General features: G+C 34.2%; 4 protein-coding genes and 1 long non-coding RNA gene across 7 annotated transcripts; 4 read left to right on the forward strand and 1 right to left on the reverse strand.

The window, feature by feature from the left end:
* Positions 1-6,192: 6,192 nt before the first annotated feature.
* Positions 6,193-7,353, reverse strand: LOC135840654 (lachesin-like). Its single transcript, XM_065357279.1, has one exon. It carries the CDS (start codon positions 7,351-7,353, stop codon positions 6,193-6,195), a length of 1,161 nt encoding a protein of 386 aa, XP_065213351.1.
* A 7,933-nt stretch (positions 7,354-15,286) lies between these two features.
* On the forward strand, positions 15,287-46,352 carry LOC135838854 (vitellogenin receptor-like). Its single transcript, XM_065354653.1, has 12 exons — positions 15,287-15,612; positions 39,024-39,094; positions 39,190-39,318; positions 39,673-39,787; positions 39,897-40,046; positions 40,140-40,244; positions 40,341-40,481; positions 40,557-40,781; positions 43,889-44,057; positions 44,170-44,377; positions 44,488-44,712; positions 45,816-46,352. The coding sequence occupies exons 1-12, from the start codon at positions 15,609-15,611 to the stop codon at positions 46,155-46,157; spliced, it is 1,884 nt and encodes a 627-aa protein (XP_065210725.1). The 5' UTR covers positions 15,287-15,608; the 3' UTR covers positions 46,158-46,352.
* Positions 16,339-26,245, forward strand: LOC135838869 (uncharacterized). 2 transcript variants are annotated; one of them, XR_010557489.1, is made up of 5 exons: positions 16,339-19,443; positions 24,095-25,205; positions 25,275-25,467; positions 25,550-25,729; positions 25,805-26,245. It is a non-coding gene; the product is annotated as an uncharacterized LOC135838869 (long non-coding RNA). The 2 variants fall into 2 exon arrangements; XR_010557488.1 differs by having other exon boundaries at positions 16,344-19,443; positions 25,073-25,205.
* Positions 46,353-47,468: 1,116 nt separating the features above from the next.
* Positions 47,469-54,121, forward strand: LOC135838835 (uncharacterized). The gene is made up of 2 exons (XM_065354622.1): positions 47,469-47,540; positions 51,209-54,121. Exon 2 carries the CDS (start codon positions 51,291-51,293, stop codon positions 53,202-53,204), a length of 1,914 nt encoding a protein of 637 aa, XP_065210694.1. The 5' UTR covers positions 47,469-47,540; positions 51,209-51,290; the 3' UTR covers positions 53,205-54,121.
* A 3,155-nt stretch (positions 54,122-57,276) lies between these two features.
* On the forward strand, positions 57,277-60,101 carry LOC135838836 (uncharacterized). 2 transcript variants are annotated; one of them, XM_065354624.1, is made up of 3 exons: positions 57,277-57,294; positions 57,536-57,629; positions 58,056-60,101. In XM_065354624.1, the coding sequence occupies exons 2-3, from the start codon at positions 57,613-57,615 to the stop codon at positions 59,575-59,577; spliced, it is 1,539 nt and encodes a 512-aa protein (XP_065210696.1). In that variant the 5' UTR covers positions 57,277-57,294; positions 57,536-57,612; the 3' UTR covers positions 59,578-60,101. The 2 variants fall into 2 exon arrangements, with proteins under 2 accessions (XP_065210696.1, XP_065210695.1); XM_065354623.1 differs by lacking the exon at positions 57,277-57,294 and having other exon boundaries at positions 57,508-57,629.
* Positions 60,102-68,933: the final 8,832 nt, after the last annotated feature.

Below are 68,933 nucleotides of genomic sequence, written 5' to 3' on the forward strand. Positions count from 1 at the left end.
ATATCTTTTCAAAGGGCACTTTGGCAGTATCCGTGATAATTAGAGGAAGCTTATTGGTTTGGTGAGAAGGTTTAACTAATTGGCATGCTGTACACTGTGAAATTACTTTTTCAATATCCTTTTTCATACCAGTCCAGAAGTGATTATTTTGTTTTAATTGTTGAAATATTCGGTTGATACCGGGGTGCATTGCCAATTTGTGATAATGGAGATTTTCGATCAATTCCATTCGTTTTTCTGTTGTGGAAATCCACTGCAATTTAATATTTGGTAGATGAGAAATTAATAATTTCTCTGTCTGTTTTCTCTGTTTATTATTCAAAGTTCCACTATCAGTTTCATCAATCATACCAATAGAATTGATTTTTAGGTTTAGGAGTATATTGTAGAGAGTATGTAATAATTCTGAAAATTCCAGTTTATTGAAGTTTTCATTATTGTAAGTTTTGAAACAGCAGTAAATGAAAGTTTTGTTTGCTAATTTGGTAACTTGGATTTCCTTCCTACGTAAGTAGGGTTTTTCTTCTGTGGTAGTGAAAATTACTTCATATGAAACTTCTTCACATTTAATTTCAGGTAGGGGAGAGTTATTTATTATAGTTGTCAATTTAATTGAATGAATTCTTGACAAAGCATCAGCTACAACATTTTGTGTCCCTGATATGTGTTTGATTTCATATCTATATTCCTCCAATTTCAATCTCCAACGAAGAAGTCGAGATCCAGGGTCATTTACATTAAATAGCCATTGCAGAGGCTTGTGATCAGATAAAATTGTAAATTTTTGACCATATAGGTATGGTCTAAAATATTTCACTGACCATACTATGGCTAATAACTCTTTCTCAATCGTTGCATAATTTAATTCGGCTTTATTCAAAGTTCTACTTGCAAAAGATAATGGTCTTTGTACATTATTGTCATCCAGCTGGGATAACATGGCTCCAATTGCAAAAGCAGATGCATCCGTATGTAGGTAAAATTCTTTTTCAAAATTTGGGAATTGCAAAATTAGGCTATCTGAGGTGAGTTCATTTTTTATGGTTTGAAATGAATTGTTTTCTTCATTTTCCCAAATGAATTGTTTATTTTTCTTGAGTAAAGCAGTGAGAGGTTTGATTTTTGCAGAATAATTTGATATGAATTTCCTATAATACCCAGCAACTCCAAGAAATTGTTGGAGTTCTTTCACGTTATTAGGTATAGGGAAGTTACAAATCTTTTCCAGTTTTTCTTTGTTTGGCAAAATACCTTTATCAGTTATAATATGTCCGAGATATGGAATTGAGGTTTTTAAAAATTCAGTTTTGTCAAGTTGAACTAGTAAATGATGTTCTCTGAGACGAGTGAAAATGGTGCGTAATTTTCTCAAATGGGTGTTGAAATCGGATGAATAAATAATAATGTCATCAAGATAGACGAAGCATTCTGACCCAATTAAGCCATTTAGGCTTTGATTCATGATTCTTTGAAACGTTGCAGGTGCATTAATTAATCCAAATGGCATTTTGTTAAACTCAAAATGTCCTTGAGGAGTACTAAAGGCAGTTTTTTCTTTATCCTCTGGCTTTATTGGGATTTGGTGGAAGCCAGAGGCAAGATCTAGAGTAGTGAAAAATTTGGCGTTACCTAAAGAATCAAATATGTCGTCAATATTAGGTATTGGATATTTATCCGGAAGGGTTTTTTCATTTAATTTGCGGTAATCTACCACAATTCGCCATTTTTGAACACCAGATTTGTCTTTCTTTTTTGGAACTATCCATATAGGTGCATTCCAAGGTGAAGATGATGGTTGAATAACTCCTTGTTTTAAAAGTTCATTCATCTGTTTTTCAACTTCAATTTTATGTACATTTGGAAACCTATAATTCTTCACAAAAATTGGTGTATTTTCTTTTATTTTGATTTCATGATAGGTTTGAATCTTTGATTGTAATAAATCACCTTTCAAGAAAAAGATATCAGAGAATTCGTGAATTAGTTTTAAAATTTGGTTTCTTTCGTTTTCAGATAGATGATCAAGCTGCAAATTTTCATTTAGTTTAGATAATCTTTCTTTTTTGTCAAATTCATGGACAATTTGTAGGACAGATTTGGGTTCTTTTAATTCAAAGATGGGAAGTAAGCAGGTTATGTTCTTTTCAGAAATATTTTTGATGAGAACATTAACTTTGTTATTATTTTGTTGATAGAATCCTTCGTTGATTGAAATACCTTGATGCAGGGGAATGTTATCCCTTTCAAGTATACCTTCTTTATCAGAGTCTTTAGAAACTTCAACCTGTACCACTTGACATGTTTTGGCTGGTATGTCATAATGTTGGAGAAGGGGGAAATGTTCGTCGAATTTCTTTGCAGTAAATTTTCGGGCATGGGTATCAATAACCCCTTGAACATTTTCCATTAGATTAAGTCCAAAGATTCCATCATAGGGAATTTCAAAATTTTCTTTTCCTTTCACTACATGAAAGTCAATTTCATAGATATTCTGACCTTTGTGAATACGTAAGGGAATTTTCCCATAACTGTAATTAGTAATGTTGTCTATTCCAGAAATTGGAATTATTTTACTCTTATCAATTTTTTCTTTAGCCTTTTCTGTCAGTATTTCAAATTTAATGAGAGAAACTTCGGCACCTGTATCAATCAATGTGTTGAAATGACTTTTTACTGAATCAGGTGAATCAAGCTGAATTATGGCTCTTTTTTTTGAATCCAAAATATTGATTTTTCTAACTTCTGATGGGTCAGCATTTTCATTTACATTATTTTCATTCTCTTTTTTCCATTTTAACTTTCGACAATCATTTACAACATGACCAACTTTCTTACAGTAGTTGCATGTGATTGAATTAATAGTTTTATTATCAGGATTTTCATCTAATTTCTTTTTTCTGCATTGGTCTTCAGTGTGACCCTGGATTTTGCAATATGTACATTCTTTTGGGTTTTTAAACCTGCAAACTTCAGTGTTATGTGTTTGGGTTTTACAGTAGGTGCAATATTTGGAAGTTTTGTTAGATTTGTTCTTATCCTCGAGCTCAAATTTTAAGGCAGCATCTAGGAATTGTGTGAATTTATAAGAGGTAGGTAAACCACGGAGAAATCTAGAGATTTCTGTTTTAGTTCCTAATCTAAAACGTTCTATAGCAGAATACTCGATCATGAATGATGTATGTTGGGTTGGTAAATGAACTTCATTTTTGGCTGCTAGCTTAGCTCTGTAGGCAAGCTGTGTGATTTTATCGGCGTATTCTCTGACTGATTGATTACCTTTCTGCTCTATAGTAGTGAGTTCAAGATAGGCTTGCGAAAATGGTATTTTATTACGATAATGGTCTGTTAAAAATTTTACAAGTTTTTTGTATGTATTCACTTCTGGGTGTTCTCTTAATTTTTCTCTTGGTTCGCCTGTTATGCGATTAATAATTATAGTGAAAAGAGCTCGATATTTTGTTTTGTGGCATTGGATGCGTGCATTATGGATTTTATCCAAAAATGTATCTAAATTTTGACCAGAGAATTCAACTGATAGCTCCCTACTTAAAAAGTTCATGTCTTTAGTGAGTTCTTCTTCTTCGAACTCACTACCGTCACTATCGGTGTCAGTATTATTGTCATAGTTGTGTTGGGAGTTGTTCTCTTCGAGTTGTTTTAATCTCTCTTTAAGTTCGGTTATTTCGTTAGTTAGTTCTTGGTTTGGAGTTTCGTCCACCATGATTTCAGATTTATGACTTGGGATTTAGGGAAGTAAGAAAGAAGTAGAATGGACTTACGTATTGATTGTTGATTTATGCTAGATGAGTTGAGTAGATTAGATCCGAATGGTTACGGCGTATTAGAATTGTAGTTTCTGTATTTGAGAATTGGAGAGTTGCTTGGATCAGATCCGAATGGTTACGGCGTATTAGAATTGGAGTTTTTGTATTTGAGAATTGAAGAGTTGCTGGATCCGAATGGTTACGGCGTATTATAGATGTCCGAATGGTTACGGCACAATGAGATTGGGGTCCGACTGGATACGGCACAATGAGGTTGATTTTGGGGTCCTATTAGAATTGGAGTTTTTGTATTTGAGAATTGAAGAGTTGCTGGATCCGAATGGTTACGGCGTATTATAGATGTCCGAATGGTTACGGCACAATGAGATTGGGGTCCGACTGGATACGGCACAATGAGGTTGATTTTGGGGTCCGACTGGATACGGCACAATGAATTTCAGTAGTAAAAATTGAACATTTTGCTTGCGAACGAAATCGATTCGAAAAAAAGAAACTGTGATTCGAAAAATTCAACGAACTTGAACCACGGTCCTACCGACTGCGCCATTGTTACGAACCGACATCACAACGAAAACAAACATATAAGAAATAACATGTGTATTCTTTTGTCTCATAACTTAAGACTGATTTTTACAGTAAAATGTATCGATATTTATATTAAAAAAAAGGAAAAGTACAAACCACCAGTATTAGTGAGAAGGAGAAGAACAAGGATCATTAAGGATGAAATTAAGAGGAAAAGGAAAACAAAAAGTGGATTTTGGAAGAAGATAGCAAGGTTAAAAAATATTGATAGGTAATTAGTCTAGGGCAGGTATGTATGTATTAGGTATTATATAATAGTGGCAAAGCCACAACAAAATGATTAAAAAATAGGTGATTAAAAAATATAGGTAATTAAGAAGAAGGTTAATATGAGTATTTATATAGGTAGATACTAGGTAGTATAATATATTAGTGGTGCGGACATAACAGCTCGATCAGACTAGGTCAGACCGATGACAACATTTTAGGATTTTTATTGATTTTTTTCAACTAAAAAGTCAGACAATATATGTATAATGTAAGTACCTCTACCTACCTACATAAAATAAAATACCAAGAGATACAAGTGTACTTACTCTCTCAAAGCCGAGTCAAGAAAATCCGGACCATGGGAAAAATTATTAGCTTCTCTGATCTGAATTCTCAATTTCTAGCTGTTTTTGAGCATTCAGCACGATTTTCAGTTTTTTTCGAATTTTTGAATTTTTTTACATCGAGTACCTACTTATATAAGACTCGAAAATTAAATTTTTGGCAGTTAAAAATCGAATTCTGGCTTACTTTTGACCAAATTTTCATAATGTTTGTTGAAAAAAGTATTTTCAAATTTTTATAAAAATTCGTCCCGGTTTGAAAAACGAATTCGGGCAAATGAAGTTTCAGTTATGGGATTGGAGGTTTAGACCGAACTCTTTCCACAAAATCGTATTTCCGATTAAATCGGCCACGATGAGCATCTCAACTCTCAAGTGATCTCCTTACGGGTTCAGAATTTCATTTTGGTCCAGAATAAAAGATTCCAAAATTTCGCTGAAGCCTCCGAAACGGTTGCAAAGAACCACTTGATTGATTCGAAAGTTGTAACTTGTAAATCAAATTTAATCAAATTTTCATTTTCTCATAAAAAAATGACAGAGCTAAATTTTCAAAAAATCAAAAAATGATATGCGACACCGAAATTAACTTACGTTTAGTCTGGTGGCGTATTTTTAGATGCTTTTGCAACTTGAATACCTTCATTATTCTGACACAAGTTTCGACCATTTTTTGTCTTTTTAATTTTTGATTTAAAGCTGCACATGAACGCGCTAATAATTTGCTTTTATCAATAACTATAGATACATGACCTTCATTTTTTCAATATTTTATCTGGAGAAGAAGGGAGAGTTGTAGAATTATTGTAACTTTTTATAGTTCTATTTCTCATCTAAAATCGCGACTTTCCAATATTAAACTTCATTTCTAGCTGATCTGGTGTTGCTGTATTGTAGCAACCTTAGCCCATTAGGTACCATTTTTTCGTTATTTTAAAATAATTTTGACCAAATTTCTAAATTTTAAAAAGCAAATAGCCAGTAGGCAACATCAGCACGTTAAAAATTATTAAAGAGTTTAATAGGTAGGTAGGTAGTTGCTAGGTACCTACTTTATTCAAAGTAATAATTATAAATAGCTACAAGAGGTAATGGAAATTCAATAAATAAATAAAAAAAAAAAAACAAAAAGATAAAATGCTCAAAGAAAGTGAAAATGAGGTAGGATTAGGTAGGTATATCTATAATACATATTTAAGAAATAAATCTCAAAAACACTTTTAAAAAAGTAAATAATAGGTACCTATAGTATCTATGTATCGGTGCATTCACATATCGATATCTATCGATATAATATATCGATAATATCCCACCACTAATAAACACACTATTCCAATCAGCAACAAACTGACAACTCCGGAGAACAGCGAGATCCAAATGACACAACTCGACTCGGATTTTGGAATCTCCGGCCAATATCCAATAGTCATTTCATCTTCGCCAAATTTATTTCGAGCTTTAATCGTGTACATCCCATGTTGCAAGGTGAAAGTCTCGTTCATCCGCAAATACACCTCGTATGAATCCAAACGAATACGTCGTATCGAAGTTTGAATTGGATTAATATCACCTTCAGACTCCAACTGTACTCCATCTTTGACCCAAAGAATCTTAGGTTCAACGTACGATTCTATCAAACAAACCAAGTCTAATTTAAACTTTACGATGAAATTCAAGTCGCATCCATGAATCACAGGCGGATATTTTGAAAAATTAATGTTAAAAACTCTGGAAATACGTCCGAATGAGTTTTCCGCAAAACAGGTGTACGTTCCGGTATCCTGCTTAGTAATTTTTTCGAGACTCAAAATTGAAGAGTTGATGGTGTTGTCAGCTAACCATTTATGTGTGTAATGTCTGATATGCACAGTGGGTTGTGGTATGCCTCCAGCAGCACAGTCGAGCAGAAGTGACGTGTTTGAATCAACTCTGAGGACTGTGGGAGTGGGTTCAGCTGCAAAGCTGTCATTAACCCGATTAACCGTACTGTCGTAAAAATAAGGACGTCCAAAAACATCGAGCTGCGTCGAAAGAGAAACATTGTGGGGGTGTATTTCACAAGTGTAAATTCCAGTGTCTCTTACTTGAACTTCGTAAATCTTTAAATGGGAGGTAAGATTTGCAGAATCAAAACTAACGTTGAACCGGCCGAATTGATTTTCGTTGGGGATTGATTCCGTGGTGAAGTTATCTATTCCGAAATGTGTCCGTTTCCATACCATGGTGTCTCCATCGCTTAAAGGATCTGCTGTACTACATGAAAATTCAACCGATCTGCTGCCGGAGGTTGCAGTTTGATTTGGAGTAATACGCGTAATTTTTGGTATATTGTGTGAGTGTGGAGGTTGAGAAGATACACTGGATACGATGCAAATCAAATTCAAAAGAAATATCATTTCACCGGTGACGATGAGTAAATTTTGTCTCATGATGATAGTTCGGGTATTTCAATTAGAATGGTTCGCTGAACGAAAAACTTTGCTTGAAGTAGGTAGGTAAGTACTCGAAATTTTACGTTAAAATTGTTTCAAAATTTTAAAACGATCGAATAACAGCGAATGACTAGAATTAATAAAATACTCGCGTTTAGGTAAATACGTACGAGATACGATACAACGATACCAAACACATTGACAATTGACATCCGCAAAGGAGTTAAAAAACACTGAAACTGAAAGCTTTCTTGTACCTACGCAACGATAGAATGATGATAGAATACAAAACACAAAAGCAATGTAGAATTAAGAACCGATTGAATTGATTAAAACTGCTAAATAAAATGCCCCAAGATGTGATTCTTTTATCTGGCTCTTTATCGTTGTTTTTTTCTCCAGATCAGCTATTTTCTTTTCTCATATTCATTGGCAGTAAAATACTTATTTCATGGGCACGGTTTAAGTAGGTATTATAAGAAATGCGGGCGAGATTGTTCGGTGATTAGTAAGATGTCTAATCAGCATCAAATTCGATGCGAGAAAGATTCGTGGAAAAATTCCCATCCCTTATCGGTCTGAGAAAGTATGTATTATGACTAATCATTAATCAATGTATTACATATGGCTGTTGCAGGAAACGTGTACCTACTAAAAGTAAACTGCCTATAAACGTAAATTCTACTTACTTTTGAAGCCTTTCATCAAGATTCAAGATTATTTCGCTCTCGCAGTCTCGCGTGGTTTTTATGGGAGGAAAAAAATACCCAAAAATTGTAACCCTGCAACTGAAGAACAAGTTCTTAAAAGCCGGGCAAATATTATATGTTTCAACATCCAATAAGTATTTAGTACTCGCGATTTCAAAAATTCTCCAAATATTTCCAATTTTTTGAAAATGTGATGTAATTTTTTTCAAAGTTTTTAAAATTCTCACACACGTTCCTAATTGTAATTACTCGTACCTAGTACCTACCTACTAGGAAATTTAATCCAAGTTTTAAAAAGTCAGACGAAATACGAAAGTACCCATATTGTAATACTTACCTATAGATATACTTACCTATATTTTACTCTCAGGACCGATGCAGAAAAGATCCGAGTCATGGGAAAAAATATGGAAGGCTACTTCAACTTTTGATCGTTATTTTAATTCACTACTCATTTTTATTTTCCCACAGAGCATAACAATTCCATCTAATAAATTGCAGAATCAGTGTTGGGGTCTTAAAAAAGTGTTACCTCCTCTAGAAATGTAAGTTACTTGTTCATTTCTTCGCACTTTTATTAACATAATAGGTACCTATAATGATAACAATGTATTTGGTACAACCTCCCATTGAAAAATTTGAGATATCTACTCGTGGGATACCTATATTAGGTACCTAAAGGGTATTCCCAGGTGAAATAGGCGAAATGGCCCTGTTTCCAGATTTGGAAAGGAGGAGCTGCGATACCTAAGGCCATTTTTTGGCAACACCCGATTTCGACTCAACCACTCTTAAAATGTTGTAATAGATGTCCCAAATACGAATCCGTCCCAAAATGATCATGTTTTGGGCTCCAGGGGTTCCCAAAGTTGTGAATAAAAAAAGAATTTTAGGAACCACTGAGTATTATTTTCAAAAACTTTTCCAGCGTAATATATCTGTTTGAACCAGATAAACGTTATGCGAGGTGATTTTTCCATTTTCGACCGTCGGGGGCAAAAATTAGGGGGGGAGTTTGATTTTTGGAAAATTTTGGAACCACCATTTTGAACCTACCCCTTTGAGCCTCGCTAAAAAGCTTTCCACGGTTTATTAGTATCCAAAAGACCTCCATCTTACCAAATTTTGAGCTCAATAAAATTTTGCGCTGGTACTCAATAATCCAATTTTCCAATTTTTTGTGATTTCGATATTTTGGGAACCCCTGGAAAACTAGAAACCTGTGTTTGCGCCAAACGTAACGTTTTGAGGTATATATTCAACTATCTTGATTAAAAAGTTCAATTGAGCTTTCTCTATATTCATAATTTTGAACCCTTTTCTTAGATCCCTCCACTTTAGGCACCCCCTAAAAAAAGCGTTTATGCATATTTTTTCAAATAATTTGAAGAATTTACATTTGAAACACACTAGCAAGTACTCGATAATTTTTCATTTGATTTTTCCTGAAACTTTCAAAACTGAGCTATTTGGGGTCAAATTTTGACATTTTTACTTCGTTGAAATCGTGAAAACGTTATTTTCACGTCTTTTCGAAGAGTTAAATCTCAGAATTTGGCCAAAAAAAGCTCAATTTTGAAAGTTACAAGAAAAATCAAATGAAAAATTATCGAGCACTTGCTAGAGTGTTTCAAATGTAAATTTTTCAATTTGTTTGAAAAAATATGCATAAACGTCTTTTTTAAGGGTGCCTAAAGTGGGGGCTCCAAAAAAAAGGGTTCAAAATTACGAATAAACAGGGAGCTTAATTAAACGTTTTCATCTGGGTAATTGAATATATACATCAAAACGTTACGTTTGGCGCAAATCGCAGGTTTTTATTTTTCCAGGGGTTCCCAAAATATCGAAATTACAAAAAATTGAGAAATGGGATATTTGAGTACCAGCGCAAAATTTTATTGAGCTCAAAATTTGGTAGGATGGGGGTCTTTTGGATACTAATAAACCCTGGAAAGCTTTTTAACGAAGCTCAATCAAAGGGGTAGGTTCAAAATGGTGGTTCCAAAATTTTCCAAAAATCAAAACCTCCCAATTTTTGCCCCCGAGGGTTGAAAATGGAAAAATCACCTCGCATAACGTTTATCTGGTTCAAACAGATTTATTACGCTGGAAAAGTTTTTGAAAATAATACTCAGTGGTTCCGAAAATTCTTTTTTTATTCACAACTTTGGGAACCCCTGGAGCCCGAAAAATGATCATTTTGGGTCAATTAACCACTAATTAGTATTTGGGACATTTATTACAACATTTTAACAGTGGTCGAATCGATAACTGTCCGGGCCCAAAAAGTGGCCTTATCAATACTCTTCCTTTTACAAAAATTTCACAACTTTTTTATTTATTTTTAGTGACTTTATCGTGTTTTGGACTATTTTCATGTAATTTTAAAACGTATTCAATACTTTTTCATGTTTTTTTTTTACCCTCAAATTATATTAGTCCTTCTGCAGGGAGCCCCCATCCCCAGATTGAAAATATATTTTAGACGTGGTAAAACATGTTATATAAATGTGAAGTAGAAGAAGTTATCGTGTCAAAACTTTTCTATAAATAAATTCTTTTTCAAGAAAAAAACCTCTCCTGGTTCCTGAAATTATTTTGCCATCTCTGTACTTCGTACGGAGATCTCTGCAGTTTGAAAAAAAAGATATTATTTCTTTACAAAATTTATAATAGGTAGGTATAAATTATGAAAAATGTTCGCCCACTTTCATCTTTTTTATTTCAATTTTTCCAACTTGAAAGCTATCAACGTTGTGAGAGGTGTGAGGAAGAACATAAAGAAGTTTTTTCATTATAATTAGTTTATGACACAGATAGATGTATAGGTACCCTTATAGAAAATTTTCAAACTATTTCCTTCATTTTACTTTTTTTTTGTTTTGAGGAGCTTCGTACAGGAGAGCAAGTTTATTTGAATTTTTGTTGTGAACTTTGAAGCACTTAGTCCGACTACACTTTTTTTAATAAAAAGTTTCACGAAGTCAAAAAAACACACTCAAACGTTGAACAATAATTTTAATGAATGATGTATGTTGTAGGTAAGGTGATAATATACACTACCATAAGTAAAAAATATTCATATAGGTATAGGTAAGTAGGTAAAGCAAGTCTTACGTACATTCTACATAAGTAGTGACATTTTTTTTTTTTTTTTTTTTTGACATTAGTCTAACGGAAAACTCTTCTTATATTAAATCCATATCTCAAAAAACATACTATTCCAACGAGCAGCAACAGTAGCAACACAAGAACAACTCCAAAAAGTACCATCCAGACGGTATTCGCCATCTTGAGATTTTCTGACAAAATCCAACTTGTAGTATAAGTAAATCTGAAATATTAGTTCCAATGGAAGCTATTCACTGTAAGTAGCTAACGTAAGTACCGAATAAGTATCTTAACACCGAGAAGCTTACACCTCGACTGAAAACTTTTCATCATTATAAAATAATCGAATAAACCACAAATGATTCACAATTTTTTCAATATTTGAACACTTACTCATACTAACAAGACGAGTACTTGAAATGGAGTAGAAAGTGGAGTGCCTATGTCTTATCTACAATTATTACTTATAGGTAGGTAGATAGGACAGGTATATTGATTATCTATGTGTGTAAGTGTATACGAGGAAGGAAGTGTTAAATATTAAACAACAAAACTATTGTTTTGCGGTGCTTTTTTTCAGTTTTTTGACCTCGGTGCGATTTATAGGAGGGGGGGGGGGGTAAATGTTGCTCAAATAAGCAGCTACATATTTGTATTTTTTTTCCAACGCTGCTAAATTGGATTCTATTGTTTCAAATGTTCAATTTTTACCTTCCTAGTAGGTACGTACAACCTGTGTTGACAGTAGTAGACTTAATTCGAAGACGCTGCAAAAGGATAAGAACACCATAGCATGGAATAAACTTTCAAGACAAACAAAAAATTATCTTATTTTCGAATAGATGGAGCTTAGCAGTGAAGGAAGTTCGTGGTTTCCCATCAAAAGCTACAAAATTTGTAGTTGTTCTACATACTATTTTGAAATTTAAAATGTAACATAGGTAACTACATTGATTTAATATTGAAAAAAAAAGAAAAAAAAACTTGGCATGCAATATTATTTTATATTTCTTTTTAACCTACTTATAGTCCGGCATATGACAATAGGAGTAATTGCACCCCCCCCCCCGCCGATCCTCAGGGACAACTTCTTTCTTGAAGGGGACATCCTAAGGAACATTTTAAAGCAAAGTTGCCAAAAAAAAGTTGGCCTGCCTTACAAAATGGCGGCCATTTTGATTGACAGGTCAGCGGAAATCGCAGATTTTGCGTTTTAATATAGGACTTGCACGAACTTTTTCAAACTTTACAAAGGTAGGTCGAAAGATCATGCAAAAATTTATCACCTGTCAAAATTTCAAGTGCTAAAGTGCGTTTTTCGATTTTTGGTGAATTTTTGAAAATCGAATTTACTTAGGTCAAAAATGAAGGAAAAAATCAAAATTTCACCAAATTGACCAAGAGAGCTGAAATTTGGGATATACCCTATTTTCGACATGCCAAATCGATTGGAAACGGTTTCAACCCGTTTTGAGCAGTTCTGGAGCCTCCAGTAGATTTTTGAAACTCCAAATTCCCACAAAATTCCATCAAATTGGAGTTGTAAAGCTGAAATTTATTGTGAAAACTAATTTCAATACGCTACGAAGTACTGCAGTTGAATTTCAAGTCGTTTTGGAGCCTCCAGCGACTTTTTGAAAATTCCTGAAACCTCCAGCAGATTTTTGAAACTTCAAATTTTCACAAAATTTCATCAAATGGAGATGGAAAGCTGAAATTTACTCTATACTCCATTTTTAACAGCCTCTGACGACGACTTCAGGTGGATTTCAAGTCATTTTAGACCCTCCAACAACTTTTTTGAAAATTACTGGAGCCTCCAGTAGAGTTTTGAAACTTTAAATTTTCATAAAATTTCATCAAATGGAGATGGAAAGCTGAAATTTACTCTACAACCCAATTTTAACACCCTCTGAAGACGACTTCAGGTGGGTTCAAGTCATTTTAGGGCCTCCAGCGACTTTTTTGAAAATTACTGGAGCCTCCAGCAGATTTTTTAAACTTGAAAATTCCCCAACATTAATTCATCAAATGGAGTTAGCAAGCTGAAATTTACTTCGCAGACTACATGGCGGTTTCAATAGTTTTGAAGCTTCCAGCTATTTTTGGGAAATTTCAATCGTCATACAACCCAACCTTTCAAAAAGTTGCTGGAGGCTCCAAAACGACTTGAAATTCACCAGCAGTCAACTTCGTAGCGTAATGAAATTAGTTTGCAGAATTAATTTCGATTCTCCATCTTGGTTTGATAAAATTTTGGGGAAATTTCAAATTTCAAAACTCTACTGGAGGCTCCAGTAATTTTCAAAAAAGTTGTTGGAGGGTCTAAAATGACTTGAAATCCACCTGAAGTCGTCTTCAGAGGCTGTTAAAAATGGAGTATAGAGTAAATTTCAACTTTCCATCTCCATTTTTGATAAAATTTTGTGAAAATTTAAAGTTTCAACAATCTGCTGGAGGTTTCAGGAATTTTCAAAAAGTCGCTGGAGGCTCCAAAACGACTTGAAATTCACCTGCAGTACTTCGTAGCGTATTGAAATTAGTTTTTAGAATAAATTTCAGCTTTACAACTCCAATTTGATGGAATTTTGTGGGAATTTCGAGTTTCAAAAATCTACTGGAGGCTCCAGAACTGCTCAAAACGGGTTGAAACCGTTTCCAATCGATTTGGCATGTCGAAAATAGGGTATATCCCAAATTTCAGCTCTCTTGGTCAATTTGGTGAAATTTTGATTTTTTCCTTCATTTTTGACCTAAGTAAATTCGATTTTCAAAAATTCACCAAAAATCGAAAAACGCACTTTAGCACTTGAAATTTTGACAGGTGATAAATTTTTGCATGATCTTTCGACCTACCTTTGTAAAGTTTGAAAAAGTTCGTGCAAGTCCTATATTAAAACGCAAAATCTGCGATTTCCGCTGACCTGTCAATCAAAATGGCCGCCATTTTGTAAGGCAGGCCAACTTTTTTTTTGGCAACTTTGCTTTAAAATGTTCCTTAGGATGTCCCCTTTAAGAAAAAAAGTGTCCCGGAGGATCGACGGGGGGGTGCAATTACTCCTATTGTCATATGCCGGACTATTATACATGAAATAAATCTTCGCTCTTTGGATTTCCTCATTGAAAAGACGTCCAAAAAATATACCTCACCAAGTCAGATTTAATTTAATTTTACAAATTCTTGCAAAAATTCAAATTCAATTTGATAAAATTGCGGCTTATTAATTGTTTCGTGTCTTTTTATTTTTAACATTTCGAATTGATTGGTGATAACTGATATTAGTTTTAAGCTCTTTATAGGAACCTTTTCATCCATTAGATTTTCAAATTGTCCAGTTTTGGAAAAATTTTCGTTTAAATAACCAAAATAAAACACGAAATTAATAAATTATTTCAACTCAAAATAGCTTATAAAAATATACACAAGGCCCTGGCTGCATGAAAAGGCTCAAAACCATATTATCAACTTGAAAATTCCAAAATAAGGTATTTGAACCAAATTTAAGCTTTCCTATCTCAATTTCATCAAATTCTAATTCTTCCATAAAAATTTTGGGAAATTTCGAATTGTCAAAAATTCAATAAAAATTAGAAAATGAAATTCAAAAGCTGAAATTTGTCTTGGTGGATGGTGATGTATTTTAAAAAAATTAGTTACCTAATTACCGACAAATCTACCTGATGGGCTACCTAAATGAACGAATATTTCGAGTAAAAATTCAATAAAACGTAATTACAATTTGCGATATGCGTACGCCCATCACATTTGTAACATTAGGTATGATATATCCGTTTCAAAGCAACACATTTGCGCTATGAGACACACCATAGCCTATACCATTATCAATTACAGATAAGCATTAAAATACGATGTACTATCATACACAGTCGACAACGCGAGACAACAAATCGTGATGAATTTATTTACGAATAAATCCATTCATTCATTTATGCTTTCAATTAGGTCTAGTTACATTATTTACATACGTATGCTGGCCAATGTCAAAATGGCTCAAAGTCCTTTTTATAATTTAAAGGATCAAAGTACCTATGCAATTCGTCACTACAACTCATACACTTCTAAATTATATGTAGTGATTGATACCTATTCAGTGGGTAGGTAGTAGGTACCTAAAACGTGATGTGATAGTTCGGTATTAACAGAGTACGCTTTGATCTAACTTTAATTTTCTTCGAGTCAGTGGAAAAGATTATTCGAAAATACGTATCGAGACTGAGTTCCTCCGGAAGTTGGACGATAACGTTTCTCAACTCAACCCACGATTGTTCATGAAAACACATTAATGTAGTTATTAACTACGAGTTAATGTGCTATCGTAATGCAGTTTACTTGAATTTGTGATTATTGTTATTTAAAAAAAAAAAAACGTATAAGAGTGTTACAATACTTGAGTAATTTAAGCTTTTGCGATGAGTAAGTTATCAATTATCATCCTAATAATACTTATTTATTGATGTAGGTTAGTGCGTTGGGTATCCACATTTAGGCTTAGATAGGTACTCACTCGCAGGGTTAAAATAAAGCACCAAGTAGGATGCCAGGTATGATAAAGTGAAGGAAGTACACGTAGGTACTTTGCCTTTGTGATAGAACTGTATAACTTGCATGAAATCTCTTTGAAAAAATAGAAATAGTACTTACCTAGATATCATCTGTGGAGTACCGAGATGAAGGAGAAAGGGACGATTGCGAGACTCTAAGTAGATTCAAATTTGAGTACAAAAATAATAAAACGTTGTTTGGCTTATTTCTGATGAACCAATTTTTTTCTAAAAAATGTTCGCTCTAGAGTGATTTGATTTTTATTTTTATCGAGTTCAAGTGACGGAATTATGAGCTGGATTTTAAAAAAATTATTTCAAATTTCGACTTTCTCTTTTATGTAAAAATCTTGTTTTACCTTCCTCTTAGAAGAATCCTGGTCATGTGACTGGTGACTGGGTAGTGGGTATCTCTATATTTTTGCTATAACTTTTTCTCATCCTAGGTAGTTTGAATATTTTCTTATCTGAATTTTATTTTCAACTTGCATTCGTATTACACCCCCCCCCCTTTCAATTGATGATATTTCCCAACATTATGGCCCCAAATACGAGTATCACTTGAAAAATGGCCACAAAGCATTAAATTATCCTAAAATAAAAGTTGCTGTGGATCTTCACGTAGATAGGTAACCATACCAAAGTCTGACATGAAAATAACCGTTCCTGATCCCATTTCGAAGCCTCCAGAGCAATTTGTTCGCAAAGAAAGAGCATATATATGGTACCTATCTGCAGCTTTGAAAAATTGATTTCCAATTTGCGTTTGAATTTAATTACAAATACAAATACTTACAAGTTGATCAAAAATTAATTGTGGTAACTACTTAAAGTGGTCCAAAGAGTCCCCACTCCCCAATAAGCATCAACTCGAGTGCTACAGGCTGAAATTCATTTACAGTTGATATAGTTAATTCTCGAATGACTATTGAAGAGAATATTATTAGAAATATTACTGAGGGGAGAAGGCTAAATATTACTACGTAAGTAGTTAATATTTCCCTATACCTGGCTAGTCTATGGGTGTCGGAGAGCTCAGAAATCATGCAGAAATACTATATGCATTTATGATCCGATGTAATAATAATAACACCAAAACGATACAACGTGTCTAATTGATTTATTATTATAATTCGATCATGTCAGGTGAATCAAGATATAAAAGAATTTACATAATTTTACATCATTAATATGGACACCAGTCCATATTATGCGTCTCGCGCTAATGAATTAAGATATAATACGCTAAAGTATTATTGTAATCGAAGGTGATGAATTATGCAGGGATGACAATAAACCCTAATTTTGCATACTTACGAAGAAAGAGATTACTTCTCAATACTCGTAAGTATGGGAAAAATTACCTTATTAAATAAATGATGAGGTTACTCACCAAGGTCCACATAATGTCCGCTTCTACTGTCTCTTTCAAGGTGGCTCACTCATACTAGGCCAGGCGACAGCAATGTATTACACGAGGTACCTATTCTACTAGCAGTAGGAGTGATGCCCGGGAAGATCTACTCCATACCCAATAATATCGCGATCGGATAGTTAACTTATTCGAATCACGACGTAATTTCATTTTAACCACTATATGTAGTGGGCAATGCCTGGATAAATAGGGGATAGGTACCCTTACTGGATACCTTACCTGCCTGTCACATCTACTAAGTTTCATATCTGAGGAAATGCGCGTTACGACGAAGCACCGGCGAGCTCGAGATACCTATGCTAAGTAATTTTGGTGCGATCGCGATGCATTATATACGCATCGCGATCGATGCGTTGCTCGATGCGTTGCCTACGTCACGACCTTTGCGGAGTTAACACGTTCCCACCACTTACGTTCACGCTACCTAGTTATGCTTCGAATAACTACCTACGTAGTTGTGCTTCTAATAACTACTTACGTAGTTGGGCCATATCTCACCATATCATATGCCCCCCGTGGGGTTAACTCAATTGAGTAACAATCGAGGAAAGTCACGGTTATGACTTAAAAAAGCTATGGGAGATAGGCCTCAACTTCCCCCCTCTTCCCCTCCTATCCAGAAGCTAGACTGATGAGGCTATAGCTCACCCCTGCCCCCCGTTACTTGCTGCGATTGCAGACTATTTTGAGTTGACAAGAGAGGTCGAAAGATGGGTGGGGGCAGGCATTGTGGGAACAAGGGTCACCATATGATTCCTGCACCCCTCGATTACTTGATGTCAGTGAGCAAATTCGAAAATTTAGAACACAAACGAGCAATCGATCCAGGGGATACATTGGAAAGGTCAGTGACCCTAAACATATCCACTAGAGAGAGTAGTAGAGGTGGTGTGTTAACGTGTTGTTGTGGGGTGTATTTAGAATTTAAAGTTCAAAAAATTTTGTTGAAGACACCTAAAGTGTAGAATACTGTGACAGAATCTAACTATTTGTATTGTTTTTTACAACTTCAAAATGGGGTCAGTCAAAAGAGGAGCTTACTTAGCACGGTATCTCCTATTTTAAGTACATGAGTACAGCAGGTAGGTGCATCGGTAAGTACATATGAAACTGATGTGTAGGTCATTTTTTGAAAATTGTAATGAATTTTTTGTATGTTTTTTCTTTTTGTTGCAGGTTTTTTGGTTTTTCAGAAATCCGGGATCTTTTATTGTTAGACTATGCGTTTCAATTTTAGTATAATTTTTTATATGAAGCTTCCTGCAACCTTATTAATTCATGTTTCTTTTATGTGTGTTTCAGATTCGAAGAATTCCAGAAATTGTTGAAAATGGTGAAAATAGAAAAAGAAAATGATACCAAGGGTCAGTGCTCATCGATATCATAAAAGGTAAGAGAATGGAAAATTTTTCATTATCCCTACTTTGATGCCAAAATTGTAGCTGTCTGTATTTTATACTATTTTCTCCTAATTGTATTTTGGTTTATAAACAGCAGACTGACCAAAGGTTGTTGACCTATTCACAAAGTGGCCTGCACGAAGGAGACGAAATCAACGGACAGTTGGACCAGTGTGCCTCCTCACCATTATTGAAAGGTAATTGGATAGTTTCGTACTGAGATAATTAATATTACTAAATACAACTAAATAAATAATTAGGTACTTTAGAGTAGAATTAGTATGGAGAGAGGAAAAGAAAAGAAAGATAGAGATAAAAATAATATGTAAGATTTAGATTGATTTGAAGGAGAGAGGTTGTTAACGGTTCTCAAAAAAAGAAAAAAAATATTGAGGTAAATAGTTCAATTATTGAGAAAGAGAGAAAGAAAGATAGAGAAAGAATAATAATCATTCGAAAAAGAGAAAAGAAGTGAAAATAAAGAAGGGTCAAGAGACATTATATGAGAGAAAGATGAAGAAAGCGAGAAGTATTTATGCTAGGTTTACATTGTTGCCTATCTTATATTTATAAGGTACAATTGACACGTCAGTTTTTCATATAGAGTAGTTTTTCAGCTTATAGTTTAATATTAGTATTTATATTTTAAAATAGATAGAAATATGTTGATCGTCCGCATATAATTGATTCAAATGCTTTATTGCTTTTATGTTTCACGCTGGAGGAAATACATGGTTCATTGTGTCAATTTTCATCGGAGGAGGTAGATGGATCATTGTGCTACGTCTCACTGGAGTCAGTTCAATCGCATGTAGCATTGCAGTCAATTGGTCAAAATGTCATGGCGCTATGGGAGTGAAAACATAAGGTAAGTTTTGTATATTTTAACATATTACATACTTGTCTTTTTTGGGGTATATAATTTTGGAAAGAGAAAATTATTCAAAAAAAAAATCTAAATTTGTTTGTTTTGGATGCTAAATGTATGGAGAGAAAAGTAATCTTTTGAGATTTCGATGCAAAATCAAACTTGATCAAACTATAAAATTCGCTAGAGAGATTGATTTTTTGGGGTAGATTGGTTAGGAAGTATCGAAAGATTTTAGTAATTATTGGAGCTTTATTACTTGTTTTTCCGATGAGTGTCTTTTAGTCTCTAGAGACTAAAACCATTACCGTTTTTCTGGACTGGCATATTTCTTGTTTTGGCTGTAGTTTGTATCTAAAAAGAAAAGGCTTGATTATCTTGCAGTATAGCGATGGTATAATTGTAGTCAAAAAACACAAGTACAAAACAAAACGTAATATTTCAAAAAATAATAAAGATCAATAAATTAGCCGATATCTGTAAGGTAAATACGTTGATATTTAAAGGGATAATCAATATATCACTAAACGTCTATAAATAAATAAATTATAACACTAATTCGTCGGCTAAGTGCGGAAAGGTGCCTCGTGAAATTCGTTACTTGATACCTGTGTAAAACTGCCTTTCCACACTGAGCGCCATCTATCAGTCCAAGTTCAAATCTAAAGGCATCTTAGGTGATGGGAAGGGTGCCTTGAGGTAACATAACTTTTGGTTTGAACATTTGGACTGATAGATGGTGCTCAGAGTGGAAAGACCGTTTTACACAGGTGTCAAGTAACGAATTTCACGAGGCACCTTTCCGCACTAAGCCGACGAATTATCCTACAAAATTCACGATTATCGTCATAAGTACAAAATTAAATAATTGAGAAAAAATGGCAGGGGTACAAAATACTAAATTTTTGTACAAAATAACTTAGTTATTTTAAAGTAAATTATTCCTAATGGTTTCTATATACGAGAGAATAATCAAACAATGTCTTTTTCGAAAATAAATTAAAGATGATACGAAAATTAAAGAAAAAATAATACGGATAGGGTATTAAATTCCATCATAAACGACATAGGGATTATATTGTGAAAGCACGAAAGGGAAACATAAAATGAAGGGTTCGTTTTCGTCGATTTTCATAAGTTGTCATTTTTTCGCTGGTAGCCAGCGTCTTCAGGATATTCGTCATCGGATTTTTCGCTTTCTGAACCATATTCTACCGCTGTTTCAGCATAAAATTGCGCGTATCGTTCTTCTTCTTCCTCTTTTACTGCTTCATCGAGAAATCGATCGTTATTGGATTCTGTATCGACGTTTTCGCATTTTATAAATGCAATGTCTTCGAAGTATGGGAAGGGATTTGTGGTATCGCTGGGTGAATGTTGGTTCGTATGTGAAGTCGAAGGTGTTTCTGGCTGTAGAGCTGGGAATTCGGCTTTGTGCGATGGTGACGTTATCGCTAACTTTGCAATCTTCGCTTGAACTTGTTTTTCTTCAGATTTTCGCTTATCAGCCAGTTTTTTCTCTGTAAGCTGTAGATGCGCTATTTGATTTGAAAATTTTGCAGCGTTTCTTCGTTTAATTTTGTCAGACGTAGACGTAGAACTACGTTCTGTATTTTTAGGTTCGAAATTATCCGTCGTATCCATATCCTCGACCGAAGAAGTCGCAGACTTAGAGCTTGAATTATTGATTGTCGCTTCGGAGTTTTCGGATGTAAAATCGTTCGTCGATGTAGAATTTTGATCGGTAATCATCTGTTCAACCGTCTCTGTTGTGACCGTAGACGTAGAACTCGGTTTTGGATTATTTTCGACAGATTCTGACGATGATAGAATTGAGGAAGTATTGTTCGGCGTTTCAGTAGTTTCTTCGGATGATGATTGATTTTGAGATTTAGAACTCAACACTTGATCTTTATCGGGAGGTGTTTGTGATGACGAAACCGTAGACGTGGAACTCGGTTCATTTGTTTTTTCTCCGTTGGACGATGATGGTTGGGATTGGGAATTTCTAAATTCTTCTACTATCGCTTGAATCGTCTGCTCCTGAGTTTCCATTGGCGTATCCTTTACCTTCTTTTTTAGTTCGGGAATAAAACGGCTCTTTAGGGTTCCAAATATTGGGGTATATTCTGAATTATCGTAGTAAGGTCCTATCTCATCGAAGTGGGCTTGACGTGAGTGTAGCTCGGAGAAATGATCGTCTATTCGGATCACGAGACCATTAAAATTTTCTATCCAATGACGATCAAGAGCAGCACGAATACGGTGGAAAGTTGCTCGATCAAATGACGGGTGGGGGATGAGAGGGACGATGATTGCTTCTCGCACCTTCAATTTGTTCAAGACGCTTCCTAATAATCGTAGGGTCTCCTTGAATTCCTCCTCCGGCGTTCTCTGTAATATATTCGCGTGACCGATGCTTATCATTATACGTCTTGGTAGGATTGTCCAAGAATCTAAGTATTCCATCAGGTCCTCGAGCAACAGGTCCCTTCGGTATAGGTCGCGATCCAGTATACCGGCGAAAGGTCGATTAATTTCCAAAATTCTGGCTAACGCTTCAACGTGCCCGTCTCCGACCATTAATATATCAAACGTGAAGTATACGCTTCGGTAAATTTTTGGCTCGTGCTCGTATCCCGCTGCGGTGAAATACTTGGGGTAGGAATTAAGGGGGTAAAAGGGCTGGATTTCATTGGAGCTGGTATGCCATCTCAGCCAATATCTACGGTGGTGACTCGCTTTGTTGGCGCTCGTACCCTTAAGCTGTTCAAGCGGTAGAGATCGTTCTTCGGCTTGAGTGTGTTTTAAGATTGAAGGTCCTTTTTTGGGAAATCTCGGTTCACTTGATGACCGGTGTACGTGTGGTTGGTTGTACGTAGCTGAGTTGTTCGTGGTCATAGCACCTGAGCGACGATGGTTTATATGGTTTCGTAGATCGAACGTAGGGTTGCCGGTATGTTGGTTCCTAAACGATATCGTTCTAGAACGATTATCAATATCCGTGATGATCGGAGCTGGTGGAAAAATGCTTGATTGAACCATAAATGGTCTTCCATCTGTAGTATATTCAACGTGGAACGTAGAGGTCGTGCGTATCGGGAAGTACGTCGGATTTCGCGGTGCCGGAAAATAGTTACCATTTACAGGTACGAAGTCGTTTGTTAGGTTGGAACGGGGTTTATATAGTGTAGCTGGGTTTCGCTCTTGATAAGGTTCAGCCACGTCACCTCGGTGCTGTAGCACTAATTTATATCGTGCCTTAATTTCTTTATTTTCGACCGCTAATAACGCCATGCGATGTTTGAAAATCGCCATCTCGTCTTCTCGCTTGCGTGTCTCGTAGTCTTCGAGTTTAGGATTCGAGGATGAGGAAGGGCTTCTTTTTACTTGGGCCACATCGCCCATGGACAACTTCTTAACGCAGCGGGGATGTTCGCAGGGCGTCACTGTTTGATTTCGCTTATTTCTTTCCGTTTTCCCTCTCATCATAGCTGCTAGGCAGCGGTGATGATAGAGGTGCTGGCATTGCGAGATGTAAGTCGGGTTTTCTTCATTAAACGGCACTACTGTCAAATGGCAGTAGTCACATCTTTCTGCAGCCATCGTGCCGGCAAAATCCTGTATTTGTCAGAAAATGAAAAAGAAATTTTTTGAAATGATGAACTCTAGAGTGTCTATTTTATATCTATAGGGTGATTTGTATATAAAGGAATATTCGAAGAAAAGTTCATACCTCTTTTCGTCGCTATATTACGTCGGTAATTTTCATAGAGTTACATTCAATATTATGAAATCGTACACCATTCAAGTCTTCTAAATTCGAAAGGAGCACTCTTTTAGAACGGTTATCAGTGAATGTGTTTTGAAAAATTTTGAAATGAGATTTTGTTTATGTTTTTTGGTTTGGTAGGATTGTGCAGTATAGCCAATCCGTACGCGCGTGTGTCCTATGAACCGTAACCGTAACGTAACGAGTTGCTCATGCAACAAGTATCTGTGCATCAACAGCTGATTAGTTTTGGTTGGAAAAATGCCGAATTCGAATTTTTTACATTAATCATGGCCGAAAGTATTATTTTTGCTGTTTGTAGTGTTGTTACTTTTTTATTTTTGTGTAGCCGAATGAATGATTGTGTACGAACTTTAATAATATTACGCAGAGATGTTACAGTATACTTGAGTTTTGTACGTGTTAACGAAATAATACTAAGATCAGTGATAATCTCGTCTATATTTTCAAGTATCACGAGGGAAAGATACACAAACGTAACAACAATAGAAAAAAATGTCATGTGTAAGTAAAGTATTAGGTATTCTTTTACGTAACTAAATTTACACAGTCGTTCTGTATACCATTTTTGTTATTCATTTCTTATGCTCTATGGCTAAATACAAAAAAAAATTTACAAAACTAAAACAAAAATGCAAGAAACAAAAAAAATATAAGAAAAGGCATGACTTAGTTCTATAACATGAACACAGAATGTATGGTTGAATCGATATACAGCGTCAGGTTCGTAATACGAGATAAAATACAGGAAGTCATATGATGCGTGTGATGAGTTTTTTACTTCGACACTTTCGATTCTCATTCTTTTCGAAACTGGTAGCTTTTATTGTTATTGTGCCGGATTTTCTGCTTCGACAGGTGGTTCGTACGGCCTTACGTTTGCTGCCGCAGCCGGAGGCATCCCCAGCGAGATTAGGAACGAGATTATGTGCTGGCGCTCCTGCCAGGTAGCATATAAAACGCCGTCGTTGACGGTATGAATACGGTAATACCTTATGCGTAAGACGTGCTCATCTCGTGCAAGACGCTGTACCGCGATGCCTGCCAACGTCAGGAGTGGAGGAGTGTCGTTATTCAAACCGGCGGCTACCATTTCCGGGTCCTCAAGTAAAGGTTCTTGATGTTGGATTACCTGGACGTTGTTGTGCGCCAGGTTAAGGAGCAAATCCGCGGCTTGGTGCACATCCATGATCATCCCGTTTTCTCCAATGTCGCCTTCCATATTTTGTGCTAAGTTGTTCTGGTCATTCGGTAGGAAATTCGGTGGTAAAGGATCGAGTGGCGGCATTCTGGTTGTGTGTGGTGTAATCGAGTACTTGCAGGCAAATTTTTCGTATCACGTTAACTGCACTTGTCGCGAATGTTTATTACAAAGAAAATGATCCGCACTCTATATCGCGAATGTATATGTTAACGAAAAAATCCGCAGTCTATATTGCGAATTTGACTAATGTCGGTTCTAGTACCGGTGTTATGAACTCGAATTGAAAATAAGAAAAAATTAACGCGAAAAAAATGGCGAATTATAAGCGAGGCTTTCTAACACGAATTGGCTTATACCAATGTACGACTATTACTGAGCTGAGAATATGAGAAGTCGACAACCAAATCACGACAAAGTCGAGACAAGAAGTCGCTTGATAAAAAAGAAAAAAAATAAAATATCAAAAGATAGGTCCTTATCGCGAATTTCCTAGAATCGTATCCGTTCGGCTGGAGACGATCAAACGGGGGTGACGTAATTTTGGTACAATAATATTTTATTGCTTTGTTCGATGTTTTAACGATCGCCAAATTACTGCCTAGTTAACAATGTGTAATTTTTTGAATGTGCAGGTGTTCGATTTTTGGGGAAGAAAAATGCTTGTCGAAGATTTATGGTCATCCATCAAACAGTGGTCAAGTTTTCAGTGGTGATATTGGCGACATAGATTGCAACATTTTCGACGTGGGATCAACCGGTTTTTTCGTGAGTAAATTTTGAGTATTATTTTATCATGGATTATGAACATTTTAATTGATTTTTTCAATTCTACAGGGTGTTTAGAAATGATCGAGACGACAAGAAAAGGTTCAACTGGTATTGGATGTATTAGTCGATCTATATCGTGATCAAGCCTGAGGAGGATTTTTGGCATTCCTCATCCTAGAATTTGGAATTTTTCGGGATTGGATCGAGATGACAGGTGTGAACGTGTTCGTGATTTTTAAACCGTATTAACGACTGAAAGGTGAGTTACAATTTTTTACCAATATATTACGATTGTTCCTTTTTAATTTTGATCATTTTTGTAATCTCTTTACTTATTTCAGGTACGATGTTGAAAGTTGACTCGCGAAAAGGAATGACCTAAATCGATCGAGCTTTCAAGATTTATTTGAGGCTACGGGAGCTTCCCATTATCCTAGCATTTTTGGGAAAGTGAAATGGAATTGACGACTAGGAATGTGTTTTGTAATCATCATCGGGGGAAATTCTTGAATAACAAACAAGTGAGCTATAAATTTGGATTTTACGTGTGAATATTACTCCTATCTATTTTTCGAATGGTGTGTAATTTTGTACAGGTTTTCAGAATTTGAAATTTTGAACGATATGAAGATGGATCTAGATCCTAATTTGCAATTTCATTCATCGTGTGAAAAAGAATAAAAAGCTTCAGCGGTGTGTTCTCTCGTCCCTGGATACTACTTCTCATATAGGTAAGAAGTATTCAAATGATTTTTAAGTAAATTTTTTGTGTACTAAAATTCTTTGGTACTTCTTAGATTTTTTGAAAAAAATATATGATCGTTTTGAGTGCACAAAAGGAGCAACGTGGGACCGAAGAATTTAGCAACCGGATACATGCTTCAATATTGGGTGAGAGTTGATTGATTTATTTATTTAGACGCTGTTAATTTGGATTATGATCGAGAAGAATTTTTTGAAGAAATGTGGACACGGATAATGTGTATTCGAATCGAAGAAAACGAAGATTTCAAATTTCACGACGTGATACAGCTTGGGATAACGGTGACGGGTAACAAACGAAGGCTACATGTGTTTTTGAAGTATCCAGCGTTTATTATCCGTAGCTGTTATTTCCTCACACGTTCGCCAAATATGGGTCTTACTTTATTTTCTTGTTTCTCATAATTTTAATTTAATAAATTAATTTTATTATGGGGTAGTGGTAATGAGAAAGGAGTATTGGCTACCTAGATGAAAGAGTATCCAGTACTCCTTATCCGTAGCTAATATTCCTTCAGGATCTTCCAAGTATGGTATGTGGATTTTGCTTAGCCGAAAATCAGAAACTTCCGAAGATTTATCGTGCTATTTCTCTGACTTGCGGTCATTCTAGCGGATATCGTCCAGCGGTAAAGAATGACGTACACTTATGTTTACGTGTGTACAGCATTCTTTACTGTTTGTCGCTATTTTGCGCAATCAATGATCAGAAAAGTTATGAAATGCTTTCATCTAGGTATTAGTTGGGGGTATTGGAGGTAAGAAAATGGTAGTTGCGTATTTTGAAAGCAACTCGCATTTTCTTCCCTTTAATAAATCTTCAAGGGAACCAAAGTACCAACGGGATCACGAATTTTTAGAAAATTGATTATCGCGACAGGTGGCAAAGAAGGAGAAGATCCAGTTTTATGTTGATAAACTGCCGCTGTTCCTCCCCTACCAATTTTGTGAACTAATAAAGATGGAATTATGGGAAAGAACAACGAAATGACCTATAGCTTGTTTGAAGCAACGAGGGACAAAGATGATCCACTGAGTCAGTGGGTGCTCTCTGTCCTTCGTAGTTTTGGATAAATATACTACTTGAATTTTCATCGTTAACAGGAATGATTTGAGAAAAATGAAGTTTTCTGACCTGAATATTGCGGCGAGAAAAGAAGATGAAATTCTCATAATTTTGTGCAATCCTAATTATTAAGCTCTGTAATCACTACCGTAAGGTGTCATATTTTTATCTATTTTCTTAGATTATTTTAGGCAAATTAGTTTTATTATGAAATGATCGGGGGTGTTTGTGTAAGAAAACGGTAGCCACGTGTTTTACGAAGTCGCTACTGATTTCTTATTCAACGCACACTCCTGATTAATATCAACGATTATTCTGCCATTTTAACTATGGGGCCTTTGAGGGTGTTTGCTGAAGGAAAGTGGCGGTCGCGAGTTTGTGAGTCGCCACCACTTTCTTATTTAGCAAATACTCTTAAGAAATGTCAACTATTTTGAGATTTTTGCGTGAAAAAGAAGAAAGAAGAAATTTGATAAATTTTCAATATAAGGATTAAATTTTGTTTTACGTAATCTGAATTAAGGTAATGATATAGGCCTGAGTTAGGTTATGATTTTGAACTGATTTGTATTAATTTTGTCATGATATCTAATGAAGGTGGGGAGGATTTTTTCATAACAATATTGGTCAATATATCCCCTCATGTGGTTTTCGAATAGGGTATTTGGGACAAATGCTATGGTAATTTTTTGTAAAATAGTAATGCACATGAGAAGCGATTTGAATCTAAGCGGATTTTAATTTACGTAGGATTGAGCTGAATGAAATGGATTCCTTAGAGACATTTCATGCAGTAAAAGAAAAATTTACCACCAATGAGTCGTAGAACTTATTGGGTGCATTTTGAATTAGTTTATGGGGGAGACTGAAGCATATGATTGCAGGGTATGGTTACTTTATTATCGCATTTCTTGTAATTTTTGGGACTAATTTTGTCACTTGTTGAGTAATAACTAAGTCAGAAAAGAACTACGTATTTTTTATCCTTAACGGAGATGCGAGAGCCGTATGAAGAGGGTCTATATTTTTACCTATGCAGGTAAATAATCGTATAGGAATGGGTTATAATAACAACACAGGTATAAAAAGGTGAACGACCGACCGCGGTGTAGTGTGTCAAGGTGAGCGTGGAAGTGCTTGTTTGTACCGCGTAATAAAGCGAGGTATGAACGGTTTCTTTTTACTGTATCTTTTTCTACAGGGAATGATGGGGGTATAACGATACGTGAATTCTATAATTATTATAATTCTAAAGGATATAATTATTAACTAAAATTATTACCCAACACCTAAGTTTCATTAACTACTACTTGTCATCCTGGGGTCGTATTATTGGTTGCTGGAGTGGAGCCTTTTTCTGGTGTTTTTCTTATCTTTTGTGTACGGTCCACTCTCTGCCTCCATTTTCAAAATTTCTAATGCGTCCGCGAGTTGATGTAACTGTTCTAGGGTGCCTAGGGTAGTACTAACGGGAGGAGTAGTGGGAGGGGTGTCGAAAACTGAAGCTCGTGCCCCTGAATATCGCATGGTCGATTGTTTTCTGAAAAAATAATTCTTGCGGCGTATCGCACGTTGTTCGTGCGCTATTTTGCAATTATTAATTTTATTTCTCATGAAAGTATCTAGTAAGTAATTAGGTACTTTAGTATATGCATTATAGCGATAGGGGAAAGTTTTGAACTCATAAATTTTACTATTATTGACCGATTTTTTCGTACAATTAGGCTCGATTTCGATATTTTCAAATGAGGATGGTAGATCTAGTTCCCATATCCCTTCTTGAAAATTTTTTATAGTGAAAAAGTCTTGGTCTGTTTTCATACTTTGTATCCTTTCAAAAATATTTAGTTCGGCTTCCTCAACTGTTGCTATGGTTTCATTCCAGTTTTCGATCTGTAAGTTGGTTTTAGCTGAACATAGAGTTGGCTTAAACATCCCTTCTGTGGAAATAAAGCAAATTTCCATGGGATGTTCGGGATCAAAATTACAAATTAGTTTTCTTTCATGCAAATTGAGCGATATTTTCCAATAATCCATAGAGAGTCTACCCATAATAAATACTTTTTCCGCGGAATCGATTATATAAAATGGGATATTTATTTCTCGATTTCCCAACACCAATCGTATTTCTATGCAATGCTTTGCTATCGCGATTGTCTTGCTATCAGCCAAAGTCAAGGAGATTTGTTGTTTCAATTCTATGTAAGAAAGATCTTTGGGTGCGTAAGTTGTGAGGATATCGATTACTGGTTGAGAAATTATGCTGAGGATTGCCCCAGTGTCCAATTGTAGGGATATATACTTTGGGCCAACTGCCACTCCTACTATGCACGCTGGGTCTATTGTGTCTGGACGTAAGAGCTGTGCCATGGTAGATTCCTTAAGATTTTCAGGATCTTGTAGGTGGCGGAAGGGTTTAGGAGGTGAAGCAGGGGGTATTGGGGTTTTTGAACGTTTTTCTCGCCTTCTTCTTCGTTTGCGAGCACTCCTTGATGTAGTGGGTTCTTCAATTTGTTCCTCAATGTTCCCTGCCATTAATGAACTGAGGGTGTTATCCATGGTTAGTTCTGCTGTGGTTAATGGGTCGAGTTGGATGTTTTGATAAATTTGTGGTGGAGAAGGTGTTTCTGAAGCCAGTGACATGAGTGGTGGAATTTGAGCCGTGATGAGTTCAACTTCCGGTGTGATCGACTCGGGATTTGAAGTTGATACCATCATGGGTGGTGGGGGTTTATCTCCAAGCTCGATTTCTGGTTCCTTATCCCCAGGGTGAATATAGGGTGCTGTCTTTGGTTCAAATAATCGTTTCGTATCTCCTTCTATATTCCTATCTTGATGATCAGTCTTGAACAAGGCAGCTTTTTCAATTCGTTTGAGTTCAGCTTCGATTAATTTTTCGGTTTCCTTATATTGCGAAATTGATGGAAAAAATCTTCGTAAAATTGGGACGAAATGGAATCTCTGACGTACGGGCAGAATTTCTCCATGGGGTCCTATTTTTGGTCTAAGAAACTGTTTTCCACCACGGCTAATAAGCTCAGTTTCTAGAAACTGCATAGATGGGCTCTGTACAAATTTAATTCTAGGATCAGCTGTAGCGCGGGTAAACATTTCCTTAAAGTCAATGTACCTAGAAATTTTGACTAACGGCTCTGATGATATGCGAGGTTTGAGCAGTGGGAATAGCAAAATAATACTTTCTGCTTTCTTTTGAAAAAGTAGATCGAGTACGTCAATTAATTGATCTTCAATGATTTTGTACGGTTTTCGAGAATAATTAAATTCAATTTGGCAAGCCGAGAGTATTATTTTTGAATTTTGAGGAATATCGAGTTGAGATATCCTGTTATGCAATTCCTCTAGAGTGATCTGGTCTCTGAGGTGCTCGGGTAAATGTGTCACTAAGACATTCTCGCCTCGCATCATATAATGCGCTAATCCATCGCCTATCCAAACATATTTTGAAAAAATATCCTCAATTGGGGCTGATTCTTCACTAGGAGCTGCCCCTGGAGCATCTAGTGTGACTCGTTTCCCGAAAGCGTGGATTCATCGTCGTCAGAGTCTTGCATAATTTCGGTGGTCATTAAATTCAAAGCAGCAGTTGTAGCTTGAGATTCTAATTCCTGAGGTGATTCCTGAATTTGAGCAATTGTTTTCTCGATTGTTTCCTCATCGATTAATTGACCAGCCATAGGTTTCGGTGACTCAATTTTTATCTTAATTTCGTCTTTAATCACGGGAATTTCAAAAATTTTGTTTTTGTCAAGTTTAGTTTCTTGAATTTCCATTTTTTCATCGATTGAATCAGCTTTATTTTCTTTCGTTAAGGGAATTTCCTGCATTTCAATATTTTCACTAGCTGATTCAGTTGAGGGAATTTGTGAATCCAAATTATTATTGAAAGTCAAAAAGGTTTGGGTTGCCACATTTTTGAACGATTCTCCAAATGGTGGAAGTTTTTCCGAATTTTCCACTTTTTCTGCGCATTTGGCTAATTTTTCCTCAAAAGATAGGGTCTCATTTTTGGCTTTTGAGTCCAAATAGCGACTTATTCTCTCGTCGAGAGTTTCAATGGGTATATCCGGGTGCAAAATTTCTTGAAAACTTTGAGATTGATCTTTCACTTCGACATATTTGTCCAAATTTTCATCAAATTTATCAGTTTTTTCGTCATTAGGATCAAATTTTTCCAATTTATGCGGTTTTTCATCAGAAGGCTTGTCAATTTCTTTCTTATCCAAGTCATATATCGAAAAGGGTTCAGATTCATCAAACATTTTTCCTATTTCTTCCTCAGTTTCTTTTTCCAAAACTGTGTTTTTCATGTGATCTATTTCTGCCTCAGTTTTATTCTCTAAAACTACAACTTTTGCAGGTCCTAAATTTGGATCATATTGAGGCGATTTTGGGGTCAATATTTCGATCCTAGGTTCAAAAATAGATGTTGGGGGTTCCGATTCAGGTTTTTTAGTCGGTTCCATCGCGAAAAATAATGTTTTGGGTAACGAATTGCTTTCGAAATCCAAAAAACTTGTGCAATATTACCTTAGAGTAAGCAGGAGTTCACTGGATTCTCAAACAGATGAGTTGAGTAGGTAGCTGGATGCGTGAAGGAAGAAATCAAATAGGTAGCCGAGTACTTGAAGGAAGAGCTCCGCACACGTTGCTACTTGTAACACGAATGATTTTTGTGTGTAATGTGGCGGAGCTTTTATTTGTCTAAGGTTCCGGCCAAAATGCATTATGATTTTTGAAAATCTTTCCCACACTCTAAGATGTGAAAAAGATGACATATTTATGGGCTTGGGTACAATGTAAATAAATATAGGATATCTATGTAATATTAGTTTTTAGACTAGATTACTCTATATGTTCTTATATTAATTATGTACATATGCATATAATAAATTGATTCTCTCTTAGCATCTCCGAGTATTTTAATTTGGAAAAAAGAAGCTATTGAGGTGATAAAAATGTCTTTGTATTCTAGAATACTCATGACAGTTTTATCACCATGATAAAAAGGTAAACGAAATCTTATCTTGACGTTTTTATCACCTGTATAAAAGCGGCAAGATAATAGGTGATAATTTTTCGTTACCTATATGATTGTTTGACAGTTTTATGGCCCTAATCATTTTGCTGTACTTAAGGCTAATACCTTTTGGCGCGAGCCTTTAATATGATTAGCATATTAAAGGTATTTTTACGTGTGATTTTTAAATGGGTTTGTTAAAAAAAATATTGAACATATTAGGTGACATTTATTGCTTCTTATTTTCGGATTAGTTTATGTTTATTTATTTTGAGAAAAATACGGTAGCTGAATATTTTATTGGACATTAGTGTCATCCAAAAAGGTGCATTTTTGTTAATTGGAGGTTGGTTGCTTTTGATTAAATCGTTTTTATAGGCATAAACAAAGCATATACTCGCGTGTATAAAAAGACTGATTTTTAATAGAAATCTACAGATCATAAAAATGTCAAAATATTTTTTCAATTATTCAGAACGAAATCTTTGAGTGACAGTTTTATTATTTCGAAATCTCATAAATTTACTCTGTCTACTTAATACACATATTATGCGCCTAAGCAGTATAGCTTATTAGTGCATAATGTGTATGTTTTTAAATAGACAGAATTATTTATTGATTTCTTATGCTCGGAATAATTTTCCCCTGGAAGACAAAGATTTTTATAACTTGGTTCTCACGGACCATTTCTTTGTGCATTGCAAAGGCAAAAAGGTCTTTGGAATGTGGCTATGGAAAGTGTTTCGAAACGAAAACGAGAGTGTTGGTATATGAAACAACCTGATAGTTTGGAGTTTGACTATTTTTTCGAGAAGAAATCTATGTAACAAAGAACTTTATAGGGGTAGATTTTGGTTTAGAAAGATTTAGAAAAGAATGTGAAATTTGGTTTTTTCAGATCTGTTGGGGATTTTTAGATTCTTTTCTGGTCCACTGTGTAATTTTACCAGCCAATACTTCGAGCATAAGTTTCATATTTTTTCGTTTACGAGACTTAAAACCTCAAAATATTGACCGGCATTTTTCCAGTATACAAGAAACGAATTCGTGAGACATAGAATTGTGTAAAGGATCCTGTGTTGTGTATGAAATACTTTTTGGGACTTTCAAAATGAAATTTTGAAATATTTGATCGGAAGTTTTATATGGTTTGTTTTCCCTTCACTGGACACATCCTAGAATGTGTTTCAGTGAGTAGAAGAAACCATGATTTTTGGAAAATATAATTATACTTGTGCTGACCTATTTTTCACTTAGTGAATATTACGGCATTTTTACTATAACCTGGTCTCTGTTGCACTCCAGATTGACACTTTTTCTTATTCAAAATAATCAAACTCATTACGCAGTCTGAAAAATACAGAAAAATGTGTCGTCTGTATGAGCACAGGTAGAGTCCAGATTTCCATATTTTCGAGTATTAAAACTCCTAAAATATGTGATAGTCTAGTCATTTTGCAATTCGTAGGTGATGAATTGATTCAATTTTCAATGCCTTTTTATTCACTTAGCAAATTGTTGGTCAATACATTGAAACCATTTGCCCCCTGAACCCCTGAATTTCTTCAAAGGAATACCGGACAAATTAGTTCATTTTATATTTCCAAAAGGCTGAATTAAGAAATTGAATTTTTCTATTGTTTTAACTATCCTGCATACGAATCCGGAGTTGTTCGAAACGAAATCATTATTTCAGAATTTTTATGGAAAAATGAGGGTTATTTTAGAAATTTTTAATTAGGGAATTTTGTCCAAAATTCAGTAAATTTGAATAGTTATGATTTTATAGTCATTCTTTGACTCCTATCCTGTACCTTTGCAAAGGCTTTTTGGCATGTATAGTTATCGTATACGAGACTATAGAACACCAAAATTCCAGCTGATATATTCTAGCAGACAAGGAATGGCGTATTTTTAGTATCCGAAAACGTAATTTTTATTTAGTTAATTTGCATAAAACGGACTTAGAATTGTTTTTTATTTTAGATCAAAACTGTTTGAGACATTTTAAGTTTCCTATTATTACATTTTTGAGTATTTTTAGCTTATTAAATGTGATTTATTTTGGTTTAGAAACGGATTTTTTAATTTTCAAAAAGTTAAGAATTTTGTCAAAAAATTGGTTTATATTTATTGAATCTGAATTTTCTGTTAGAAATTTCACGGATGTGCTGGGACATATGAATTTAGCACTTGCATATTTTTGAATTTTGGTAAATTTTATTTTCAGAAAATGGTTTTCGGAAATACGTTGGGACATATGCAGGAATTTTAGAATTTTGCATATTTCCGAATTTATGGAAAAGGAGTATTTTTTCTGTTTTGAAAGTATAGCAGAGTATCTGAAATTCGAAGATACGTGGCATGTATGACTTTTTCCAAAAGAGGTTCAATCCACGTCAGGCGCCAGACTACATGAATAGTCAATTTAGACAGGCCACCTATCTTGGAAGATCGTATTTAAGATTTTGCATATTTTCAAAAATCAAAAAAAATCTTGTTAGGAATATTAGAGATTTACATTGGATTTAGGATTGTTTCGAATCATGTATTTTGAAATACATTGAAACATCTGAGACTTTTGAGACCTTTGCCAGCCTTTGCGCTATGAACAAAGAACCTAAAAAAAAGATACATTTTGAGACTATTTTATGATTTAGAGCATAAAATAGACTATTTTTGTTCATTTTTACAGTTTTCAGACATGTATTTAGTGAGATTTTTAACACGAAATAGTTCGATTAAATCATTTTCAAAGTTATCTTCGGATCTAATTTTGACTATTTTTACATGAATTTTGCTCAAAAGTTGATTTTAGATGGATTTTATTAATTTTTTAGTTAAAAAGACTGCATAATTTTTGCCCCTTTTCTGACCTTTGCGACCTTTTAGAAGCAAACACTATGATTCTTGAGTGATTTCCGAGTTAAATAATTTGTCTATTTTCTGCAGTAAATGGGACATACGATTTTGGTAAAAAGAAATTTGTTATACTCGGAAATTTTTTAGAAGAAGTTGTTAAGAAAATTTTCATGCAATATTAGTATGTTAGTAAAAAAAAAAAAAAAATCGCGAATTAGTATACTTTAACTCGTCATTATTTTTAATTTTAGAGGCAATTTAGATATCTTTTGAGTCAGATGAATTGCATACTTTGCCATTTCGTGGTGTTTTTACGAAAAATCATGAATGCAACTATCTCAGTCAAAAGAAGGTTATTTGCAATTTTTCAAAAAAGAAGTAGAAATTTATCTATCTCCTACAGAACTATCATTTGAGTACGGCTCGCTATGTTCTAATATTTGAATTTGTCACCATATTTAGTTTAAAAAAAAATTTGAAAAAATTTGAAAATTTTGAAATTAATTATTTTAAATTTATGGATTTTTTACGAGTATTTTAGCGAGTTTACTGAAGGTATTAGATTAATTTTTTCACTTGAATTGTGCTCTTGAAGAGAGCTTTTTGGAATTCAAGTTTCGGAAAAATTGAAAAAATTGAAAATTTTGAAAATTTTGAAAAAATTTAAAATTTTAAGGGTGGGTTTTTTAGTAAGTCGGACTGAAAATTTTGCAATTTTCAGGAGAATTACGCGGAAGTTGGGCGCCAAAATGATATAGTTAATTCTCGAATGACTATTGAAGAGAATATTATTAGAAATATTACTGAGGGGAGAAGGCTAAATATTACTACGTAAGTAGTTAATATTTCCCTATACCTGGCTAGTCTATGGGTGTCGGAGAGCTCAGAAATCATGCAGAAATACTATATGCATTTATGATCCGATGTAATAATAATAACACCAAAACGATACAACGTGTCTAATTGATTTATTATTATAATTCGATCATGTCAGGTGAATCAAGATATAAAAGAATTTACATAATTTTACATCATTAATATGGACACCAGTCCATATTATGCGTCTCGCGCTAATGAATTAAGATATAATACGCTAAAGTATTATTGTAATCGAAGGTGATGAATTATGCAGGGATGACAATAAACCCTAATTTTGCATACTTACGAAGAAAGAGATTACTTCTCAATACTCGTAAGTATGGGAAAAATTACCTTATTAAATAAATGATGAGGTTACTCACCAAGGTCCACATAATGTCCGCTTCTACTGTCTCTTTCAAGGTGGCTCACTCATACTAGGCCAGGCGACAGCAATGTATTACACGAGGTACCTATTCTACTAGCAGTAGGAGTGATGCCCGGGAAGATCTACTCCATACCCAATAATATCGCGATCGGATAGTTAACTTATTCGAATCACGACGTAATTTCATTTTAACCACTATATGTAGTGGGCAATGCCTGGATAAATAGGGGATAGGTACCCTTACTGGATACCTTACCTGCCTGTCACATCTACTAAGTTTCATATCTGAGGAAATGCGCGTTACGACGAAGCACCGGCGAGCTCGAGATACCTATGCTAAGTAATTTTGGTGCGATCGCGATGCATTATATACGCATCGCGATCGATGCGTTGCTCGATGCGTTGCCTACGTCACGACCTTTGCGGAGTTAACACGTTCCCACCACTTACGTTCACGCTACCTAGTTATGCTTCGAATAACTACCTACGTAGTTGTGCTTCTAATAACTACTTACGTAGTTGGGCCATATCTCACCATATCACAGTCACTTCAGATCAATTTTTAAATTCCCGTATAAAATCTAAAATCCGCTGAAGACTCCAGAATGGTCTATAAAATTGATGTTAGTATTTTTCGAGGTGAAGGATTGAAATGAAATAGGTAATCAGTAATCACTAATCCGGTACTATCACAGAGAAAAATGGTTCGCACATTTTACAATAAGTAGTGAGATTTTGGATGAACTCTGAAAATTTGACGATTTTTACTATAAATTTAACCATTATTTCTATAAATTGAAGTCATTTTTACAATACAGAGAAATATTATCTACTATATTTTATAGAATAAATCAAAAATTGCCATAATTTATAGTAAAAATCGTCGAATTTCTAGAAAAATCTCATGATTTATAGTACAAATTCCAATAAAAATTTCTCTCAGAATATTCACATTGGGTTGTTCTGTTTGAAGAATAAAAATATTTTATGAAAATGTAAGAAGTTCATTCCAAGTACCATAAAAAAAAAAATTCTAAATTTTTTGAAATTCTTAAAAAAAAAAGAACATAATTTCGTACTGTAGGAAAATGCTTTACTCTTTCAAAGTAGCTTGGTTCTGATCAAATCGAAGGACTCTAATTCATACCCGTATGGCTCTGGGTTCTCTCGTAAAAAAAAATTCTCAATAAGTAGAGAAGTAAAAAAGTATTTAAATATGTACGACACCCTCCTCCCCCCTCATCACTTCAACTCATCTTATTCTAAGCCTAATTGAAAGTACTTGCATAATTTTTGTCTTCCTCGAAATCATATTTTTTTTAAAATTATAATTGAAATTTGAAATAGTTGTAAAAAGTAGGTACCTAAGTAATTCACCCGAAAGAATAACAATTTTCTTTTTATCAATTCAGATCCATTGTTTTTGACATTTCAAATCCAGCTTTAAATCTTTTTTTTTTTTTTTTCTTTAAAACTGATAATGTAAAAAATTTTCATAGAGGTTCCAGAATAGCTTGAAAAGACCACCTATTCTTTTTGGATGGAAAAAATAGGATATGGATGTCATTCAAGCTTCTTATACATATGTGACAAATTTTTCATTTTTTTTTTTTTTTTTTTTTTCTACCTAGTACCTACCTATTGCCGAAGAGAATTTGACCCTTCAATGACTATTTTTTCCAATATTGAGAATACCAAAAATTCTCTGAAAACTCTTGAACGGCCTGAAACCACAACCATTGATGTTTTTTTCTTCATTCTTCATAAAAAACTAGCAGAATTTACGTTCTGAAAAATTTACCAAAATTAAAAAACCACAATAATTCAGCACCGGGAATTTGGTTTGGTGAAGTATTTTTGGACGCTCTCGCGATTTTTCTTCATTCTGTTCAATTTTTAACTTCATGTCTTCCTCTCCTTGAACTTTGAAACTTCAACGCAGTCTTAAAATTCACATTTTTTTCTATTTTAATAGGTACCATTTAATTTTTTAATTTTTGATCAAAGTAGTTCGAAGCCTAATTCGTTTAGAAAAAGATTCATACCATCCTATCCTTTCTCCATCCAAGTACACGTGATTATTTTAACGTGTAGCTCCGCACATTTTGTGTAGTTCCAAAAATTTGTTGTGTAGTACACCAACATATTTGTGTAGTACCAAAAACAGATATTTACTGATTTGCTTGGGAGTTTTTCAATGAAAAAAAAGTTGAAAAAAGAGCTGCTTGAAAAATATTTTTGTTCAAACTGTTAAAAATATCAGTGGTGGAAAAACTGACTTTTCACATCAAAATTATTGCTGTTTTGCTTCTTGAAACTGCGAATTTCAAAAAGCTTTTGCCTTCGCTTATCTTGGGCCAATTTGATTCTCTTCTTCACACTTCAAAGTTCAAGAAACTATCAATGACATTTTTTAAAAGTTGAGATCAGAGAAACTGAATTCTTACATTAAAATTGATATTGTTCCATTTTTCGAACTATACAAATTTTTCAAATTTTTCGCCCTCCGTTTGCCCTGGCCAATTTTGTTATTTTCTACTTAGTTTCCATTTCAAAAAAACCTATGATTGAATTTGAAAAATCTTGAAACCAGAAAAACAGAGTAGATAGTTTTCGACAAATTTTGTCTGGCTGTTTTGGGGGGGGGGGGTAAGAAAATCAGGGAGAGTCGGAAAAGTAAGGGGGGAATCTTGATACTGAAAATTATCCTGGTTGTGTTTGTGTAGCTCCAAAAATTTTTAAATTAATCTCTGGACACATGAGCTTATTTTTAATAATTAATTTACCTATATATTTTTAAATACTTTTTTGGTATAATACAGATATTTTCTATGATTTTAGGGAGTTCAAAAAATATCCTAGTTTTGCTGTTCGTCTTCTCTGTTACGTTGCTGAGTGAAAATTACGCACTGGTACGGTAAATTACCAATCTGACTTGAAATGATTGCGATGAAAGAAAGCTACCTATACGAATTAAATAACTATTTAAATTCGTGTTAATTTTCAGAAAAACTTTACAAATCAACGTGTAAGAAGTTTCCATTGTATTAATCATAATTACGTATTTCCAAGTTGGTTCTGTGATGGGATCAATGATTGTGGGGACGGCAGCGATGAAGCTTACGGATGTGATCAAGTAAGACGTGTCGTAATACCTAGGTACTTGTACTTTGATATTTGAGTAGCAATTTTAAAAAATCCAGAAAAATTAATCCATCTTCTTGATACTTATAAGGGTGTGTATGGAAAATAAAACAGAGTTGTGAAAGCATTTGTAAATTTTCTCTAGAATCAGTTGAAAATTTTCAAGAGATGATCAAGTGCCATATGTACCTACTTTTTCATTTTTAGAATTTTCTTATGAAGAGACAAAAGATTACCAAATTTTTCATGTCCGTTGAGAATTGAGACTCGTAGTTTTACATTATTTATTAGGTACTTATTTGTGTTTCATATTTTGAAAATTAAATCCATTTTTTATCATTTCCAGGCGAAATGCGGTATAGGAAACTTCACGTGTCAATCGGATAATCAATGCTTACCTATTGCTGTTCGATGCAACAACATAACAGATTGTGACGATGGCTCGGACGAAAGCTTTTGCTGTATTGTCTTATTTTTATTTGTCTTAGTATATTAATTATATACTTTTATATTGTGTAGGTAGGTATTCGTTATATTAATATGTACCTACTTATTTGTTTGAATTTATAGTTCACGAGCCTCCTATTGGCGATTGCTCCATGCAGAAAGGTAAATTTTTATGCAACGATTCGTTACGATGTTTAGACATAAACCGAGTTTGTGACGAAGAACTTCACTGCATCGATGGATCTGACGAAGGTGGCAAATGCGACGATTACGGTAATCCATACTTCTGTCAGAGATCTTTTTCTCAAAAAGGAATAGTTCTTGATTATCTACAGCGTTTACCTGTTTTATTTTATTTTTTTGAAGATCCCTACTTATGCAACACCTGTCACCATGCTTGTTTTCGAACACCTTTGGGGCCTCAATGCTTTTTCAATGCAACAAGTGATCATTACGATCCTATCTATAGAGGTACAGTATACCTACACCTATTTGTTTGCAGCATACGGATACCAAAGGCAAATATTCACAGAAGGAAACTAATAAAGTTTACTATATTCATTTTAGACATACAAGGTTGCGCCACTAACAAAAATAATTATTGTGATCAAAAATGTATCGCTTATCACGACGTCAATCAGTGCTCTTGCGCAGAAAATTTCGTCATTAATTCTACACCTTACTCATCGTTCACTTGCGAAGAAAAAGGTAGCTCATCTAATTTTAGGCATACCATATTCATCGTTCACAAATTATTCTGTTTCCTTTTTCGTTTATTTTCAGATAAAAACAAAAATTGGCTGATTTACACGGTGAAAGGAGCAGTCAGGGGTATACAAGGATACAGCAATGTCAGCACTCTTATTAAAGAAACGAGTAGTCCTATATCAGCGATTGCAGCTGGCAACGATTATGTGTATTGGGGAAGAACGTACGAAAATCAGAAAGTCATCGAAAAAACATCAATTGGCTCGAACTTTGGATCAAATATCGTTCTGATTAGCAATGGTATGATACATTACGCATTAGGTACCTATATTATGTACAATGTACATTAGGGTAGGTCATGGGAAAAAATTGTTCGAGGATTTTGACCTAATTCAGTGGAGACCTTCATTTCTTACGTTGAAAGTCACTGAAAAAAATTAATGGTTCCGGAGGTTCCCCTGGAGGGAAGATATAAATCCTCAGAGAGGGGCCATTTTCGAAAAAAAACGTGTTTTTTTTGCTTTTGTCCTTGCACAACCTGTTTTGAGAAAAATAAGCCCCGTTCAAAAAGATATTATTTGAGATTCTGAGTCGACCCAGGTCATTTTCCATCAAAATCCAAGATCATTTTTACGATTTTACTGGGCGGTTGAAAATTTTCTATCCACTCGTTTTTTTTTGAATAAATTCACGTTTTGAACATTTTTTCTTCTCGAATATGTCGTATTAATGATTCTAAAACATTAAAAGATGTAATTTCTGAAACTGAGGGAATATTTTACAGTACCGTGGTGTCAAATTTTTTTTTCAAATAATCGAGCAAAATAGGTAGCCAAAAATGTACAAAATTTTTTCATTTTTTTTCAACCGACTAGTAGAACCTTGAAAGTGGTCTTGAATTTTGATGACAGTGGCCTATGTCAAGATTTTCGACGCAGAATCTCAAATATTATGTTTTATTGGAACTATACCTATTAGACCATTTTTCTACAACTGGAAAAAGCTGGAAGGGGTTAAAAAATCATAATCTTCCAAAACAATGTAAACCGAACTGCGATTTTTGGAAAGATCATGGTCTGAAAGTCTCATAACCAAAATTTCTGCTGGTCAAATTGTCATTGTGATTTTGGATTTCTCCAGAATTTTTGAATACAGCTGTAAAAGACGCGAGAGCATTATAAAATTTGAATAAAAAAAAAAAATCAAATTTTTTATTAAAATTTTTTTTTATAAATTGGCACGAGTGATCGAGTGACTGTATGTTGTCAAAAATTGACACCTGGACTTCGAACTTCGCCATTTCTGGGCATTCTGAAGCCTTCAGAGAGAATCTCAATTTTTCCAGAATTTTTTAATTTCTTTTTTGGGCAGCTAAAAATCTATTGGTGGCATAAAATTGTGACCTGATCGATGAATTTATTCGCATTTGGGCCATTTTTATTTCCTAGGTGGATACCTCGAGTATAATTTTTTGATCAGAAATTTTGGGTTATTTGTTGTTGTTGTTTTTTTTTCATTACCTACGTGAGTGTAAGCAAAAAAGTACCTTGGAGGTGTTTCGACCTGGAAATTAGCCCAAATGTCGAACAACTCGGTAATCAGGTCGAGAATAAACTACAAGGAATTCGCTTTTTAGCAGCCCAAATTCAGGTATTTTCGCCTTTTTGAAGAAATCCAAAAATTCTGGAGAAAACTAACGTCGCGCTGGAGGCTCCAGTTTAGCACAAAATGGTGAAAATTTGGTTTGGAGTAGCTGGTATTTGTATCTGGGCTAATTTTCATCACTTTTACAGAATAAATGCCTATTTGAAAAAATAATAAAAATAATAACTGAAAGTAATCAGTTTTGGATTTTAAAAAATTCGCCAAAAATTGAAAAACCAATTTAGGCAGTTGAAATTTTGATTAGTTTAGAAGTTTCAATACTTATATTATGTTCTTTTCAAAAATCGCGATTTCGTTCAAATCTATAAGTGGAGATGGACATCTCGAGTGGTTTCCTTGTAAGCCTGATATCAAAATATTTTGCTGTTTGCTTTCCTTTCATTTCAAAATTGAAATTATGAGAAAAATTTTAAAATTCAAAAGTTTTTAACCCAAAAAATAGACTACTCGTCACGAAAAAAAAACAACGAAAGAGTTTTCCGATTTGCCCTCGCTTCACTTAATAGGCTTTTTTTCAGATTGGACTTCTTAGAAAATTTGTCACAGTATAATTCAAATTTCAAAAATGTTTAAATCAAAAAAACACTCTTCTCGTATAAAAAAATTACTGTTTTTTGCTTCTTAAAATTCAAATTTTTGCAAGTTTTTTTACTTCTATTTTTTTTAATTAAAATTTTTAAAATCCATAATTCAAATTCTAAAATTTTTAAGCCAAAAAATGAACTCTTAATAAATTTGTTTTTTTTTTACTTTTTAAAATACATAGGTACAAGCTTTCGAATGCTTTTTGCCCTCGCTTCGAAACTCATCGCCATTTTATTCGACAAAATTGGTATTTTTTCTCCTCAAATTAGTCGGTAAATTTTCGGCCGACATCCCTTTCCCCTCTTCTCAAAGATAAGTTCTAGTTTCGTCCCTGTACCGGCGATTTCTAAATTGGCAGGACCATTTTGCCATTGTTGCTAAAAAATCATCTTTGTATGGTAATGTTACTGTACCCATTCTCTCAAGGTTTCAGTTGCAAAATATTTATTTTGAAGACCTTTTAGATTTAAAATCACTGTATCATACTTCCTTCCCTTGTTAAAATTTACTTTAAACTGTTTTTGTATGTTACCTATGTATTTGCTTTATCCCTTCAAAATTACAAAGAAAAGTTGAAAAACGTCAAAAACGTTGACAATTTTCCTAGAAATCTCAACTTTGTAAAAATTACAGGGCTACCTTCTTCCTCACTTTTAAAAGATTTTTAACAAAAATGAAGGTGATAAGCTAATTATTACACTGAAGATCATCGAACGAACTTCAAAAGGGTGATCAGTATTTTGACACCGCTGATCAAAATTTAGCTCTTCATTTAAAATGAAGTTTGGAAAATTTTCGTAAATTCATTGATACTCGTACATCGGGACTGATTACTGATTCATAATCAAATAATGAATACGTATCACAAAGTTTTTGTAAAAATATTTCAATGAATAACCCCTTTGGAAATCTAATAGTTGACAACCAGTTGATCCTTATGCAGTTTGGGTTGCATTCTTTCTTTTTTTTTATTGTAGGTACCTACATTATTCTAGCAATAAAAATTTACAATATTATTAATACTCTTGAAATACATAGGTATAAGTAAATCAAAAATCATGAACCTGAAGCAATGCTTACTTATAAAACTAACTCTGAGCAAATTCTTGAGCACTACCTACTTAATTTATACTTAATTCTTCGATAAATATTTCAAGGTATTGGCGAAGTCAACGCGATAGATGTCGATTGGAGAACAGGAAATATATATTTTATCGATAACGTAAACAAACGTCTATCAGCATGTAGAAGTGACGGACAGTTATGCATCGAAGTTCAATCACTGAGTAATACTGGAACCAGTCTCGCATTATCTCCAAGAGAAGGGTACGAGAAATTTGCTTACTTACTTAATTAAATTTTAATATGTATTATCAGAACGTACTGTATTTGGATACGAGCGCATTTATACATATGATTAAGCATGTTTATATTTTAGAGTTATGTTTTGGTCGATGAAAGCCGAAGAATTTGGATTCGTCATCATGAGAGGCGATATGAATGGTCAAAACAGTTATCCTGTAATTGACGAAGGTTTGGGAGACATCTATTCGATCGCATGCGACGAAGCTGCCGGAAAGTTATATTGGCTTGATTCCTCGCGTCGTAAAATTGAAGTGACTAAATTCAATGGAGATGGCCGAAAAGTAATATAATAATCTTTTTTAATATTCATCAATAGGTACTTGATACTTATGTATACATAAATAGGTAATTTACAAGTAATTATTTTCGTTGGTGATTCATTTTTGTACAGATATTCAAATCAGATCTGAGAGTTGATTACTTATCAATTACTGTTAATGCTCGATACCTGTACTGGATTATAAACCCTAATACCAATGGCTCCAAAGCTAATCCCAACAACCCGAATAATATTTACTTCTCTGCTGGAAATCGACTTGTTCCAAAAATCGCTCTAAACGGTTCAGATCCAGTATTGATGATTTATGGATACAGTTACTCGGAAAAAACTACTAAAGTAAGTGATGTCTCGAACAAATAATATCAAAATGTAGGTAAATATTAACATTAGAGACTAGGATGGATCGCAAAGAAAAATTTAATGTAAAATAATTTCGATCAAATTCACTTTAGACCTTCGTTTCGAGTTGAAAGTCACCCAGAAAAAAATGTAGCTAAGGAGGTGCTCCTGAAGGGGAGATATGGATGCTCAAAGAGGAGACATTTTTGAACCCAGCCTGTTTTTGGGAAAATAGTCTGGTCCCAAAAAGAACTTGAAAAAATTCGGAAACATAGGTATCAGAATTAATTTCAAATTTCAAATTTTTTGTATAAAATAATAATGTTTTTGAATTGAAAATCATTCAACATTTTTTGTCTTCAACACCCATTTCAAAATTTGTTCAAATCATATTTGGCAAATTGGCTGGAAAAATCTTGCCGGGGGGGGGGGGGGATTCGAGGTAAAAATCCAGTGGAAAAAGTTGGGAAAATTTCAGCCTCCCCCCCCCCCAATCACAACTCACCTCTTTGTCACGTCTCTGTATATGAAACTGGAGAAATATTTTGGAAAGCAGTGGTGCCAATTCTTTGTTCATTATTTCAAAATTTGAAGAAAAAAAACGAGAAAAATAGCCACAAAGTTACCGAATTTTTTGTTTTTTTTTTTTTGAAACCTTCAATAATGACTAAAAAATTGGCACCTCTGCGTTCCAAAATATTTCCCCAGTTTCAGAAATGATAATTCCAACCAATCTGAAGCTTTCAAACAGATTTCGACTTTTCTCAAATAGGTACCTAGGTATTTTCAAACCCCTGTAATAGAATTTGGTTTCAAGAAGAATTAGGTCTGCTTCAAAACCCCTTCCAGAAATATGTACCTATTTTATTTTTGATTAAAAATATACAATTTCTTGTTTTCAAAACAAAAGATTAAATACGAAGGCTGAAATTTTATTTGGATGTGTTTCGGAACATGCTTTTCCCAAAAATTAATTTTTTGTTAGAATCGGAGTCAGGTAAATTTCCTTGTTAAATAGAATACATACCTAGCTCGGTTCACTTTTTAAGATAGATTAGGATGATATTGGATTCCTACTAATTATTCTTTTGTATCAACAGATGACATCTCCGTGTAACTGGGGATGTTCAAATGGTATATGCTTGATACATTCCGCTTACTTCAACAAAACCGGCTCAGATTGCGTTTGTGCGAACGCATCTGATCATAAGGCAGATTCATGGTGTTCGAAAGATGCTGAAAGTTACTTGGGATACTCCAGTTACCACAATTACGACGATTTCTACCCTCACTACACCGAGAGTCCTCATCAAGCTGTTAGAATAATTTTAGTCATTGTCAGCGTTATTATTCTGGTATCCGGAATTTCGTTTTACCTGTATCGCAAAGGATGTTTTCAGGGGGTAGATGTAAGTTTATTTAGACACGTTCGTTTGCGATAATTGAATATTTTTGGACGATAGTTAAGAGTGCAGATGCTTGGATTTATATCAATTTTATTCTAGTCTCCTAAAATTAAGAGAGATGTGTGCCTGGGTCTTATCATCTGCGGCACAACTGTAAAGATAGATACCTACCTAAATCAATGTAATAGGTACCTATCCAATAAAAAATAAATAAAAATATACGATGAGTAAGATGCTTACAATTATTTCGTTTATGAATTCACATTCCAATTTTTGATATGAAAGCACCAACCGGGGGTAAGTGTTGGTTGATCCAAATCATTTTTATTAGGAACGATTTGTCCGTTTAATTGCAGACAATTTTAATCAGTTAAAAATTTCAATTTCATGTGTATTTGGAATTTTTTATCTCGATGTTTCCCGATTCAATTACGCACCCTGTAATCCACCGGATGGAATATTCAGATTTCCTGCCGATCATCCGGTTGCGGATTTCCTTTGGATTATCCGATTGTTGTGCGACGGCTACTTATTTACGTACATATTTGTTATCTGAAATGTGCCCTGTGTCTCGTCATATCCTTTCAACTGAAAATTTCGGTTAATAATGGTGATGACTAATAACACTACCGTTTCAAAATTCAAAAATACCATTTTTATTGCGATCAAGCTATCATTTGTACTGACAAAGCTTGTAACTTGATGATGTGAAGTTTCACCGACACTTTTGCTGTACCTATCTTTCTTGCATAAATTGAAATATCACTCGGTTGATAATGATAACATTGAGATAGGAATAGCACTCACTTGAATAGCAACTACCTACATAAAAAAAATAAATCAACTCACCGAAATCCAAAGAACGAATTTACTTTTGAAGCCGGAAGAAGGAAAACACGTCAGATAAATATCAAATATGTAAGTAAAAATGATGGTATCTACTTCGGTATTAAATAGACTGAATGGTTTCGAGGCCCAGATCTTGCATAAATTTTTCTACTGTGCCCAAAAATAGCCAGCTGATCTGAAATTATCTTCTTAAAGAAGGTATACTTTTGGAAGGCCACTTTTGGATTTTGGCAACATTAAAATATTCGCTTTTGGGCAAAAAATTGGAATTTTCAAAAAGAAAAAGAAAGGTTGCCCGCAAATTTGATTTATTTTTTGAAAATAAGGTGTTCGAAGAATACGAAATTCTCTACATTTTTGATTGACATGATTTTTAAGCCAGTGAGTGTGATGGCTTGCCAGGTTAAATTTATCTAGGAAAAAAAATCTTGAGAATATCTACATTCAGGAACTTTACCTCACCTAATTAGTTTTTATTTTCTCTTTTTCTAGGTTAATTGAGTTGAGAATTGCAGTTCTGCTAGCTGTCGTTACCTTGATATTTGGTCAAACACCTACTCCTCTAGAAATGTAAGTTTTATTCGTTCATTCTTTTCGTACTTTAATAGGTATTTATAACCTATAATGATAACAACGTATTTGGTACAACCTCCCACTGAAAAATTAGACATTAGATACCTACTTACTTGTGGTGTACAGGGTGCGCAGAAATATCGTGAACCCCTAAAAAAGTTTTCTACTAAATATTTCGGTTGGTCATAGTGAATGATGATAATGATAGCACATGATTGGTTGTTGGACTAAAGTGATAACATTCCACCAATCATACGCATCTATGTATTTCACGTTACCAATCTATATTTTTTATGAAAAACTTTCTTTGTGATTTACGATATTTTTGCTCACCCTGTACCTAAATTATTTCCTCACCAAGAAACTGTTAGGTATTTCATTAATTGTAAGTAAGGGTCATTCAAACTTCCAAGTCAAATACCGCCGGTCTTTTGCTCTTGAGGGTCTGCGATTTAAAAAAATATATAAGTATACATGTTAATGTGGATGGATCTTGATGGGAGATTAATAGATGACGAGTTCTCAAAGTGCATTTGAGGGCGTGATGACGTGATGAGGGTGCTCAATGTTTAAAGGTGTCGTCTTTAGTTTAAAGGAATACAGGGATATCGTATAGTTTGAAAAAGGGGAACTTGAAAACTACAGACGGTAGATAAATACCTATTTGGTCATTTTGCAAGTTTATGACTTTATACGAAGCGTTTTTTGGAGATTTGGTGAAAATTGATGTTGCCTCCTTTTTAAGCACCAAAAATTAGTAGGAAAATAAGAAAAATGATATTTCTCCATGGTGGCCTGGCCATGCTCAAAAATATAGACACTGCACCTGGGCCCTCCGAGAAAACATCGAACTGCAGGAAGTGCAGGACAGGGGGAAAGGGGACGGTAGTAATATTTTGTGTAGAGCCAATTTCTCTCGCTGAGTGCTCTTGGCTGCGCTGTATGTACTTTGCATGGTACTTCGTTCAAGAATTCGACATCAGCGCAACGAAGAGCACCCAGCGAGAGAAATACGTAATTTAGCCAATATGGCGGCTAGTTCGATGTCTTCCCTCAAAAATTTTGAAAAAATTACCCCAAGTACAACTTTTTAGGATTATAAAAATCCCAAAAATTACGAAAAAATGCAACATGTTGGCATTGGATTTTGATAGGCGTGGCCTAGGTCGGCGCAGAAAGGACAATTTTCCCCAAGGCAGGTTAGTAGGGGCTTGCAGAATAAAGTAGGGGTATGATTCATACTGTTTGGTTTATAGTCGGGGGGGGGGGCACATAAGGATCACTTGCACTCCTTGCCATAATCCTCCGGGACAACTTTTTTTTTAAAGGGGGAGTCCTAAAGAACATTTCTAGCCCTTGTCCTAAAAAAAAGTGGCCCTACTTACAAAATGGCGGCCATTTTGATTGACAGGTCATCCGAAATTGCAGATTTTGCGTTCCAACATTGTACTAGCATAACAATTTTTAAACCGTACAAAGGTAGATCGAAAGAGCAGGCAAAAATTCATAACCTGTCAAAACGTCAAGTGCTGAAGTGCCTTTTTCGATTTTTGTTGAATTTTCAAAAATCAAATTTTGGATAAAATGTGAGAAAAAATCAACATTTTACCAAATTGACCTAGAAAGCTGAAATTTGGGATATAGCCTATTTTCGACCTGCCAAATCGATTGGAAACTGTTTCAAACCATTTTGAGCAGTTCTGGAGCCTCCAGCAGATTTTTGAAACTCGAAATTCCCACAAAATGTCATCAAATGGAGTTGGAAAGCCAAAATTAATTTTGCAAACTAATTTCAATGCGCTATGAAGTCAACTGTAGGTAAATTTCAAGTCGTTTTGAAGCCTCCAGCGATTTTTTGAAATTTACAGGAGCCTCCAGTAAATTTTTGAAACTCGAAATACCCACAAAATGTCATCAAAATGGAGATGGAAAGCTGAAATTAACGATGCACTCCAATTTTAATACCTCTGAAGACGACTTAAGGTGAGTTCAAGTAATTTTGGAGCCTCGAGTGTCCTTATTTTTAAAAGTTTCATGGCGTTTTTAGGAAAATTGAAATTTCCAAAAAGTAGCTGGAAGCTTCAAAACTACTTACTTGAAACCACCATGCAGTCGACTTCATATTATTGTATTAAAATTAGTTTGCAGAGTAAATTTCGGCTTGCTAACCCCATTTGATGAAGTTTTGGTGAAATTTCAAGTTTCAAAAATCTACTGGAGCATTCAGTAGTTTTCAAAAAATTGCTGGAGGCTCCAAAACGACTTGACCTGCAGTCGACTTCATAGCGTATTTTCGGAATTCATTTCCGCTTTCCAACTTCATTTGATGAAATTTTGTGAGAATTGCTAGTTTCAAAAATCTGCTGGAGGCTCCAGAACTACTCAAAACGGTTTGAAACAGTTTCCAATTGATTTATGGTAGGTGGAAAATACGGTATATCTCAAATTTCAGCTTTCTAGGTCAATTTAGTAAATTGTTGATTTTTTTCTCACATTTTGTCCAAAATTTGATTTTTTAAAATTCACCAAAAATCGAAAAAGGCTTTTTAGCGTTTGAAGTTTTGACAGGTGATGCATTTTTGTCTGTTCTTTCGATCTATCTTTGTACGGTTTAAAAATGTTTATGCTAGACCTATGTTGGAACGCAAAATCTGCGATTTTGGCTGACCTGTCAATCAAAATGGCCGCCATTTTGTAAGTAGGGCCACTTTTTTTTTTGATGACAAGGCCTAGAAATGTTCCTTAGGACTCTCTTTTTAAGAAAAAAGTTGTCCCGGAGGATCGGCAGGGGGTGCAAGTGATCCTTATGCGGGCCCACCGACTATTACTTTCAAAATCTTCATCAAATACGATTACAATTACACAAATTGAAAACAAAAATCCGGATTCTAAGCGTTGTTATGCGTGCTAATCTTCTCGCCCTGGCAATGTCAACGAATGGCTGTTCTCTTCTTTCTAAATCTGTGTTATTGTTTTGTATTTTTGCCTATTTTTCACCAGGTACAGGTAGATTTTAAAATATGCGGGCGGAGTTTCTAGTTATGGACCACCCTTTAACTCGTGTTAGGTAATTATTACAATTATATCTTCCCATCAGAGTAGTGGCCAAAAAACAAAATTAACAATGAACATGCACTAGAAAGAAAAAGAAAAATGTTTCTAGTATTTAGTGCATTTGCTTGTAAACTTACCTACTTTCACGATATCATAAGAAAATATCAAATTGTAAAATACAAAAAAATTGATTTAGAATTTTTTTTCACGATTATCTAAGTACCTACCTATTCAGAATTCGCAATCTTTACTCAATCACGTTACCTACATGAACTTGAAAAACGCGAAGTAGAACAGAAGATCGTTTCTTAGTACCTATACTCATACTTACCTCCTTATTTTGCAAACAACAAGGAAATAGGCCATGGATGGGCATTTGATAAAAGCAGGGGGTTATTCACAAATTTATACGTCATATTACCTGTTCTGACCTATTATGTATGTAGACTCTATCGAAATGTAGGTAGGTAATTTAAAAAAATAATCGATTCACCGCAGATTTTTTTTTCAAACTTGAAAACTACAAGTAGGTAGGTAGGTAGGTAGGTAGGTAGGTACCCATATTTTTTTTTAAAATACAATACATCATACAATAATTTATAATATTTCAGAGTGTGTAATCATACTGAAACTTGTCAACACAACGATACTATCAATAAATCGAAATACAAAGATTTGAGAACTAGGAAGTGCATGTGTGATGAGAAATGTTCTACGTATGGAGACTGCTGCGAAGATTCCGAATATTATAACATGACTGCTCATCAGCTCAAACGGTCATTTGCCTGTGAGAAAACGCTCTTGGATGGTCCCATTTACATGATAAATAAATGCGCACCAGGTTACGCTAACCCGACGATGATTAAATACTGCGAAAATCCCAGCCCCGTCGATTTGGTGGAAAATTTTTTGACAGGTATTGCGGTGGCTATTGTATGCGTAGAGAAAAATATAACTTATAAAAACGCTTACTGCGCGATATGTAATTACGAGACCGAATTCGAATTTTGGAATCCCAAGTTTTATTTCAAGTTAATAGAACCAGATTTTGATATTGTATTGAAAAATACCTCTAAACCCTTTTTTCCAGATAAAAACTCATACTCAGTTGCCATCCCCTCCCCTGAACTGGTATTATCTAATATGACAATGAATGAAAATCACACACAGCTGGTTTCAGTAGTTAATGGATCATTGTACTTGTGTTACATAGTTCCTAAACTGCTTATAAATCATATACCAGCAATTCGTTACTGTCGTCCTAATTCAAATCTTCGATTATGTTCTGATTGTGAAAGGAATATCCCAACAAATAGCTGCACTGCAAAATCAAACGTGAATAGTAAAAATACTCTAACACTGTCATGGGAGGAACCAAAACTGCCTATAGTATATACATGTGATGATGTACCGGATGATGTATATGAAAGACAAAAGTTCTGCGAGGCTAATATCGACCACTGTTTCTCAAGGAATGCTGCCAAGGAATTATGCTTAGTAAATTCTCATTTCGAGCCCCACGAATACAAATTTAATAAAGATGGTTCGATTTACATTGAAAAATATCAAGCCACATTTCCCTCGTGGGATTACTTGAACACGACCGCTCCTGGAGTGATTTACATATGCGGTCCTACGATACCGAGGTCCGATGAAGATGAATCTTTTACAAAACTAAGAGTAATTTTAACTAAAATATTGACAAAATTTTCGATATTTTTCCTCATTATTTATCTAGCCATCAACGCGAATACAAAGAAACTTCAAAGTTTACTGAATAAAATGTTATTTTCGTTTTGCTTCACACTCTTACTCCTTTACGTGGCATATGAAATATCGCTGCTAGTAGAGAATTGCAGCATAGCATCCGCAGTAATTCATTACTTAACATTAAGCTGTATAACGTGGCTTTTAATCACATCTTACGATTTTTGGCGGGTAATTTGTTTTTCATCGACAAAACTTCAAACAGTGGCCGGTAAAACTCATCTAAAACGTTATTTACTTTACTGCTTTTTTGGCTGGATTTCTCCTTGCTTCATAATGGCTGTTGCCATGTATTTTGAACTCGCCTTAAATCGTATTATTCCCTGTTATTTAAAACCCGGTTATGGTAGACTAAAACAATGTTTCATTTCTCAAGCTTACCCTAAATTATATTTTTTTATCTATCCGGTAACCACCGCATTTTGCATTATTATAGCTTTATTCGTCCACACGTCTTATCATATTTATTTAAGCAAACGTAAAAATGTCAAATCTACTGCTCAAAATAATTATTACTTTCTCTTTGTAAAATTAGCATTATCAATGGGTGTCGCCTCGACAATTTCTGTATGGTCGATTGCCTTATTGGTAGCATATGTTAATTCCAATATTATAAACACAGTCTTCGTAATTTTGATTTCATCCCTTGGTACTTTAATGTTTTTTACTTATGGTTTTAAACGTACTATGCTCACCAAAATGTACGAAAAGTATAAGAATAATTTCATCGTTCAACAAATTAGAAGTGCTCTTTCAAGTATTTCAAAAAGTTTTAAAAATCCCACTCCGCGGTCCACTGCTTCTGTCGATCCTACAACACACGAAATGGAGCATTTATAGAATATATGACGTATGTCAACGATTCCATACTTGCAGTGCAATGCATCAGAAATGAAAAAAGTTCTTTACAGCTTTAAAATGCCAATAGCAAGTTTTCTTACACAGCCGGGCGAAGTTGACTAATTTTTATAAAATGGTTACCCTCACATATCTAAAGGCACGAATAAAAAAAAAAACAAAAATTTGAATCTGTCTGATGTTGATATTAAAAAGATTTCCGGAGACGTTATTCTCAGTTGTATATAGGTATTTTATAAAATAATCTTAAAGTGAAAGGCTACGTATTAAGAAGTTTCATTAAAATGTAGGTATCAGCCCGGTGGTTCGAATTAATATCCAGTAAGCGGTAATCTAGTAGGTTAGGTAGGTACAGATAAAATCTTTTGCAAGAAAATGTAGGTGACTAGGCGGCCTTTTCTGAGATGAGCATTTTGCTCCCTTTTATGAATTTGTAGGAACTAGATATATGTAGGATTCATGTGTCTAGGTAGGGAGTTTTATCTTCAAGTGTGTATTTTAATTTACTCACCTAAAATGTAAAATTATTAAGAAGTCAATTTTAAAATAAATATAACCATTTTCAACTTTAGGTAGGTAGTGTTAACGGTTTATGTAGGTACAGCTGGCATTCTAGCAACGTCGCAATTAATTTAAGCGTAAGAAATGGGTTTGTAAGATTTGGAATTACCTAATCCAATCAATCCCAACAGGAATGGAATGTGTGATGAGTTGCATAACCTTTCTACATACGTTGTACATGACATGATGATGAAGGTACCTAGATAAGAATCGGAGCGGCTATAGCGAATTAGTTTATGTATAGTATTATGTTGATTTAATTTAGATTTTTAAAGACTAGATAAATGTAATTCAATACAAAGCAAAAGCGAATAAAGTATTCGAAGCTACAGAATAAAGTGTGTTTAATTTCTGAGTACCGTGTCATTAATTATTTTCAAAGAGGCTTACTTTTTTCAGGCACTTATTTGCAAAAGCTGCAAATTCTGAAATTTGAAATAGGCTGGAAACATTGAGGCACGCTGGTGATTGGAAGGGAGAAATACAAAAATTTTGATTCGTAAGATTCAGATTCGGAATTAGTGTTGAATTTTCTACCATTTTGAAAGTAAGATTAAATGTTGTTTTGTACAATTGATAAATTTTCAATCATTTGTTTTGATTTTGCTCAATTTGGAAAATTTTTCTGAAATTTTATCGGCTTTTGGTTATTTTAGATAGGTACTTGAATTCTATGAAAAAATTGAGTTTAATTTTCGCACAATGTACAAAAAAGTATTTAAAATGTAGCTATGTAAGTATTTGAATGATCTAAAAAAAACTCTCAAGAAAAACAACCTTAAAATCACTGAAAATTGCTAAAATCTTAATGAAATCTGTCCGAATTGCATGAAAAAGAGTTGAAACCCTTTCAAAATGATATAAAAACATTCGAATAAAGCAAAATTTTGCTATTTTCATTAATTTCGGATAATTTTCAGTATTTTAGGTACCTAATCCTTTTTTTTTTTTTTTGACAATTTTTTCATCATTTTAACACATTTTCAATTTCACCCAACACAAAAATGTTTTTGAACATGTTCACTTTCGCTTCAAGTCTGAACCATAATTTAGCAATCACCAAAAAGTGATTAAATGTTGACAAGAACAACCTTTTGGCTGCTTGTAGTCCGAATTATCAAAAAATGAACAGTTAGGTAAATTTACAAAAAGAGTAAGTTATGTTTTTGGAAAAATTGCAGAAAAGAGCTTCTTTTTGGTAAAATTCCTAGAACATCGGCTGTTTCTTATTTATAATTAGACACTGAGCCAAGCTAATCGAATCAAACTGATCTCACTGGTTTGTATGCTGAACTGTGTCGATAAGGGAATGGAGTAACAACGCGTTGAAAACTACAAACGGTGTACGAATATTAGTAACAAAACTGCGATTTTTGATGTCTTTCATGCGATTCTTTTGTTTGGCCATCGCTAGATTTATAATTATGTAGATCTGCACATTTCATTGAATCAGCTTTTTTCTATAAATGTGATACGCCATAATAGCCTATTCATAATATGATATCCTACTGAATCGTAGTTCAGACACAGAGCAAAATTAAAAGCATACCAAGGTATGTGAGAAAAAACGCTCAGCTCCTCGGAATTTTTTAAAATTATTATTGCTCTCAGGGTCTCACCAGGTTCATAAAATCCAACTTAAGTATACGTATGTATTTACCTACTGGGATTCAAAGAAGACGAATGATTGTATGTAGGTAAAAAATTATTAAAAATTGAATAGGTATCTGTATATAATTTCGAAGAAAAAAAATTGAAACCACCAGTTTTAGGCCATTCTGAAGCTTTGATCGAATTTTCAATTTTCTTCAGAACATTCAAATCGCCACACGGAAGACGAATCCTAAACGTATTCATTTTGTCAGTTCTTTCCATTGTGAAGCTATAGATTTTTCGACGTAAGCTTAGAAATAGATATCTGAAAATCGTTTTACAAATAGGTACATAGACATACATAGGGTGTTCTGATCTGTCTGATGAGTGGATGTCAAAACTTTAGATTTGGATAAAACCGAGTACGACTTGAAAAAAAACGTTATAAATGGGCAAGTGCCTATTTATTTAAAATTTAAAGGGCTTTCAAAAAAATTGCGAAAAACGCATTTTTGACCATTTTGAATTTTTGATTTTGTCTAACTTTGAAATTGAAGGGGCTGAAACACTTTGAAATAAAAACTAGAGAAAAACGTTTTTTTTGACCTTGGGAATGCGTATAGTATGTACTTTGGAAAATAAACAAATTTTGTCATTGTGAATTTTTGCTTAAATTTGAAATTGAAGGGGCCAGAAATATTTGTTTCTTTTAAAGTACATATTTTCTTTTAAAATATTTCTGACCCCTTCAGTTTCTAATGTAGCCAAAAATTCATTATGATAAAATTTATTTATTTTCCAAGGTAGATACCTACTAACCCATTCTCAAGGTCAAAAGTACGTTTTTAGCAATTTTTTTTCAAAGCCCCTTAAATTTAAAAGATAGGCACTTGTCCATAAGTCGTACTCGGTTAATCGGTTATATCCAAATCTGAAGTTTCAACATTCACTCTTCAGACACCCTGTACCCTGTATAAGCTAAATTCAACACTCATTTTCCAGCCGATCTGAAGCCTTTAGCAAAAGTTGGCTTTTCACCATAGTTGCAATCAACAAACTTCGGCAGCTAAAAATTTAATCCTACCATAGGTTCAATATTTGGGATCTCTACTTGAATTAATGCGGGTGAATCGCAAATTTAAAGTGACGGGTTGAAAGGTGTAATTTTTCATAAGTTGGAAATTCTAAAATTAAAAAAAAAAAAAAAAAAAAAAAAAAAAGTTACCTTCATGGGCTACTGCGTACTGCTACTACTGCTTCAATATTTTACTTAACTTACAGGATTTTTTTTTCGATTTAGAACCTAATTCTCGCCTAAACTACTTTGTATGCTCAGCTCGTGCCAGAAATAAGCAAGTTTGGAATCTACTCGAGTTAATGCATGTGAATTGCAAATCCGAAGTGACGGGTTGAAAGAAGTAATTTTTTATACGAGTAAGTTGAAAATTCTAAAAATTGAAAAAAATCCAAAATCGTTACCTATAAACTGAAATTGTGAAGTTGTGGAGCTATTCCGATCTCCAAACAGGTTAGCTTCAGGTCTGGAACTTTTTACTTACCTACTCAGGATTTTTATTTTTCGATTTTAAACCTAATTATCGCCCAGACCACTTCGTACGTATGCTCAGCTCGTGCTCGCATAATAATGTTTCACTATCGAAAATACGCGATTAAAACAACAAATTAGAAAAAATGTAGAGATAAAATATTATATGATGATGGCTGATTTCGAAGAAAACTTAGATCATGTAGATATCAGTTTTTTTCACGTAGAAAAGATACCTTCCTACCGGGGGTTTTTAGAAGTTCAAAATTAATATATTTTGAATTTGTTGCCATATTTGTGCTCGGTGACTCCTTCGAATTTTTCAAATATGTAATATTAAAACGTGCGAAGATGAGAGATTTTTGTACCTAGGTAGATATGTTTTAATTTGCAAAACGATCGGAAAGATCTTACCCGTACATATATGTATACCTAATACCTACCTAACATAACATCATCCTATAACTTATCGCCATAGTATGTACTTATAGTATGCAGCTGATTACCACTTTATATTTTAATTATAATTTTTCAATATTACTTCCAAATTTTAATTTAGCAAAGGAATTCACTGATTGCTTTGGATATCAAATATTTGTATCTATGCTTTTAGAGAATATTTTTCAAAGTGAGATCATTGTGTAAAGATCGAATTCGTTGCTGACGCTTGCCTGCTCTTATGTTGGAGAGATGATTAATATCAAGTGGTGAGTTTTTATTTTATTCAATTTAAACACATTGTTAACATTGTCAAAAGTCACTGTTGGTTTGGTACTTTTTCAAACGAAAGTTAGGTTAACGTTAACCTAGTGTACTAAAGAGCCTACCCTTTTATACAGACCTTATAAGTTATAGGTTATGAAATAGGTAATGTTACAAAACTTCACAAAAATATTGAAAACAAAAGGTGAAAATTTGATTGTATTTCAGCGTTGGAAAAATTGATAAGAGGGGGTTTGATTTGAATAGGAATTATGAACTACCTACCTACTTTTTTTGGTTCAAGTTTTTTGAAAAAAAAGTTCCTGAAAATTACCATTTTTCTCTCTTTTTTTGTTCAAATTTTACAATGATGCTCGTATCACTGCATTTTCAATGTCAAGATTAATTCGTCCACTTATTTATACTTTTAGGTTGCTCATCTTATGCGCAATAATATGCACACAATGTATCATTCGTACGTGCGAGGCCAACACCAACACCGATGGGCCTTTAAAGCTGAAAACTCAGGTCATCAAAGCAGCAAACCCATTCACTAGAGCATCTATATTCAGAAACCCGTACAATTACTACGACTTCCTCGCCAACAGTAAGTTCTTTGTCGACACTTCGTTGCTGATAGAATATGTATTCGATGCCCCCATTACTCTTATAACACTGGCAAGAGGATTTGGCAAGAGCATGAATTTAAACATGTTGAGAACTTTTTTCGAAATCGAATTTGATCCGACTACACAGGAAATTGTACCCAAAGATCAGACAAAGGCGTATTATTTATTCAAATGCGACATCGTGCAAGCGGAAATAGAAAACATCACTTTAAGACCAAAATTTTTAATAAAAGAAAGGAAACGTATAATGGAGCAAATGAATAAATACCCCGTCGTTCATTTAAATTTGGGTAACCCTCACGGTAGGTATCGTGACCTTAAAGAAATCTGCAAGTTTATCGTTAGCAAATCTAATCAAACTTTCGACGCTCATCGATACATGCAACGCTTTAATACAACTCCACCTGGGTTGAAATTTAAAAAAGCATATGAACATTTGAATAGCATAAAGTGCTCTGAACGTCCTGGCGAAGTATCCGGTCCTTTAGTACAACTCATTAGTGCATTACGCTCACATTTCGACGTACCAGTGATCGTACTAATCGACGAGTATGACTCTATGCTGAACGGAGTCCTCATCGAGTCCATTCGCACTAACGAAAATTACCCAAATGAAGTAATTCAGTACTTCGGGAATTATTTCGGAGCACTGTTGAAAGATAACGAAAACGTAAAAACAGCCGTTCTTACTGGAATAATTCCGTGGAAAAATTCTGGCGTGTTTTCCGAATTATTCGATAAAGTATCGATAAAAACTATGGCCGATGATACACCTTTAGAATGTTTCGGAATTACCCAGGAAAATCTTCGAGACATGTTTAATTTATCACACGATGGCGTATTCAAGGAAAATGCATACAGTAAAATGGAAAGCTTCTACGACGGATACCTTTTCGGCAAACCTCCTTTCGTTAAAAAATTCAACCCTGTATCAATCGGAATGTTTTTCAACAAAAATCAAGCTATAAAAGAGTACTGGACGAAAACCGGAAACGTTAAGGTTCTTTTAGAGAAATTGACTAAATTCAAAAACTTTAATACCTCATTTTCAAAACTTTTGTCAGGTGATGAAGTGAAAATTACCAGCAGTCCGTCTGCCATTGATTTCAGTAGTGCGGCCAAGTTAGTGGCGAAAGCTGATAGTTTAAATGAAAACGAATGGTACAAGTCTGATTTGAATGCGAATGACATCGACTTAGCATTTTGCTCGTTATATTATGCGGGATATCTCACCCTTTCAAATCGTGCACCCAGTCCGGAAACGTGGATGCGAATTCCAAATAAGGAAGTGATGGACTACCTGTCTCAGTCTGCAAATCAGTGAATCGCTGATGATACGTCAAAAAGATCTGCAACTGCAATTTAGAATCAAAACAGAAGCGTTTTCCAACGAGTATGGGAAGATTATTTTAATCGATTGTGATATTGAAAACTTGGCTAAATAAAGCTTTCACGAATACGTGGCAGCTGACGAAAAATAAGCTTCATGAAGATACGTCAAAATTGATCGAGCTGTATATGGAAAGCATCTTTGAAGGTACGAAGAAATCCGGATCTAGTGTCAATTTATAACGAAACGTAATTAAGGAAGAAATTTATCTAAACCACCCCGATTACATACACATCAAATCTATGAAAAAAAGTAGGTTTGGTGGTACATTCCGACCTACCAGTCGAAGCAATTCCAACTATTGCCCGGTGTGCAACAAAATCAGTTATTCCACAAACAAAGCAAGCGTAGCTAGCTAGTCAATTACCTACGTAATTAAGTTTAATTTAATTTGTACATAATTAACATTTAGGTATGTAAATATAGGTACTTAATTATACTGTTACATTGTGCTTACCTATGGGAATTTGTTAATCATTTCGTTATCACAATCAACCAATTGAAATTGGCTCCAATTTCAAATATAAGTTCTTTGAAGTAGCCTGCGAAAACTGGCGTTTTTTTTTACATTTCTGATTATTAAAAAAGAAAACTGTTGAATTTGATTAGGTATTTGAATATTTTTTTGAAAAAAGCCAAAGCATATACGCTAGATAATACAAATAGAAATAGGTAATCAAATATCCTGTAGGTATTTCAAATTTCGGTCACTAGATTCTGAGAACTATCAATAAAATCCCCATAGACCAATGTAAATTCAAATTCTCGGCCAGTTTGCCTGTAAATTAGACAAAAAAGTATTCGAAAATTTGGAATCTGTCCTTAAAATAAGTATTAAAATGTACCTATTTTTTTTTCAACAGAAAGATCAAGATAGGATCAAAAATAAATTATGATAAGTTTCTACTAAACTTTATTCTTCATCAAAAATCAAAATTGCAATTGCAAGCCCTCAAAAGCCCTGAAACCCAACCTCAAAACTTCCCAGTCCCAATCCAAGCCCCAGCCCTGAAACCAGAAAAAAAATGTTCGGGTCCACATCCCCGAGCAACTTACGACAAAAGGCTATATGTGGTTAAGTATGGTGAATTTGCCCCCGAGAGCTTCAGGGTTGATATTTGCATGGAAGGTGGGTACCATTGAGCGCCTTCCCTCAGGAAAGTTTCTGATCCCCAGACCCCCCCCCGTTTTTGACAATTCCCCTTTCTAAATTTACAACAAGAATTATTTTCTCAGCCCAGTGTAAACCGATTTTTTTAATTTTTTGGTATGTTGTAAACATCCATAAGAGGCATCCCCACAAAAATTTTCACCCCCTCCCAAATATTTCCCCCTCAAAATGGCGTTTTTTAGCTTTGTCTAGCTGTTTTAGCGATGATCATGATTCGGCACAAAAATGCGAATAGCATTCTTAAGTGTGTTTTTGACCCCTAAAAAACATATATTTTTTTCAAAAAAAATTTGTGGTTGGTCGTGGTCAAAAATTGGAAAAACTTACAGAGGGGGTAAAAGTGGATTCTGGTGTAAATTATTGTTTTTGGTAAATGAGGTGTCGTTTCCATATGAATCAAACCCCCCGAACACGAATATGACGTTCAATTTTATGCTACCCTCATCCACACCCCTCCAGTGCCTCTGCCTCCACCTCAATTTTCACTATATTAAAAGTTGAGCTATTTTCATAATGTTGGTGTCATTTTCATATGACTCGAGCACCCCGAATACGAATATGAAGTCCAATTTTATGCTACCCTCATCCACCCCCCCCCCCGTTGCCTATGCCCCCATCTAAACAATAAGTGTTTTTGCCAACTTCGATCAATCTTCAACCAATAATTACTCGAGTTGTTATTACTTTTAAAACTATGTTTCACGAAGGTTGAAAACTCAAAGACATACAAAAATCGCTAAAAATAAGTAAAAAAATGGCATTGCACAATAAGGTTCAAACTTCAACATTCAAGTTTCGAGGTTTCCATTCGTGCCAAAACGACACCAAAAATAGTTTTACACGTTTTAAATAGTACAAATTGACGAGCTGACTGTAGCCTGGAAGGAGATGGATGAGAGTAGAGCACAATTGGACTTCATATTCGTGTTCGGGGTGTTCGATTCATATATGGAAACGACACTATTATCACGAGAGTAGCTCAACTTTTAACATAGTAAAAATTGAGGAGAGGGCGGAGGCACTGGAGGGGTATGGATGAGAGTAGCATAAAATTGAACCTCATATTCGTGTTCGGGGGGTTCGATTCATATGGAAACGACACCTCATTTACCAAAAACAATAATTTACACCAGAATCCATTTTTACCCCCTCTGTAAGTTTTTTCAATTTTTGACCACGCGCCACGACCCAAATTTTTTTTTGAAAAAAGTATGTTTTTTAGAAGTCAAAAACACACTTATAAATGCTATTCCCATTTTGTGCCGAATCATGATCATCGCTAAAACAGCTAGACAAAGCTAAAAAACGCCATTTTGAGGGGGGAAATATGGAAAGGGGGGTGAAAATTTTTGTGGGGATTCCTCATATGGATGTTTACAACAGACCAAAAAATTAAAAAAAATCGGTTCACACTGGACTGAGAAAATAATTTTTGTTGTAAATTCAGAAGGGGGGGGGGTCTGGGGATCAGAAACTTTCCTGAGGGACGGCGCTCGATGGTACCCACCTTCCATGCAAATATCAACCCTGAAGCTCTCGGGGGCAAATTCACCATACTTACTTATCCACCTATAGCCTATAAAAAATGAAAATTTTTCTGCATAAAATTTGCAAGAAATAAAATTGTTGCAATACCCCCCCCCCCCCCCCCCAACATAACAACACAACATAGGACCTTTTCCCGGTCCCGAAACCACCATCACATTTTCGAGATCGATTTGCAAAATCGCTTCATGGGTTCCCAAAAGTTGTGAAAATTGAGCACCTTTGTTTTCGTTGTCATCTGTGAATTACTTATATCATATTGGACCACACTTGAAATTTCAACCACCACCCACTCCCATCCAGCAATCAAGCAATCTTTGACTTTTCAATGGTTCCCAAAATTTAATTTTTCAAATTATTTTTTCAAGTTTTGCAATCGAACGAATATTGTGGCTGAAATAATTTTGCAATCCAATAACAGTTCAAATGAAAAAAATTCAGAATTTTCATTTTATGTAAATTTTAAAGATGTATCAGTTTTTGTCCTAACATCGATGCGGGCAAGAACAAGGGGGTACTGAAAAAACGCAATGTGGAAGGGGTGAGACCTCTTCCGGAAACAGTTCTTGGCGTTTTTCTCCAAAAATTAGGCATTTACAACAAACATAATGGATAGAAAATTATTCTACTTGAAATTTGCAACAAAAATGGTTTCCAATTTCCATCATTTTCCACCAAGTACAAATCGTTATGTGGGCGAGAGTTCCTAAATAAAGACCATGAAGCACTAAGCATTTCAAGTAGAAAGATACCCATTAAAGTAGTGTGAAAAGCAAATCATATCCTATTATATGCCGAATTACCGAAATTGATTACAGCGAGCGCCTTCTTGAGTTTCTTAGATCTCCTTATCAGTTTCAATACACAGTACACACAGAACGGTATGTGAATTGGAGGAGGGAAGGGAGTAATCAGATAACACACAAACAAGTCAAACACGCGAAGATAGCAATCTTCTTTTCTCTATGCGTATGCTATGCACAAATATTTTCTCAGAAATTATGTATAAGGATGGTAATCGGCTTGAGCCTAGGAGCTTAGAGCGGGGATGGGGAAATTTCCTGGAAAAGGAAGCTAGTTGATAATATGATCGATGGGTATGTTACTTTGTGTCGACTTCAACTTTAAGAGGTAGACGAAGCTTGAGCAATTTATTGCTTGCAAAAATAGGCACTTTTGGGACTTTTCTAAAATTTGAGATCATTCAACTCGTTAGAAAATCGGACTTTTTGACTCGTCATCTCGGATTGGCGATTCACCAGGCATAATCGATTTGGAAAGCCGAATTTATGATATAATGTAATTAAATTTTCAGATACCGAAGTTCATCATCATCATTACCATACTTCCTTTTAGGATTCAAAAAGTGAATTTTGACATCTAAAATTTAGGGTTATACGGAAGTGCCAAGAAATGTTTTTTTTCGATCTAGCCCGGTTTCGTTCAAATTGGAGAGTGTCGAGCTCAACAGATTTCCTCGTCAGAACAAAATATTCATCTTAAATCCATCATTTCATGGTTACCTATTTTAAAAATTTTGTAATTTAGCCTTTTATGAAGACATTAAATTTTTTTTAAGTATATCACTTCTTTTGGGAGGCAAGATTCCATCAGATTTTTGATATGAGTTGAAAATCTTTAAATACCTATTTAGTCGTCATAAGTAAGATGAGTATTAATTTTATAAGTATGACGTATGAAACAAAAACATGTAGTCTCAAAATTCGAGAAAATCAAGTATACATTTTTAATAAAAATCACACAATTGAGAACACTGAACGCATTACAAAAAATTGAACACTGGAGAAAAAATCAAAATATCATGATAATTATTTCGAACGCAAGAAAAAAAAAACAAAAAACCATGTAGCATTAAAATTTAAAAAAAAATCAGTAAGTAAAATAAGTATACTATTTTTAATAAAAATCACACACAAAATTAAAGACGTACCTATCACCAAACATTGGACTTACACATTTTCTCGGGAAAAAAATTCAAAACATGATGAAAATTATTTCGAATGCGGGGAAAAGCAAACTAAAAACCATATGGCATTAAAATTTAAGAAAATCAATAAGTCAGATATTTTTAATAAAAAATCACACAAAAAATTGAACACAATTATTATTTTGAATACGAGAAAAGTGCTTCAAAAATCGAACAAAAAATACGTTATTCATTCTCGTTTTCAATAAAACATAAAAATTAAAAATAATATTAAAAAAATTTAAAATGTTTAAAAATGTGTATTTTATTGCCAACTCAGCCAACTGGTTAAGTATCAACTAAAGCACAAAATTGAAATTCATCGTATTCGTTCCTCTCGTAAGACTACCTAATATTATGAATGGACTGGAAATGTACCATAAGTAACTCAAATTTCGTCAGAGAAGCGGAGCATTTAGGAATAGGGCATTGTATCAATTTGGCAATCTTCGATCGTTCCACAGCAAACGAGGAAAGCTGAATACCAGAATTCTTGACTTTTTCTAGATGACCACTCGATTTGCAGTGGGCTACAAATGCATCGTCATTCTTGCAAGTATAATCATCGCATATGTAGCATTTTATCATGCCATCAGTCGTCGTTCTCATAAAATTACCAGCATTTATACGATCTTTATGCATCTTGCCCTTCATGTGAGGCATAATATTGTGTTTAGGAGCAAGTTTTACACCACAAATCTTGCAATGGAGAGCATTATTGTAGAAAATAATACACTTCGCGTCAAATTCGGAAATTGAATTGCCTTTGGGAGACGAGATCTGATGATTTTTTGCAGATTTTTCAACTACGGTGGTAGGAGCTGGCTTTTGTTTAGCTTTAACTCTCCACTTACGAGTATTTTCCACGACGAATTTTGATGGAATTTGACGATCTCTGATTCCCTTAGGATTTTTGCTTGAAGCTGTGAGAAGACAGGAAGCACTTGCAGTACGCTTGATAATTGGTCCCGGTAGCGGTTTATCCACAATTTTGACTCCATTGCTCTTGATACTCAATCGAGCCAATTTAGAAGTAATACTTTTATCAATGCTTTCCTGTTTGGCCACTACTCTATCTACCGTCAGCAATACATCATTTAATAGAGCATCGTTATGCGATGAAGTACTATCATCACGCTGCGTGTTTAAATTTCTGATAAATTTTATATGATCTTGTGACAATGCGTGAACGTTGAACGAATATTGACAATCTCCATTACGTAAAGGGAACGCTTCTCCACAGTGATTGCATTCTAACGTAAAGTCATTTGCTGATACAGGTTCATAGATTCGTTCGAAATCGGAATTGAAAACATTGTGCATCGATTTATAAACGTTTATCAAGTTTTTCTTACCGATGGAAGATTGCAATACTCGATTTTCATCCCAAAGTTGAAATATTTTGCTGAATTTACCGATAATATTCCGAACCAGTAAGGTATTCATTTTATCGAAGTTGTTACTTCGTAGATTATTTTCAAAATCGATGAAAAATTTATCGAGGCGGCTTATGATGTCACTTTCAGTTGAATTTTTCGATGTGGTAGATTTTCGTTGACCGCTGGCCGGTTGACGCCGTTGATGGGTTTTATTCACCATGTTTGTATAGCGATAACAAACCGGTACTGAAGAAGCACAGCACTACCACGAATTATAGACAGTATTTTAACAATTATTAAGTGTACTGCAAAGTCTGCAAAATCATTAAAAATAAAACACAATACGCGATTATTTCATAAATATTGTGCCAGAAAAGTTACATTACCACGAGAACGATAATATCCGAGTGTCACACAACACACCACACACTATACTATACTGATAACTGATGCTCGCACTAGTGTAGTCGTACTCGGTGTCCGACGTCGGTACTTTACCTTTAGGTATAGTGGAACCAAACCAACTAGGTACTTTGAATGAAAAATTTCCGCGAATATTAGGCGAATATGTGCGAACTGCGAATCCAAGGTTGTAAATCTGATAATCTGGTGAAAGCATTGATAAACGATACAAACGATACCTAGGTTCCTAGGTGTAAGTACATCCCCACCACGATCTAATGAGTCTGCCATCCCTGTTTTGTTAAAAAAATTGTATTAAAACAGTTTTTTTTTTGTTTAGTTCAAGTTTAACTAAACAAAAAAGTTACGTAATTTGAGCAAAATTCTTTAAATAAAATGTAGAAAAAAACACTAAACAAAACCTTAAACGATTTAATTAAAGATGAAAAAAAAATACGAAACAAAACATTCAAATTAAAAATAAATCTAATAAAAAATAATGAAAATCAATCATGATTTCTAAATCTTGACTTTTTGTAAAAATTTCCAAAAAAAGCACCTGTTTTTTGCCAAAATGTTCAAAAAATTGTATCGCCAGAATAAGTAAGTAATTGTCAAAAAAAAGTCATAGTTTTGCAAAGATTGTACAGAATTTCATTTTTTTAAAAATTATTAAAAAATCCCAACTTTTGTCAAAATTGCAAAAAAGTCCTGATTTTTTGCCAAAATTGTCGAAAAATGCTTACCTTTTTTTGGACGTTATCAAAAAAGTCGTAATATTTTTTGCAGAAATCACCAAAAAACTTTTAATAGCCAAAATTTTGAAAATTCCTGCTTTTGCCAAAATTATTCTAACAAGAAGTCTTCGCTATGTTTTTTGCCAGAATTATGTCTGCAAAGTTCCGTTTTTGCCTACGTAAATTGTCAAAAAAAATATCGTTTAGGTATGTCAAAGTTGTAATAAAGGAGTTCCTTTTTTGTCAAAATTATAAAAACTCCTAACTTTTGTAAAAATAACCAAAAAAAAAAACTCCTGCTTTTTGCCAAAATGTTCAGAAAATCCTGTTGCCAAGAATTGGCAAAAATTCTTGCTTTTGCCAGAATTATTGTAAAAACTCCTGTGTTTTAGTCATATCATTGTCAAAATTAATTTTTTTCTAAAATAGAACTGTTTTTTTTTTGACACAATAAATAAATTAAGTACATACTTACCTACTTATTGTAGAAAAAACTTCTGCTTTTTGTACTTATGTAGTCGAAATTTTCAAAAGTCCTGCTTTTTGTCAAAATTGACAGCAAGTTCTACTTTTTAGACGAAATATTGTGTGCAATGACCTTTTTTTGACAAGTTATCCAGAAAATCCTGTTTTATATGCCAAAATGGTCAATAAAATTTTGATGTTAACCGAAATAGTCTGAAAGTACAGCTTATCTAAAAAGTGCTGCATTTTCCTTTTTTTAAAATAAACCTTCGTAATTTTATATTTTTCCACTCGATTTCCTTTTCTATTCAGTTTTTCTAGTTCTCTTTAAAAGTAGTAAAATTCTGACCCGAAAAAATTGCGCAATTATATTTGCGAATAAAAGGACCGTCAAAAATGCTAAAACATTGATCTTTCCAACGATTTGTCCCTTTGAATGGAGTTTCCTCTCCCTGTCAAGCCAATACTTGGAATACGTTGGTCAATTTTTTTATAGTTTAGAATTTCCATTGAAAAATATAAATTATATAATTTATCATTCGGCTAGTTTTGGAATCACTTTTTTTTATTTACTTTCATGAGATGTTGGCCTGATTTTTCTATAATCGCCTAAATTACCACTTGAATTTGGGACAAAAATCTGATTTTAAACCAATTCATGATCTAGAAAGAATTTTAGATGACTTTTTAGTAAGTACAATTTTGGGATTTTTTTCAACATTTTTGAATTTTTTGTAAGATTTGTTGAACACGTGCGAATGGTACTTTTTGGATTTGAAAAAAATTTTGTTAAAATTTTCGATTGAGTTAGACTTCTTAACAATTTTTGGGTAATTTGCCCATTCTTGGTAACTTTTTGTCGTAAGTTTGACTCGCGATATTCGCATTTTGAAGGATTTTTTTTTCACCGAGCATTGCGGGAACGTGTTTAGGTAAATTGAAAAGAATGTGAGCAAAAGATTTCCTCGCCAGAACAAATATTCATCTTAAATCCATCTTTTACACGGTTATTTTTAAAATTTTGTAATTTAGTCCCTTTGCCACAACTGCCAGAAGTGAAGGAAAGTGAATTGAAGACATCAAATTTTTACTACATCCCTGGGATTGCCATTGCACAAATTTTTACACGAGATTTCCTCAGATTTTTGATAAGAGTCGAAAATCTTTAAATACCTATGTGTTTACTCAAGTCGTCGTAGTTTAGTACGTATAATAATTATGTATGTAGGTATTTAATAAAAGAAACAAGTATCCAAATTTAAGAAAATCAGTAAGTATATTTTTTAATAAAAATCACAAAATTGAAAACGTATACATCATAATAATTATTTAGAATCCAAGAAAAAAAATCAAGTAGCATCAAAATTTTAAAAAATCAGTAAGTAAATAAGTGTAATTTTATTTTTAATAAAATTACACAAAAAATTGAAGACACAATACCAAACATTGTACTCATTTGCTTTTATCAACAAAAAAAAAAAAATCAAAACAGCATAAAAATTATTTTGAATGCAAGAAAAAAAACAACATAATTATGGCATCAAAATTTAATAAAATCAATAAGTCAAATTTTTGATAAAAATCACACAAAAAATTGAACACAT

Source organism: Planococcus citri, chromosome 3 (assembly GCF_950023065.1).
Source record: "Planococcus citri chromosome 3, ihPlaCitr1.1, whole genome shotgun sequence".
NCBI classification, from domain to species: Eukaryota; Metazoa; Arthropoda; class Insecta; order Hemiptera; family Pseudococcidae; genus Planococcus; species Planococcus citri.

Coding starts and splice junctions, on each gene's coding strand:
- LOC135838835 (XM_065354622.1), top strand. CDS start 51,291: ATGTGTGATGAGAAATGTTCTACGTATGGAGACTGCTGCGAAGATTCC.
- LOC135838854 (XM_065354653.1), top strand. Junction 40,782..43,888: donor TATCGTTCTGATTAGCAATG/GTATGATACATT, acceptor AAATATTTCAAG/GTATTGGCGAAGTCAACGCG. Junction 44,378..44,487: donor TCAATGGAGATGGCCGAAAA/GTAATATAATAA, acceptor ATTTTTGTACAG/ATATTCAAATCAGATCTGAG.
- LOC135840654 (XM_065357279.1), bottom strand. CDS start 7,353: ATGAGACAAAATTTACTCATCGTCACCGGTGAAATGATATTTCTTTTG.